This window comes from Callithrix jacchus, chromosome 5, assembly GCF_049354715.1.
Source record: "Callithrix jacchus isolate 240 chromosome 5, calJac240_pri, whole genome shotgun sequence".
Lineage (NCBI taxonomy): Eukaryota > Metazoa > Chordata > Mammalia > Primates > Cebidae > Callithrix > Callithrix jacchus.
In genome coordinates this window covers 80847703-80919791 of record NC_133506.1, presented here as the reverse complement: position 1 = coordinate 80919791, position 72089 = coordinate 80847703, and the positions used below count along the sequence as shown (strand labels likewise).

Below are 72089 nucleotides of genomic sequence, written 5' to 3'. Positions count from 1 at the left end.
CATGGCGGTGGGTGCCTGTAATCCCAGCTGCTCGGGAGGCTGTGGAAGGAGAATCACTTGAACCCGGGAGCCAAGATCACACCGTTGCACTCCAACCTGGGCAATAGGAGTGAAACTCCACCTCAAAAAAATCAAAACAAAACCTCTTCCTTTTTCCGGATTCTCTTCATATACCTCTACCAAACAACATGTTGCAACAAATGGAATGCAAAAGCAGATATAAAAATTCAGCTGTCTTCCATCTACCAAGCCAGATACAAAAGAGATTTGCAAAAAGGTAAAGCAATGCTACTGTTCCTACTATATATTCTTTTGTTTGAGGAAAATAATTCTTTTCCATAATATGTTCTTATTTTATTATTATTATTATTTTTTGGAATGGAATCTTACTCTGTCACCCAGGCTAGATCTCAGCTCACTGCAACTTCCATTTCCTAGTTTCAAGCAATTCTTCTGCCTCTGCCTCCCAAGTAGCTGAGACTACAGGTGCCATGACACTCAGTTAATTTTTGTATTTTTAGTAGAGTCAGGGTTTCATTACATTGATCAGGCTGGTCTTGAACTCCTGACCTCATGATCCATTCGCCTCAGCCTCCCAAAGTGCTGGGATTACAGGTGTGAGCCACTGCACCTGGCCAATAAACATTTGTTAAATGACACTCCTCTTCCTCCTTCCTCATTGGGAGTGTACCCTACAGGATAAGAAGTGAGAACTTCTCAATCTCCATGCTAATCAATATATTCCATTTCTCAAAAAATCTGCAGAAGACTTGTCTCATGCCCTGGGTCCTCTCCTGGCAGCACGTGTTGGGAATCTTGCTCTTTCCTGTCTGTCAAAAACACAGATCCTACTCTCTTAATAACCATTTGCCAAAAGTGTTGTCAAACAACTAACTGCTCATAATTGAGCTTCTGAAAGAACATGCCCTCTGGTGAGTTTCAAAGAAATGTTACAAATTAAGATAATAGATGATTATGTGAAACATACATCAAAATTGTCAGAAGACTGCTGTCTTAAAAATGATGAACTTGGCAAAGGGATATATGTGGTTCCATGGCTGTCCACTGAGATTTCTCTCTTGATTGCTTTATCCAGACTTCTCAGAAGTCTGCTGCCTCAGAAGTTGTTGTAATTCATATTGCATTGCATTATAAGTCTGGATTTGTACAAAGGAGTGATTAATTTAAAAATATTCTCATTACTTGAGATACATTCCTGAACTTCATAACAAAAACCACCAAAACAGATGGAGGGGCTGGAGACCCAGCTGCCAGAGGAAGTGTTTTTCTGTCTCTTTTGATCAATGAAATGGATGGGATGATCATTAGTGGGAGAGTAAATAATGAGGACTTTCCTGGCTGAATCTTGAATCTCTCTGTGAGTGCAATGCTGAGGTTCCTAATCATGGAGTGCACCAACTCACCTTTTGCAGCAGGCATTCTTGGTATTTCTGCTTATCTGCCAGAATAGCTTTTGCCACCCTATACCCTGGCTCTTTTCCTTTGGGTTCTGTCTGACCATTGGAGGCCACTCGGCCAAAGTGAGGACAAGCCTGGGAGGTAATGCCTCCTGAGAAAATCCCTCCACCAATAGCTTGCAGCAGCTGAGAGATGAATGACTCAGCTCCCTTTTCCCCTGGATGGCATAATCCTGGAATTTTTTCTACACCGTGTCTTGGGGTTGCCCAGAGATAACTGAGCGTAGTTGGTCACAGGGGCCATCTGCTCAATAATGCATATTTTATTGGCTTCTTTTGACATCTCAATTTCCCACTTCCCTTCTGGTGTTTCCCAGGATCACCTCCCAGATAAACTACTTGCACTAAAATCTTTGTCAGAGGGACTGCTTCTGTGAAACCCAAGCTACAATTTGATTTTTCATGTCAAAAGCTGAACCTTCAATCACCCTTTCTAAAAATTGTGTTGGCTCCCTTAGAGTGGTGAGCAGGTTCTTATAAACTGAGGATCCTGCTCTCAGCACCCTGCACCTTCTCTTTGGAAAACTCAGCTCTTCCTAAAACATGGTATAACCTGACAAGAATCAATAAAGCTTGTTTTTCTTTTTTTTTTTTTTCTCAGAGCAATATCAGGGCACCGCCTTTGCAGAGGGTCTGTATTTTCCCTGTTCCCCTCAATTACCTGCCAGCTGTATTCCATTTTCAGCACCTACGGGGTCCCCACAGAGAACCCAAGGAGGACTGGTTCTACCAGGGTGAAAGAGGACAGAATGCAGCTGGGATGGGCTGAGCGGGCAGCTGCTTCCGCACCAGCAGCCCCCGGCTGGGTGGTCACATGCCTGCCTTACTGCCTTACTTCTCCACACGGCCACTCTCCTGATGACCGAGTATTTGCATGGGCTTTGCCGTCTGTTATCTCTGCCCCTTGATCTCAGTTTGCTTTTCTGGCCTCTGACCCTTCTGTTGGCCAAAACTTCAAGTGTTATCATGTTCTTTTGTCCTAGTCACCGCTCTGTCCTGGCCGCCTCAACTGGCTGTCAACAGCACAGGCACAGAATGGGAGGGGGTGAAGGGGAGAATCTCATTCGGTCAATTGAGTGGCTAAAAGAGAAAAGGTTGCTTTTATTATTTTTTTTTTCTTTTTAGGCAAGTAACTTGTTTAACTTGCATTGACCAACCATTTGACCTAATCGACTCGTCAGTTCCAATGGTCAGGCTGATAGAAGTAGGTAAATAAATGAGAATGAGCCCAACAGTTCAAGGCCTCCTGGCTTTCCCTCCTATTTCTGATCTGAAAGAGAAACTCCAATGACAAAAACCAAAGTTTCTAAGCTTGTAGAAGGGAGGGCCGACTGGCACTCTTTATTTCTTGAGCGAGTCACGGCTGAGAAAACACCTTCTCAGCCGTGCCAAACTCACCTTCTTTGGCGTTTTAAAAACGTTCTGTAGAAGACAAAAACATTCTAACATTTTTGTTTAGAAAACAAAAATAAATTCCTCCCTAAGGCATCCGTGCTTTGGGTGGCATATTAGGTCTTCAAAAATTATCTCATCAAGACTATAAATGTGCCATTTTGAATGAAATGAAGCCAATTAAAATTCCGGGATCAAAAGAACACCAGCTAGGTGTGGTGGCTTATGCTAGTGGTCCCAGCTACTTAGGAGATTGGGGCGGGAACTCCTAAGCCCAGCAGCTGGAGGCAACAGCAAACTATGATGGGACCTATGAACAATACTCCATAGAGAGTGGCAACTGAGAGAGACCTTATCCCTAAAAAATAAAATACTAACAAAGAAAAACCTACCTACACTAGAGTGAAAGGAAAAAAATAGAGGATATGGCTAGCATTTCATTGATCCTCCCCCAATACATACACACACACACACACACACACACACACACACACACACACACATATACATGCTTCCCATATATACTTACAAATAAGGTTCACATGTCAGGGACATAAAAGAAATGAGGGACTTGCCAAAAACAAAAGAAACAGAAAGTACTTGAAAATTATAATATCTTGGCCAGGCACAATGACTCACGCTTGTAATCCCAGCCCTTTGGGAGGCTGAGGCAGGTGGATCACCTGAGGTAATGAGTTTGAGACCAGTTTGGCCAACATGGAGAAACCCCATCTCTACTAAAAAAAAAAAAAAAAAAAAAAGTACAAAAATTAGCTGGGTGCGGGGCATGTGCCTGTAATCTCAGCTACTCAGGAGGCTGAGGCAGGAGAATCATTTGAACCTGGGAGGCAGAGCTTGGAGTGAGCCGCCATCATGCCACTGCACTCCAGCCTGGGCAACAGAGTGAAACTCTGTCAAAAAAAAAAACAGAAAGAAAGAAAGAAAGAGGGAAAGAAAGAAAGAGAGAAAGAAAGAGAAAGAGAAAGAAAAGAAATAAACTTACAACATCTTTTGGTTATACTTATATAAAACCTTGGCCTTCTGTCTGATGGGATAGGACTCAGGCAATGTTTTTCATTCTCTCTTTTCCCAATAATGAAAATAAAACATCTAAAAAGCCCTGATTATATAACCAGATTGATTGTTTTAACAAAAAGATTAATCAATAGAACCTAAGTGTTTGAGTAATGTTTTTAAAAGTTCGTATCCTACTTCATTTTTTTTTGAAAAGTAATTTGGTGACACTTATAGAAAGCCTTAAAAAATTCATTGCTTCACCTAGAAACTGGAATTTTATGAATCTATACCAAAAAATTTTCCAAAATTCAGACCCAGTTTTATGCTCAAGGTATCCACTGAAGTACTGACTATAATAATTGAACCCAGAAGCAATTTGCATTCTAATAATATAATTGGACATAAATGCAAATTATGGTATATTTGCACTATAGAATATTATTTGGTTATCAAAAGTATCATAAAAATTATAATTCTTTAAAAACAAGATGTAAACCTGTATGTTTGCTGTAATTTCAACTATGAAAATTATGTGGGTATATATATGCATATATATACACACAAACATATGCATGATTCTAACATTTACAGGAGATATATGTGTGTGTGTATCATTTTGCAAGTGACAGATTATTATTCTTATAATTAGTAACTACATATTATTTCCAAAGACATCCATGCATGAATTACTCCATCACACCTGCTCAATCATTTCAATCAGAGCAAACTAGCCACACTCTCAGGCTGCCAGGATCTCCAAAATGTTCCAGAATGAGATTGTCACCTGGTACTCTATATTCTAGGATAATCAGGATGAGCATGAACATTTACAGGAATTAGTCACAACACCAAATTTTACAGTTTGTTTTTTTTTACAGCATGCAATGAAATACTCTGTGAATCATACAAATTAAGACTCTGTTTATTTGGAATTAGAAATAATCTCAGTCTCCAGACTAGGTCAGACTCCCCCCAGTGAACACACTCTGGACATCTCCCATATGGCATTTATCACAATATGACAATCGCATCCACTTCTTTGTTTAGAGTCTGTCTTCCCTCATGTGTGAGAGCAGAGGTGGTATCTGTTATGTGCCTCCCTCTATCCCTCGCACTGGCACCTCATGGGATAGCAGATGCCAGCAATGCCCCACTCCAAGTCATCATGCTCCACCTTTGGGTTCATCTGCAGGGAACGTGATCAGGTCCCAGCAAGCCGATGCCCTCCCACCTCAAATCTCTGCTTCTTTCTATTTAGGAGTTTGCCAGAGGTGTGCAGACACGTTAATGTCTCCAGCGGTTCGTCTTAAACAATGTGGGGCAGTAAGAAATGCCCCACGCACCCCATCCTCTTCGTGGACAAATCTCAGGCACTCCACATGTTTTCTCAGAGTCTCCACTGCAGGACTGAGCCCTGCTCCTTAACATGACCTTTGTGGGCTGTCATTCCTTCCCTGTCTTACTTTTCTCCTCCCTCATTCCTGCTTCCTGGGTGACCTCACAAATAAACTACCTGAACCCCCATTCCTTGCCTCAGGCTCCACTTAGAGATAAGCCCAGCTGAGACCTGTGGTTCCTAGTAGGTTTTTGATCAATATCCTTTGAACGGATGGATGAATGAATAAATTTTCATTGTGCCTAGTCTGAAGCTAACAGCATGTAGTAAACCCTTTTCTCGTACATAGTATGAAATTATTATAATAAACAAGCCTATGAGAGGAATCAATAAAACCAAATTTGATGGCAAACTTGCATCTTCTGATTTTTAGAAAACAATTAGGTGCTATTAGCATGTAGTTTGCATGGCTGAATAAAGCGGGTCTCTGAGAATCTATGCCTTTGTATCACGGCCATATTCTTCAGGGAAAGGAAACTCACTCCATCCAAGAAGAAAGCTACCATTTTTGACGGGGTCCAGTAGTCACAGCGTATTTTCAAACTCCCTCATTTCTGAGAAGATAAAGGTCATGGATGAAACTAAATTTAGGGTAGAAACCAAATAGTTCATTTTTGACTAGTTACACATCATTAGGAAAATATTCTCAGCTTCACTGTTCATGAGCCTCCTCGATTTTCCTGATGGCTCCTTTCAACATCTGGGAACAGCTGGACGAGCTGGCTGTGCTGCCGTCAGTCCTCATATGGCCTAGTGTAAACAATCACCGGGACACTGATTAATTTCTCAAGATTTTAAAATAATTAAGGTAACAGTCATCCCTTACCCACACACTCCCCCATTTTTACAGCCCTTTAGGAGGGACATGGCAGAGGGCAACCATAACATTCAGCCCAGATTTCCCATTACTGCCCTGTAGCTTGTAGCAACATGCACCCTTGACAGTCATCAGGGGAAAAGGTCCTCCAGCCTCCTGCGCCTCAGCCGCATGGAAACCCTGGAGAGTTGTTCACCCCATTTGATGTAACGCACTTCTGCCTCTACTTTGTGAATTGAGAGAAATCAGTATGACTGTGAGTTTCTCCTTAGGGGAGAATTGGCCACCGTGAACACATACAAAAGAATATTTAAGAATGTACACCCAAAAGAATTGAAAGCAAGATCTCAGATAATCATATGCCCATGTTCATAGCATTAATATGCGCAGTAGCCAAAAGGTGGAAGCACTGCAAATGTCCATCAGTGAATGAACCAATAAAGAAAACATGGCTTATGCCTGGAGGGAATGGTTATTAGCTTTACAAAGGAAAAAGGCCAGGTTTAGGGGCTCATGTCTATAATCCCAGCACTTTGGGAGGCTGAGGTGGAAGGATAGCTTACCCCAGAAGTTCAGACCAGCCTGGGCAACATAGTGAGACCCCATTTTTATAAAAAACAAAAATAAAAAAATTAGCTGGGCGTGACTCTGCATGCCTTAGTCCCAGCTACTCGGAGGCTGAGGTGAGAGCATCATGTGAACCCAGGAGGTTGAGGCTGCAGTGAGCCACGATCATATCACTGCATCCCAGCCTGGGTGACAAAATGAGACACTGCCCCTAAAAAATTTTAAAAAACAAAAAGAAGATGTTCAAAGTCTCTGGGACAGAATGTAGGTCCAGAGGCTACAGAAAGCAATGATGGATCCCTGAGCATCAAGAATGCATTCACTTTTTCCTTGGCTCTTTGAGACCCTCCCTGAAATCCTCCCATGCCTTGGTTTCTTGTTTCTCCTCTGGATTCAATTCCACTTTTCTTTCTTCTGAGACAGAGTTTCACTCTTGTTGCCCAGGCTGGAGTGCAATGGTGTGATCTTGTCTCACTGCAACCTCCGCCTCCTGGGTTCAAGTGATTCTCCTGCCTCAGCCTCCCAAGTAGCTGGGATTACAGGCATGTGCCACTAAGCCCAGCTAATTTTGTATTTTTAGTAGAGATGAAGTTTCTCCATGTTGGACAGGCTGGTCTCGAACTCCCAACCTCAGGTGATCTGCCCACCTTGGCCTCCCAAAGTACACCGAGCCATTTTATTCCACTTTTCGAGCATAATCTTCCTGATCTCTCCAAGCCTCCTGCCTACTCCTAGTCATGGTAGAGCACTGACTCTTCCACTATTTGGCCCTCATCCTGCAGTCCTCTTGCTTGGCTGTTGATTATGTAAGCAGTGTGGCCTTACCCCCACTATTGAACTGAGTGTTAATTTCTGGTGTTATTACTGCACTGTAGTGGAAGGGTAATATGGTTAGGCTTTGTGTCCCCACCCAAATCTCATTTTGAATTGTAATCCCCATAATCCAAATGTATCAAGGGAGAGACCAGGTAGAGGTAATTGAATCATGGGGGTGGTTTTCCCTCATGCTGTTTTTGTGATAAGGAGTGAATTCTCATAAGATCTGCTGGTTTTATAAGGGGCTCTTTCTCCTTTGCTAGGCCCTTCTTCCTGCTGCTTTGTGAAGAAGGTACTTTGCTTTCCCTTCTCCTTCTGCCATGATTGTAAGTTTTCTGAGGCCTCCCCAGCCATGCTGAACTGTGAATCAATTAAACCCTTTTCCTTTATAAATTAACCAATCTCTGGCAATTCTTTATAGCAGTATGAAAAAAGTACTAATACAAAGGGTCTCGTGGCCGGGCGCAGTGGTTCACGTCTGTAATCCAAGCACTTTGGAGGCCAAGGTGGGCAGATCACCTGAGGTCAGGAGTTCAAGACCAGCCTGACCAACATGGTGAAACCCCATTTTTAAATAAATAAATAAATAATAATTTTTTTTAAAAAAGGGTCTCTAGACAAAGCATCAAGAGGCCTGTGTTTCAGCAGCTCTGACTTCATGTCCTCTCTACCACCCTTCTTCCTACATCTCTAGACCTCAGTTTCACCATCTGCAAAGTCCATGGTGAGGCTCTGAGATCTCCAAGCGTTCTTCAAGTTCTCACATCCCTGTCTTCAAGTTCTCTTGCCCTGCTCCTCCAAGGAGTACACAGACACCTGAATGGATGACCAGGAGTGGGGGGCCGCTATATAACCCCCCTGGAGATTCCCATATGGTTGGCACCAACTACTTGATTGATGGGCTAAAGTTTACTTATGGAGCCCATGAAAGCATATTCAAGGACTTTCAAATTGAAGGTATTGTGACAGGTCTGACTTATGAAAGGGCAGCGCTAGCTCAGCCATCTAAACTCCCCAGTTCAGGAAAAAATCTAATTCTCTTATGAAATTCCAAAGAAATTCCATCAATCAATTCTGTGGTTTTACTTAGTGAATTCACAGCGGCTGTGGGAGATGAGGAATTAGTGAAATGAGTTATTTGATGCAATAGAGATCAAGTAGCTGGTTGGTTTGATGCAATTGTCTTATTGTAGATATTCATAACAGCATCATGAATATTCCAAACCCAGTTAATTTAGAATGCATTAAATTATAACTGAAAATACAAAGGGATTATTGGCTGGACAAATGAAGACCAGTAGAGATTTGATGCAAATCTGGAAAATAAGCTACTATGGTTTGAATATTTATATCCTCCAAAACTCATCTTGAAATTTAATTCTCAATGTGGCAATATTGAGAGGTAGAGCCTTTAAGAGATGATTGGGTCGTGAGGACTCTGCTCCCATAAATGGATTAATTCATTCATGGATTAATGGATTAATAGGCTGATGGGTTGATGGGTTATCATGGGAGTGGGACTGTGGGCTTTACAAGAAGAGGAAGAGAGACCTGCTCTGGCATGCTTAGCCCAGTTGCCATGTGATGCCCTGCACCTTCTTGGAACTCTGCAGAGTCCCCACCAGCAAGGAGAGGAGACCCTCACTTGGTGCAGCCCTCCATCTTGGATGTCTCTGCCTCCATAACTCTAAGAAATAAATTCCTTTTCTTTATGAAATACCCAGTTTCAGGTATTCTGTTATAAGCAACAGAAAACAGACTGAGACACAAGCCAACATGTCTACCCTTTCCAATGCACTCAGCAGGTTTGGATTTGAAACTGTGAGCTGACTGGAGGAAATAAACCAGGTAGTGAGGAGCCTCCTTTGGATAGCATGGTCACGAAGGGCCTCTTGGAGATCTAAAGAATGAGAATGTATTGCTCCAGGCAGAACACAAAGGACAAGAAAATCCTGGAGACAGAAAAGGACTTGAACTGCTCAAGAATCAGGGGACATTCCTGTCAAGAGATTAGGAGCAAAAGGGGAGGTGTGCAGAGTGAGGCTGGAGAGGCTGAGGGACCTACCACATAGGGTCCTCAAGGTCACCACACAAGGTTCAGATTTGACTCCAAGTGCAATGGGAAGCCATTAAAGTCAAAGACTGACATGATCCTGTTTCTGTTTCAGAAACACTGTTGTGGCTATACTGTGGCAATGACACACGTTAGCAGGGCAGAAGCTTTGAAAAACCTGTTTAACTCTGCTAAGTTCAGTGTTTTCTAAACGAGTTTGGTCCTGGAACCATTTTTCTCCCCAGAGAGCACTTTGAAGTTTTATGATTCCATTCAGGTAGGACACAACATAGCATAGGGTAGATGGTTTTCCAAATAACTTTTTTTTTTCACTGTGTCACCCAGGCTGGAGTGCAATGGTGCAGTCTCAGCTCACTGCAACTTCTACCTCCCGGGTTCAAGTGATTCTCCTGCTTCAGCCTTCCAAGTAGCTGGGATTACAGGCACATGACATCATGTCCCGCTAGTTTTGTGCTTTTAGTAGAGATGGGGTTTCTCCATGTTGGTCAGGCTGGTCTCCAATTACCGAGCTCAGGTGATCCGCCCACTTTGGCCTCCCAAAGTGCTGGGATTACAACCATGAGCAACTGTGCCCGGCCTCATTCCCATAACTTTATGTGTTTTACATCATTAAGATAATAATAGAAATTTAATTTTGTATCTTACCTTTTTCACTCACTGCTAAAGAGAACCATTTTTCTCCATATAACTATTGCTAGCAAAGAGAGAAAGCAGGGACTTGAAGTCTTCATAAAGATTACAACTTTTGCGTCTGTATCCATTTTACTGATTCTATTTACACCTAGACTAAAAAAAAAAATCCAAGATAGAAAAGTATGTAATAAATTTTCATTAAAACATTATTTATAATAGTAGAAAATAGAAACATCCAGAATTTCAAATAACAGGGGAAAGGCCAAACAAATGATGATAAATCCAAAAGATGGGCTACCTTGAAGTCATTAAAAATTCTATTTTCTTGGCTGCAAAGTGAGTGAAATAAATTTTTTTTAAATTATGTTTTCTGCAAATGTTTATTGGTAAAGGATAGTAATTCACACTCTGAGGTTAAATAAAGCAAGACATAAACGGTAACTTCTTATCCAGTTTTATTATATACACATATAAATGCTCATACAACCATGCACAGAAAAAAATTAAAAATATTATCCTAAAATGTTCACCATGATTAGTTCCAAGTGGTAGGATTCCAGTGATTTTTATGTTCTCAGCATATTTCTTTATAATTTCTAAATTTCCTTTAATAAGTAGGCATTAATTATTTTTATCCAGAAGAGGAAAGATATAATTTTTAGAAAGCCCCTAGATTGAGTTAATGCACAAAAATCATTAGAAACATTTTTTTAAACTTAGATAATTCTACTCTACATATGAATGATAGCTGTAAATAAATTATAATTGTGTGACAGTCCTTAATTAGGTGGAAATAGTGGTCCTTGAAAAAACTTTCTTGGGTAAAGTTTTAAAGCTTTGGATTCATAAATTAAAAGCTAAGTGCCAGAGCTGTCAGGCCTTTCATCAGTCACTGCGTATTCAGGCCAATTTCTGGATGACATTTTGAAACGTTATTCCACCAATTTTGGGACTGGTGATGATCGAGAAGATAAGGAATTGGATTTTACAAATCCTTCAGGTCAGGATTTATTTTTTCAGAGACTTAAGATATTTCTATTCTCTAAAACCACACAGTCCAGCCCATTCACAGACCAGCAGGCAAAAAGATACATAAAAATTAAAAAGATGTTAATGGTGCATGAAGAGTGAATAGATGTTGTAATCTGCAGTAAAACTCCCAAGTAATAGCCCAGCCCACAAGGCCATGGGAGAGAGGAGTGGAGAGGAGAGCAGGGGTGTCCAATCTTTTGGGTTCCCTGGGCCACACTAGAAGAAGAATTGTCTTGGGCCACACATAAAATACGGTAACAATAGCGATAGCTACTGTACTAAAAAAAAAAAAAGTTATCAAAAAAATCTCATCATGTTCTAAGAGTTTATGAATTTGTGTTGTGCTGCATTCAAAGCTGTCCTGGGCCTCATACAGCCCGGGGGTTGAAGGTTGGGTAAGCTTGGAAGTAAAGGAACAGGATGGGGGTGAGCTGCCCCTGAAGAATAAGCAGCTCCGGGAGAAGATACCTGGCCCCAGGGGTCCACTATTCTTTTTGTTCATATTTTTTATACCAGTTGAGGCAGAATATTGTACTGGAAAAAAATGTAGACTTCAGAGCGAGACTGGAGTTTAAGCCCTGGTTCAGCTCCCTGGAAATTGCACTTTAGATAGTTACATCTGTGAGACTTCAGTCTATCTATAGTATGCTGATAAGAATTCTTACCTTGGTGACTGAACTGAACACATCAGTGGATGGAGATGTGGGAGCAAGCTAGGAGTAAGCACCTGGCTGGCCGCTTAGTCACTGCTTTGACTCCTGCCTTCTCAACGGTGTGATCTTGGACAAACGACTTAGCTTTCCTGGGCTGTACCATTTGCCTCTGTAGAATGAGGATAAGACGACTGCTTACGTCATCAGGGTTTTGGAGGATTGAATGAGACGACCCTTGTGTTTAGTATGCCACCAAACACAGAGGAAGCACTTGACGACCACAGTTGTTGTTAATATCATTGCTGTTGTGTAAAGTCTGCAGGGAGAAGTTGATGATGCCCTCACCCAGAAGAAAACACTTTAGGAATGCTTCAAATAACCAGGAAATGCCTGTCAAGTAAACATTCATACTTTCAACACATATTGTGAGTGCCGACTATATGCTAGTCACTGTGCAGGTTCTGGGGACCCAGTATTGGACAAGAAAGCAATCTTTTTCTCATGCAGTTTACATTCAGTTTGAGGCAGATGAACTTTAAACAATATGCTTAATGGCTGAAAAACACTATGAAGAAGAATAAATCGAAGGAAAACCTCAGATGTCCGTAAACAGTGATGTGTATCCATCAAATATGGTTTCTTCATGGAATGCAGAGCTATACAGGAGAGAATAGGAAAGAACACCACCCGCATACTTAACAAGCAGATGGCTGAGTGAAGAAAGCATATACAAAAGAACAGGAGTGCAGCCTAGGCAACATGGTAAGATCCCTACAAAAATAAAAATTAGCCCAGCATGGTGGTACATACCTGTAGCCCGGCTACTCCAGAGGCCAAAGTGGGAGGATTGCTTGAGTCCAAGAGTTCAAGGCTGTAGTGAGCCATGATCATGCCACTGCACTACAATCTGGGTGTCAGAGCAAGATCTGGTCTCTTAAAATGTATATATATATTATTATAAATTTTTAGAAAGAATATTATTGCAGTTATATAAAGTTAAAAAGCAGACAAAACTAATCAGTGTCTAGGAATCTGTATTAGAAGGAACAAAACTCAAGAAAATCATAAAATAATGATCACACTTGTTAGGATAATGGTAACCACTAAGGAAGTAAGGAGGGAAAACATGAGAAAGGAGCAAGCGGAGGGCTTCTGGGTGTTGAGGATGAGCTATTTCCTCACCTGGATCCATATAAAGTAGACAATTGTTAAACTGTCTACAAATGTCTAATGCATTTGTCTGCATGTATATTTCACAAATTTTACAATGTGGGAACAGAAGAAAACAGAAATGAGCAGAGAATGAAAGTTCATGGGGGAAAGAATTTCAGAAAGAGGAAGTTGTTTATGCAAAGCAGGAAGTTGTGAAGGCACACGCCTGTATCCTGAGAATAAGAAGACATGTAGTGTAAGACTAGTTTCTGCAAGTGGTGGGATGGGACCCGCCCGAGAAGATTTTTGACAGAAAATCAGAAATATCCCAATTTGCACTCTGTAACAAGGTAGAATCAGGGCCGGGGAGACAGGGAGACCAAGGTGATAGGATATGAATCTTGACAGACCCAAGGAGGCCTGTGAGAATCCCTTGGTGGATGAAATTGCCTGAGAGAACAGACTAATGGATACAGTTAGAGAACAGGCAGTAGTATGGCATCACTGTAATGGGTGATATTACGTGCCAGCCTAGCCAGGATGAGGGATGCCCAGATAGCTGGTGAACATTATTCTGAGTGTGTCTGTGATGTGTCTGAAAGAGATTGGCATTTAAATCCACCAACTGTGTCAAGAAGATTCACCCTCCCCAATGTAAGTGGGCATCGCTCAATCCAGTGAGGATGAAATAGAACAAAACAGCAGAGGAAGAGTGAATTTGCTCTGTGTTTGAGCTGAACCATCCATTTTCTTCTGCCTTCGGATCTCAATCCTCCCAGGTCTTGGGCCTTTGGACTCAGACTCGGACCTGAGTGTTACTGGCTCCCCTGGCTGTTAGGCCTTCAGGTTTGAACTGGAACCACTGGCTTTCCCGGGTCTCCAGCTTACAGAGCATAGACCCTGAGACTTCTCAGCCTGCATATTCACGTGATTCACATGAGCCAACCACTCTGTATCTATGTGAATTCTACAGGTTCTGTTTCTCTGGAGATCTCTGAGTAACACAATTGCAACACACTAAAGAGTGCACAATAGGGAAAATAAGCAATAGATGTTCAAAACAAGGAGATGACAATATGTGTATTTCAGTCTCCAAAAATGAATTCGAAAATGAAACAATTTGAGCTGGGCTGCAAAAGGAGGGAGGGACATGGAGAAAGGGGAGGAAGGGTCAGGGCTTCAGCCAGAGGCTGGTGAAGGAAACAAAATTGCATGTCAGGGAGGCAGCAGGAGAGGAGCTAACTGTGTTTCCTTTTGCAGGGTAAAACAGAGTCCACTGCTTGTGAGAGATCAGATTGCCTCTTATTAGTCACTTGGACCTTGTTCCTCCTCTGTGACCTCAGATTCAACAACTACGTTCTCTCTTTCAAAGGCACAGATTGAGTCCTCAAGTTCGTCATCCCTTCATACCTGGGTGACTGTGTGATCTTCCGGCCCACAACATCCCCACCATCCTCTTAGTGGTGGGAGGGGAGTGTAGAAGTGAGAGATGCTGAGGGTGCATGGCATGGGGTGCGTAGGCTGGGGAAACCCACCTGGTGGCCAAGAGCTGGCCTCCTGGTGTCACTGTGGGGCAGTGCCTCGCCAACCCTCACGGGGGTTTAATCCCCAAGAAGGGCTTTGCATGGAGAACAGATGGCTCAGAATGCACAAAGCTGACAGACAGCAGGATGAAGATTGCAAAGTACCAACTGGCTGTTCAGAGCTGGGCTCAAACCCATGTCTACGGAGGGAGGAACAGAGACCAGAGTGGGTATGAGAGCTGCCCGGGGCCTTAGGGACCCAAACAGATTGAAGTCCAGGAAGTCTCTAATTCCAGAGGAAACAGGAAAAATCCTAAAGCAGGTAAATGGAGGCAGAATCCCATTCATATGGTCTGAGCCAAGGGCACAAGGGCAGAAGGGACTCCCACAACTCTGAAGCTACTGGGCTTTGAAGGACTTACCCTGCAGCATCAAACACCATGTTTATAAAAATGGGACTGTGTTTAGGTACTGCCAAAAATGAACTCTAGGCTTTTAATATTCATTCCACCCTGATCAAAATTAACTCAAGAGGAGCGAAAGAAGGAAAGCAATGTTTATCAAACATTAACTATGTGCCAGATGGTACAGGAAGCATTTTGCAGATGAAATCTCTTTTAATCGTTTTATACTCGTTAGGCCAGTATTATGGACTCCAAGCTACTGTTAAGGAATCTCGGGTTCAGAGAGCTTCAGTAACTTTCCCAAGGCAACGGAACTAGTAAATGATGGCGCAGAGCTTCAAATCTGGAGAGGAAGGGACTGAGCCTGTGGGGAGAAGGTGTAAGAATCTCAAGTTGGGGGAACTAAAGCAAGAAGAGTCCCCTGCTCTTAGACTGTGCATAGATCTCACCCTTATGGGATTCCCTTTCTCCTATTTCCTCACAGAACCAACTTTCAGACCCCCAACATGACGTAAGTGAAGGGTCATTTGGGCCGAAGACAGACTCAGATGAACACCTATATTTGTATTTTTTAAATGGCACTTGCAGGCCTCAAATAGAGCTCATTACTCATACATACATACAGATACAGAAAAGATAGTCCATCTCATTGAAAGAGCTTGACAGATTTTAATGAGTATCAACTAGATGCCTTAAAATCACCATGTTATAAAGAAGGTTAATTAAAGATAAACTCTGGGAGGCCTAGGTGGGTGGATCGCGAGGTCGAGAGTTCAAGACCAGCCTGGTCAAGATAGTGAAAGCCTGTCTCTACTAAAAAAAAAAAAAAAATTAGCTGGACACAGTGGCAGGTGCTTGTAATCTCAGCTACTCGGGGGGCTGAGGCAGAAGAATTGCTTGAACCTGGGAAGTGGAGGTTGCGGTGCGTTGAGATCATGCCACTGCACTGAAGCCTGGGTGACAGAGCAAGACTCCATCTCAAAAAAAAAAAGATGAACTGCGCTATACCATGTCACCAATCGCCAGTTCAAATCACCTGATGCCCATGATGATGAATTTTATGTGTGAATTTGACCAAGCTAAGGGATGCTCAGATAGCTGGCAAAGGGATACCGAAATAGCTGGGACAACATTATTTCTGGTGTGTCTGTGACCACCTTTCCGGAAGATTATCTCCTAAGTCAGTAGGCTGAGTGAAGAAGATCTGCCCTCACCAATATGAGTGGGCATCAACCAATCCACTGACAGGCTAATGGCACCAAAAGCTGGAGGAAGGGTTAATTTTTTCTCTCTTCTTGAACTCAGACATCGAGCTTCTCCTGCCCTTAAACATTGGAGACATGGATTCTCAGGCCTCAGAGTCAGGCTGAATTATCCCAGCAGCTCTCCTGGTTCTCCAGTTTACAGGCAGTAGATGGTGGGACTTCGTGGCTACTATAGTCATGTCACACAATCCCTATAATAACCGTGTGTGTGTGTGTGTGTGTGTGTGTGTGTGTGTGTGTGTGTGTGTACCCTGTTGGTTCTGTTTTCTGGAGAACTTTGCCTAATACAACACCCCACGTAATACTTTGCTTCGATATTGTACTAATGCCTAGATCTATAGGAGCCCAAGAATCACTGAGGAATAAACACTTCGAATGAGAATGTCCTGCAACTATGGAGCAAGTTATCAATGTTTATATATTTTCTGGTCCATGGATCACTAAGAAGAAAAAGCTAAATTGGCCCAACATCAGAATAAAATTATATAACAAATGATCATTTTTGAAACTTAATAAAATAATACAATTTTTTTCCCCATAGTCAGTTCAACCAAAATTTTCTGTGACTTCTAAAAGTTCAGCCTGATTTTCTGAGTTCCCAGACACTTAAGGACCTCATGCCATCTGACAGTGCCCATGTTAGAACTTTGGGAAAGCAAATCAACTAGAAAAGCAGGGGTTAGTCAGCATGTCGGAACCCTTTCCAGCCACCACCCTGTCTAGGCCCTCATTCTTTCTTTTGTTCTGAGATGGAGTCTCGCTCTGTTGCCCAGGCTGGAGTGCAATGGTGCGATCTCAGCTCACTGCAACCTCTGCCTTCTGGGTGCAAGCGATTCTACTGCATCAGCCTCCCGAGCAGCTGGATTACAGTCACGTGCCACCACACCCAGCTAAATTTTTTGTATTTTTAGTAGAAATGGGGTTTCACTATGTTGTCCAGGCTGATCTCGAACTCCTGACCTCGTGATCCACCTGCCACAGCCTCCCCAAGCACTGGGCTGGGATTACAGGCGTGAGCCACCGTGCCCGGCCATCCCTCATTCTTAAATGAGTAATGTTACAGTCTACATTCCTGCCACAATGTGTTCCCCCAATTAAGTTTCCCATCAAAGCTTCAGCACTGATATTCACCAAGTGTTTAACATAGACCTCCTTACTCCCTAATTTCCTTCAGTTTGCTCACTATGGTTCCCAAACGCACTGACTTCTGCCGTCTCCAATACATTACCATAGTCATGGCCACCATCATTGCCCATCTGGGCCGCTACAGCTATTGCCTCCAAGGACCCCTTGTCTCTACTCCTAATTCTTCCAATCTGTTCTCCCCAGTGGCCAACAGTGTCTTTTAAAAGTGCTAATCTGATAGTAACTTGGGTTTTTCCTAAATTCCATAGCCTTCAGATTTCACGCTTTTCTTTCATAACCAAATAAAATAACTAGAGCAGAACCACAGGAAGCCCCTGCTTATCTCTCACTTCTGAGGCTCACATTTCCTGGAGTTCCACTGTGATGGATCACTTCCCTCTCTTACACAATTCTCTTCATTTCCCAAGAGCAGAGTCAAGGTCTCCAATATTCCATTGTCAATATTCACAAAGTCTGTAGCAATTAAGAAAGACTTTGGGGTTGTGTATCAGAGTGGAATCAGAGCACCTCCCAATAACAACTTAACTTAGGTGTCAGACTGTTATGGGTTGAATTGTAACCCCCAGAAAGATACAATGACGTGCTAACCCCCAGTGCATGTGAATGTGAGCTTATTTGGAAATAGGACCTTTCCAGATGTAATCAAGTTAAAATGAGGTCATTAGGTGTCCAATATGATTGACGTCCTTATAAGAAGAGGGGAATTTGGGCACAGCCCAGGGGAGGAGAATGCCATGGGAAGACACAGACACAGAGGCAAGGCAGTCATGTGACCACAGAGGCAGAGGCTGAGGCTTTGCTGCCACAAGCCAAGGAATGCCGGGGCTGCCAGAAGCTGCCTCCCTAAATGCCCATCTCCAGAGTTCATCACAAGAAAATGAAAATCCCTTAATTTACTTTTTTTTTTTTGCCCAAGCAAGTCATATTTCACATTATTTTTAGTACCCTTTTAACCTCTCTCTGTCTTGTCCTCTCTCACCCAAACTATGACCGAAGTATTCTCATTCCAAACCCCAACGATCTTGTTTCTTTCCTTCCTTCCTTCCTTCCTTCCTTCCTTCCTTCCTTCCTTCCTTCCTTTCTTTCTTTCTTTCTTTCTCTCTCTCTCTCTCTCTCTTTCTCTCTCTTTCTTTCTTTCTTTCTTTCTTTCTTTCTTTCTTTCTTTCTTTCTTTCTTTCTTTCTTTCTTTCTTTTTTTGAGACGGAGTTTCACTCTTGTTACCCAGGCTGGAGTGCAGTGGTGTGATCTCGCCTCACAGCAAGCTCCGTCTCCCGGGTTCAAGCAATTCTCCTGCCTCAGCCTCCCGAGTAGCTGGGACCTCATGGGCGTGCCACCACGCCCAGCTAATTTTTGCATTTTTAGTAGAGACGGGGTTTCACCGCGTTGACCAGGATGGTCTCGATCTCGACCTTGTGATCCACCCGACTCAGCCTCCCAAAGTGCTGGGATTATAAGCGTGAGCCACCGCGACCGGCCAGATCTTGTTTCTTAACCATGAGGAAAGCTCTCTTAGAAGTATTCTGCCTTCATTAAAAGCTAGCTGTCCAAATATCACTTTTTTTTTCCTTTTGTGTAAAACTATCTTATCACTCATCTGTTTAAAAGTCTTATCCCTTTCCCCTCAGGATATAATCTAAACACCTTATTCTTTCATTCAACAGATAATTAAGCAACGCTTAGATGCTACTGAAAATACCTTGCTGGTGAATAAGAAGCCATGATCTCTTCTGCCATGGAAATTGTAGACTAGTGCTGGAGAAAGACAGCAAGCAAACACACACCTACGTAGGTAACTACAAATGTGACAATCACTATCAAGAAAGGGGACTGGATTTTCTGAGCTCAAATAAACAGAGCAAAAGTTAATTTGACTGGGGATTGTTCCAATGATCTATTATTTGAATTTCAAACTGCCCCAAAACTGAGTGGCTTATAAGAAAAATTAGTTAGGATCTCTCTTGATTTTGTTGGTTGCCTGGGCTCAGCTGGGTGGTTCTTTTGTTCTATGTGATGGAACTGCTGTCAGCTGGGGCTCAACAGGGCTGGGACACCCAAGAGGGATGATTAAAGTGGCAGCAGTTGATGCTGGCTGCCAGCTGGGAGCTCAACTGAGACTGTTGGCCAAGATGCCTATAGGTGGTCTCTCTATGTAGTTTGGGCTTCTCAAAGCATAGAAGCTGGCTTCTGAAAAGGTGCATTGGAAGAGAGGAAGCAGAAGTGGGCAGGCCAATTAATGGCTTGTCCAGGAATGGGTTCAGAAGTGTTTCTATTGTCTTCAGTCACAAGCTTAGCAACTAGATCACTGTTGGACAGGGTTACCCAAGGGTGTGAATGCCACGAGGCAGGGTTCATTGGGGTAGCAGTCTAATATAGGAAGTTAAAGATGTCCTCACTGAGAAAATCATGGGTGGAGGATGGGGTGTGTCAAGATCTGAAAGGAGAGTATAAGTTAGCCAGGCGAGGAGCTGGAAGAAATGCATCCACCAAGGAAACCTGGCTCTTTCCAGGAGCTGAAAGAGAAGATGTGGCTGGAGCGGGGGGAACAAGAGGCATAAGTATACAATGAGCCTTAGTCGAGCCTTCCCAGACACATTAAGTAGTTGACATTTATCTGAAACATAATTGGAGGCTATGTAAGGGCTGACAGCAGGAGGAGTACACAGTCCAATTTGAGATTTTAAAAGATCCCTCCAGCTCTTGTGAGCAAACTTGGAGGAGCAGGAGGAGGAGATCACGGGAGCCCGGGGAAAAGCAACCGCAGTGGCTCAGTATACAGAACCATAGCTTATGCAGGTTGATAGTGTCAGAGGAGATAAAAAGAAGTGGATGGATTTGAGAAATTATCTGGAAGTCGTCTTGATAGCACTTAGTGATGGATTGGATGTGAAGTATGCGGGAGAAAAAGATGTCAAAATTGACTCCAAGTTTTCTAGCTTAAGCACTCCTGGAAGGAGAGATTAGCCAAGATTTAGGAAGGAGAACTGAGAGTTCAGTTCAGGGCATGTTTATGTTTCAGATGCTTCTAGAGGCATCCAAATAGAGATGTCAGGTGGGCAGCTGGAGAAAGGAGTTGTGAGCTCAGAAGCAGTCAGATTGCTTTTACTTGGCCTGCAATACAATCTTCAGTTTATCCCCTCCAGAGCCATCCAAACCCCTTCCACCACCCGCTCCAGCCTACTTCCCTGCTGAATAGCCTGCAGTTTCCTTTCACAGTGTTTTTTTCACATCTAGATCTTTGCCTGTGATAATGTCCCTCTACCTCTGCATCCTACCACATGGCTGCGTCTTACCAGATTTATAGGTGCAACCCTGCCTCTACCATGCGCCCTCACCCCCCTCCTCTCCCCCATGGCACTCATCAGGGCCCTTGTCATGCTGCATTGCGGTTGCATGTCCTTCAACTCTCCCATGGAATGCAAATTCCTTAAAGCAGGAAGTGTGTCTTGTTTAGAGTGGCGTCCCCAGCAGCCGTAGACACTTGGTAAATAATATTGGATGAATGAATTGACCTCTGACTTCAGCTTCTTCGTGTTGCAATTCACAGGGAACATCCTTTCCAAAGTACACTTTTCTGGACATCCCTCTCCTCCGATGCCTCCCTTCCTCAGAAGCTCTGGCTTCCTGTTGTTTACTGCTTCCAAAGGAGGCTTCGTGCCCCTCTCTTCTCTTTTCGAATGTATGGGAACAGAAAGCATGCAAGGCCTGGATGTTTTGAGGTCAAGATGTCTTAACAAGTGAGGAATTATAAACAGCTTCTGCATATCACAGGAGCCACCAGAGCAGGAGGTGCTGAGGATCAACAGAGAAGATGTAAAGGAGCCTCAACACCTTCTTGGAGGTATAAAGTCAGGTCCAGGGAAAGAAACTTCAATTCCTTATAGGCACCGTTCTCAGGAGACATGACACACTGAGGTCTTTAAGCCACTTTTGGTTCATTTAAAAAGTCTGTTGGGGTAGGACGCAGTGGCTCATGTCTATAACCCCAGCACTTTGGGAGGCCGAGGCGGGCGGATCACAAGGTCTGGAGTTCTAGACTGTCCTTGCTAACATGGTGAAACACCGTCTTCTAAAAATACAAAAAAAAAAATTAGCTGGGTGTGGTGGCACGCACCTGTAATCCCAGCTACTCAGGAGGCTGAGTTAGGAGAATCGCTTGAACCCGGGAGGTGGAGGTTGCAGTGAGCTGTGATCACGCCACTGTACTCCAGCATGGGCAACAGAGCGAGAGTCTGTCTCAAAAAGAAAAGAAAAAAAAAAGTCTGTTGTTTAGAAGCAAAACTTCCCAGACTCTCAAATGGGGAAGGCTGTCTGTGAGACCACTGTTACGTAATTACAGCTGCCTTTGTGCAATAAGATGATTATTTAATCATCTTTTGCACATAATAGTAAGTGAATGGAAAAACGAAACTAGATGCTAATGATAGCAACTGTAGGTTTACATGAGCTTGTTATAATTGAGAACAAGGTGGCCAGATGGCCAGGCTACATCTCTGACCTTGACTGTGAAGTATTTAAATGCGAGATTATAAAATTAACACAAGATAAAAGTATGCCAAATTGCAGGGTCTTTATTGCCAGTGACCACGGAGGACTCACGTCTCTCCAACCTGTGGCTCCGAAAGGAGGGCGTCAAGACCTTTTATACCCATAAAACCACCTTGAGAGTGAGGGTGAGGGGCAGGGGTGGGGGTGAGGGGCTTCAGACATTCTGAGGGCCAGTGGATTCTGTAAATCACCTCCTGGGCGGAGATGTGGGTGAGGGGCTCCGGTCATTCCAGTGGATTCCTGGGCGAAGATGAGGGTGAGGGGCTTTGGACTCTCTGAGGGCCAGGGGACTTTTTAACATTCTGAATGTTACTTAAGTGGTTCACAAAAGTCAAGATTAGCATTTGTTTACACATTATCTGGGTAGGGTGGAAATTACGGTCCTTAATTACTTATTCACATTTGGGTTATAGAGAGCAGTTTCAACAGAAAGCCGAGGTATGCAGTTTTATGGGGCTTTTACCAAGTCACAAACGGCCAAGTCAGTGTGCTTTCGGTAGCCAACTGTGTGTTCAGTTGTGAAGGATAAGAAGAAGTAATGGTTAATTATGTACAAAACATTGGGAATACATTGGTGGAGGTTGAATCTAGGTGAGGTGAAATTAGGGATTTAAAAGACTTTTAGCTCTCTTAAAAGAAATGCCTTACGATATACAAGTCTATTGTTCTACTTTCAGGCAGTTCCAGAAACATTATAGATGACAGTTGGGGGCTGACTGATCAAAGAGGGCCCAACAGCCCTGGAACTATTTGAAACGCTGCAACAGCAACTATGTAGGTGTTTCGTTAAAGGGGGTCTAGAGTTATATGGAGAGATAGCTTCATAACTGACCTTTCTGGTGAAAGCATAATACAGAGGAAAACAGCTCTCATCAAGAGTCCAAGCTCTCTAATTTTTAAAAGATAGGAAGTCTACGTTCTTGCTGGGTGGTTCTCAAACTGGGTGTAAGCCAAAATTACCTGGAGTGCTTGTTAAAACCATCTGCTTCTAACTGAGTAAGTCTGAGGGGGACTAGGAATCTGCATGTCTACCAAGTTTCCATCCGATGCTTTGTGCTTCAGACCGCACTTGGAAAATCACTCCAGACTAATGGCTTTTAACCTTGTAGGCACATTAGCATCTCTCGGGGAGCTTTTTAAATACACCCATGTTAGGACCTCAGCCCCTAAGGATTCTAAATGTAATTGATCTGTGTTCAGGCTTCAGATTTTATTTTTTCGCCTTTTTTGAGTCAGGGTCTGCCTCTATCACCCAAGCTGGAGTTCAGTGGCGAGATCACGGCTTATTGCAGCCTTGACTTCCAGGACTTGAGTGGGCGCCTCAGCTTCTTAGATAGCTGGAACCACAGGTGTGCCACCACACCCGGCTGGTTTTTGTATTTTTTGTAGAGATGAGGTTTTGCCATGTTGCGCAGGCTGGTCTGGAACTCCTGGGCTCAAGCCATCCACCCACCTTGGCCTCCCAAAATGCTGGTATTACTTGCATGCGCCAAAATGCCCAACCAGGCTTTGGAATCTCTTGAGGTTTCTTCAGGTCATATGAATATTTGCCCAAGCTTGATGACTACTGCTCTAAACTGTGCCATCATCAGGTTAATTAGTAGATTTTAGGTCCATTTTATTATCTTTCTGTAGAAAAAGCATAAAATTGATGAGATGGGGTGCAAAGTCAAGTCAAAACTTCTATTTCACACCCTATTTCACTGGGTAGCAAATTTCTAGCTTTGAAGAAACTGGTTTCCATAGAATGCTAGCTTTTGAAAACCACATCTTAAGTAAGGCTTGTTTCCTGACTGATGAACTTACACCCTGTTCTAGTTAAGTCAGGGTTTTCTTTCCACTGCTTTCCCAAAATGCTAGACTGATTTTTCTTTCTTTTTTTTTTTTTTTTTATGAGACAGAGTCTCACTCTGTCACCCAGGCTGGAGTGCAATGGTGCGATCTCAGCTCACTGTAACCTCTCCCTCCTGAGTTTAAGCAATTCTCTGCCTCAGCCTCCCAAGTAGTTGGGATTTTGGCGCATGCCCCCATGCCCAGCTAATTTTTTGTATTTTTAGTAGGGAGGGGATTTTACCATCTTGGCCAAGGTGGTCTTGAACTCCTGACTTTGTGATCTACCTGCCTTGGCCACCCAAAGTGCTGGGATTACAGACTTGAGCTACCATGCCTGGCCACTGATTTTCAACTCCATGCCTCTCCAAGGCATTTTCTTATGTGAACCACAGTTATTTCCCAAAATGGCAGAAAACCAAGAGAACTACCAGAGATGATATGAGGGTGGAGGGGTGGGCATCCATATTTTAGGCATACATAGACTTAACAATAAATAACATTGAGTGGATCATTCCTTCACCAAGTCCCACTTATTCTTCACAGCAAGATGCAGTCTCACTTACGTGCCTGTCTTGAGCAGCAGAATCTTTGCCAGGAGCAGTGAGTGAGCCTAAGGTAAAGCCAGTGCAGCTTTAGTGATAGTAGCTGGCTAGAAGTGAACAGCATTGCTTCGCTTTCATTGTGCCTTTTAAAATGACGATCTCCTCTTGATGCCAAGACTCATGGCTTTTCACTTAAAATATGTTTCCTTTTAAAGTTAAGTAAAATCAGAGAGTGAATCAAATGGTTAATTGCACAGATGGTATGCCAGGTCAAAAGTAAGCAGAAGGTAGTTTGAGATGGATTAAAGACCCAAGAAATGCTGCCTCGTCTGAGTACTTTCTGCTTCTGTCTGCAGAAAAGGATCTCCACCTAATAGGAGAACACTGCAAAAGTGAGAAGGGAAGGCACCTATTATCAAAACCCACCCAGCCATAGATGCCGTGCTCACATTGCACCTGTTATGTGACATGTGGCTGCCCATGCACACTCAGCCTGTCACGAACCTGTGGCACTGAAAGGCTGGGGCGGGCAGTGGCTTCAGTATTCTTGGAATCCTGTTTAATGGATAGCAATTCCTGGGGGCTGCAGGGAAGCTCCACCAGGGCACACCAGCCCCTCTCACAGATCTTGTCTTCAGAGTCATTTATATATTTTATAAAAAACTACCTTAAATGTTTGTGTGTTAGCTGGATATTGGATTGGACTCTTTAAAATCTGAAAGATCGCCAGGCATGGTGGCTCACACCTGTAATCCCAGCATTTTGGGAGGCCAAGGCGGGAGGATAATCTGAGGTCAGGAGTTCAAGACCAACCTGACCAACATGGTGAAATCCTGTCTCTTCAAAAAATACAAAATTAGCCGGGTGTGGTGGCACATGCCTGTAATCCCACCTACTAGGGAGGCTGAGGCAGAAGAATCACTCGAACCTGGGAGGTGGAGGTTGTGGTGAGCTGAGATCATACCATTGCATTCTAGGCTGGACAACGAGCAAAAATCCATCTTGAAAAAATAAAATAAATAAATAAATAAATAAATCTGAAAGATCAGCATGCCCTCAGAATGATTTGTGTGTGTGTGTGTGTGTGTGTGTGTGTGTGTACATGCGCATGCACACATGTGGGATTATTGAATAAAATATTGCTACCTTGTCCTTCTGTAATACTTAAGAAGACATAAAGGTACCCTCATGTTGGCAAAATATATTTTATTTGTTCATACAAAGAAATAGTATGAATTACCAGAATTTCATTTTCCTAGAAACATCTTTCTCTGTGTAAAATTAATTTGTGTTATACATAGGACAAAATACTTGATTTAATTTTTTTGTACATATTGGCTATTCTAACATCCAAGTTATAGAAGACATACTGCTAGAATTTCCACAGTATTTTAGATTACTGGGTTGAATGAAACTCAGTCATAAATTAATGTCACAAAAGTGAAAAAACATCTAACCACACCTTTAAGTTTGATTGGCCATCCTCTTGATTAGCCGAAAAGAAAAATCACATTAGCTTCTGTGTCAGCATCTTAGATACGTACTGTTTCTAATTTATTGGAACCTTCCATTTTCCTTTTATGCAAAAATATCCTGGCAGGATCTGAAACTGTTTCTCTGAATGTCTAAAATGTATCTGTCACTTAAAATGATCCCCAAAGAGAATCCTGGGAAGAAAACAATTTCTCCTTCTCCATCATCCAATGAAGCATTTATTAAACAGTTACTATACTTAAAATACCTTTCCAGGTACCACCTACTAAGTTAACAGACTAATGTTCAAACACTGCAAGGAAAGCATGAAATAGATAGAAACAATTAAAACCTCCCAATTATTTTTTGTTGACCTTTTTGTTTGTTTTTAAATACGAAAAGAAACCAAAAACTGAGGGAAAAAAAAGTAATCCAATGAATAAATAAATATCAGAGCTTTTTCTGTAAATTGGAGGAAGCCCAAAACATGTCCCAGGACAAAATGCCAAAACAGAAAAGGGTGTTTGTCTTCTGGCAGCTAAATAGTTAAGTTTGGTGGCCTTGCAGATTGCCAGAACAGAAAGAAATCTAAGGCTTACGTTCCCATGTTATCTAACTTCTGCAGGGGGAAGACATATGGGTTTTGTAATAACCATCACATGATGGGGTTCAAGTTCTGGCAGAAACTGCTGCATCCAGATCCATCAGGAACTCTAAGCCATCGGACCCTTATGAAGAGATGCACATTGATTTATTTGTCTTTCATAGAAAAACTTGCACTATTCCATCAGTACTAATTATGGACATCTGTTTGAATTCAAAGATTTGACCCACTTCAGCATTCATGACTAAATGACCCTCCTTCTACCAGAAAATTTCCTGTTTCAGTTTTATTTTAAGGCAGGGAATAAACAACTTAATCAAACATTGTCCAGCTTGGAAAGAGGGCAGGGACCAGAAGCGAGGACAGCTCCTCCTGCATGTTTTCCTATGGTTTTGTCATATTCCATCCTCTGAATCATTCCGCAGTTCCACATCAAGAACCACATCAGACTATCAGAGTGGCCAGAAAGTGGACAGGGCAAGACCAGGTGAAGCACTTGGATATTGCCTTTAACTTCAAGCCATGTTTTGCTGTTAACTGAAAAGAGGTGTTCTCAGTTTGATTTCAAATAAATGAAAAAAATACACAACCAATTAGCATCCTTATGCAGGTGTTTTTCACACCCACTTATCAACAAGGCAGAGCCATGCTATGATTATGGTGTTCTCCTACGGGCAGGTCCCACACTACTTTCTGGAGCTACGAAATGGATATAACATCAGAGAACAGGGAGAACTTAAGAAATCCACAATCCCCCGAAGAGCTTCCTCCAAAACAGAAGCTAAGCAAAGACGTTTGGATACTAATTGTAAGCTAGCTAGATTTAGGCTAAAACTTTTGGGCAAATATAAACCAGATTATCAAGATACCACCCAAAGACCAGTGACATCTCTGATCAGTTTCTAAAAATGAATGATCTTTTCCTCTTTTCATACATTTCTTACACCATCAGGCAGGTGATCCCATACAACATACAAAAGTGTCCTTTGTAACTATCCCATCCCAACCGTTTTGACAATATGTATATCTTCCCATATATTCCGTCATGGAAGTATAACTGAAATCACAATTATTTGATGATAGTAGAAGCATTCTGGTTTAAAAAACTGAGGTCAAATTAGACATGTCATTATGTGATATTGCTATATGTTTAACCAACTGACCCTATATTACTATATGGCTACTCAATTGCCACTATATTGCTATATGGTAACCCAACTGTTATAAATCAACAGAGAGGCATGGGGAGAGCATTCTGCATAGCACTGACAGTGCTGGTAACCCTTCTGTAAGACCTGGCTAAAACAAGGGACAGCTGTACAAGCATCAGGCTCAAGGGTTTACAGGCAACATGAGGCCAGCTTTTTCAACCTGTTTTTACAAGGGCCACTCTTTGTTCTTGCTGTTTGGCCACTGGCTACCAACCATATTATCACTCTGAGATGTCATTCTGACATGAGCTAGGAATTCCAAAGACGCATTAAGCTGAGGTGTGAGACTCCCTTCCTCTGCCAGGCTGCCTGCCTTTGTCTTTTCTCCCTATTGAGGCTGTGAGCCTACCACCCAACACTGGCTGGCTCTGTACCTAGCAGCACCTTGGTAGGCACTGATGCTGAGGGACGCAGCTGACCCCTCTGAGTCTCGACACCCAGTGCCCTCGGTTTGTGCCAGCGGCTCTGCTAGCCTATGGGATTCTTTGGTGTGTCGAAGCAGGACTGTCTGCCTGGAGAACGCAGCATGGTGCCGTCTCATGGAAATTAAAGGAGATCTTCTTGATTTCTAAGGCAGCACCCAAGCATCTCATACACATGACCTGGGAAAGAGCGGGCAACAATCTGCATACATTTCAAACCAGTTCATGAACCAGGGCATGGGGCAGAGGAGGATACAGGGCCATCCTTCAAAATTAAAAGCTGAAGCCAATGGACCCTTAGTATTCTGACTCTAAAAGGATGTGGATGTCCCTGTAAAGGTAGTGAGGGATTCCCCCATGTGCTGAGTGGAAGTGGGGACAGAACCCTAGTGCTGTGGCTTTCAGGCGACATCACTGGACCTGATACCACATCTGGAAGGAGGCTGCTACATGAGGTCTGCCCTACAGCCCTGTTGAGACAGCTCAGCCTTCTTACTAGGTACACGGGCAGGAAGGGACAGGGAAGCCAGAATGGGAGGCCCAAGGCAGGACATGGAGGCAGCGACCGGAGAACTCAAACAGCAACTGAAGGCTGAATACCCGTAACAACAAAAATGTCAAGTTGTGCTTTTCTTCGTTTTAAATATAGCAGGTAGAGGAGAAGGAAAAAAAATGGAAGCACCATCAATTGTGAAGCATAGAACAAAATATTAGAGTTAAACACTTTGGAATGTTAACAGATTATGAAGCTAACTCTCTGAAGAGTGTGGCTAGGCAGCTTAGTGAATTAATTGCTTATGAATTAAAAATAAATTATTATAAAATAGATTTCTGTACATTTTACATACATATAATCTCTGTCAATATATAAGCCACGTGGGTAAGGTACAAGGCCCGGGTCTGTTCAATCCCAGCCGAAGTCGTGCCCGGTCATCTGGTAGAACTTGAGGTTGAAAGGCCGGTAGAACTCGCGCAGCCTGCGCACCACCTCACGGTCGATCTCGGGGTGGGTCCTGCCCTTGGTCTTGCCCAGGCAGTGGGGCCGGCTGCTGCCCTCCGCCTTCTTCAGGCAGGGGAAGCCCTTGGTCTTGTTGAAGTAGAAGTGCTTGTCCGTGATGATCCTCTTGAGGCCCAGGAAGTCCTGCACGCGGCCCAGCTCGCCGGCCGGGTCGCTGATGAGTCGCTCGCCACTCACAAAGAGCATCTGGCGGATGGGGAAGTGGCGCAGCCAGTGCTCCAGGTGCTTGGCATAGATGCCGATCTGGATGGCGCTCCACGACGTGTCAATGAGGCCCGTCGTCCTGTTTTTGAACGTCAAGCTCTCAAAGGTGGGGATGTCGGGCCGCTTGGACAGCGTCTGCGTGTAGTCCGAGATGGCCCTGGTCACCGGGTCCCGCACCACCACGATGAGCTTGGTGTCCTTGGACATGGCCGAGATGCGCGCGGGAGCCTCCCGCGTGACGAAGTAGCTGGGCGTCTTCTCCATGGTTATCTGCCCGTCCAGGGTTCTGGGCATCAGGTCCCTGAAAAAAGCAAGCAAACAAACTGGGTTCAGTCAGAAGATGAGGCCTCTCTGGCCACACGACTCAAGGTCACCACGTCGAATCCCAGCTCTCTCTTATTTCTGGAAGCAGTGGTAGAAACATGGAAGAATGCAAGCAGAACTTTAGAGCTGAAAGGTACATTAGCATCACACTTGGTTTGGAGGGCAGGTACCGTCTACTGGAAACATGAAGGCAACTTCAAGCAAGGTAGAAAGAGCAAGCTACCTGTTTCTCTAAGATCTTCTTGTGGGGATCACCCTTCCCTTATTTTTTCAGCTTTCAGATTGCCCCAAGCATCTGATGCCAAAATACAAAAACCTTTGGCCTCTGATAAGTGCCTTTCCTAAAAATATAGCACCCAGGACTGCCAGAGATTTCACTGTCCATGAGTCCTGGCACTATTTTGCCTTCCTACACTTACCAAACCCGGGAAAATGTACTGTGGGCACTGGAAGGAAAACATCCATCAGGCCCAGCCCGGCTGTTCCAGCTTTAACACAGTGACTGCTGACAAAGCCTTTACTCCACAAAGCAACAAAGCACACGGCAGCAAAAGACTCCAGTCAAACAGGTAAGTAAACTGATAGAAACATGCCATGAGGAAATTCCCAAGACACAACTCTAGAAACCTCCAAAAATAGTGCTCACTACCTGGGTGATGGGATCAATCATACCCCAAACTTCAGCCTCATGCAATATACCCATATAACAAATGTGCACATGCATCCCCGAATCTGAATTAAAGTTGAAATTATAAAACAACAATAACAAACAGGCTGGCCACAGTGGTCCATGCCTGTAATCCCAGCACTTTGGGAGGCTAAGGATGGCAGATCACCTGAGGTCAGGAGTTCGAGATCAGCCTGATCAACGTGGAGAAAACCCGTCTCTACTTTAAAAAGTACAAAATTAGCTGGGTGTGGTGGCACGTGCCTGTAATTCCAGCTACTTGGGAGGCTGAAGCAGGAGAATCGCTTGAACCTGGGAGGTAGAGGTTGCGGTGAGCCGAGATCGCGCCATTACACCCCAGCCTCCAACAGGACAGAAACTCCGTCTCAAAACAAAAAACAAATTCTATTTCCACTAGGAAATGGAATTTTCTAATGGATTCCATTGGGGAAAACAACGTGTAAGATATCTATTGTGGCATTAATTTCAACAAAATCATGTAGACAACACTGTTACAACCTACAGGACATACAGTTCATGGTATATGGACCAAAATGCAGTTTTATGGGGATAAATCACAACCACATTAACTATACAAATCCATGATGTCAGACCTTCGATACAAGAAATGAAGTCAAAAGGCACGTGAATCCAGCTGATATGATAAAACAGGTTGCAAAATTTGTTATTACGTAGATTCTGCTATATGACTATGTAATTGTTGCTGTAAAATATTTGGCAGAGTCCGGAACCTAGATGTGAGGGGTCTGTTGATCCTGTAACTCCACTCCATATAATGTTTTCAAGTGAATCCATAGAAAAGCTCTAGGAAGTAGAAACAGCACCAACCAAGGCAAGCAGGGGTGAGGGGGAAGGACTGAGACAAGGAATAAGGCAACTTTGGATAAGGAGGATGACCCATGCTGGGAAGAAGCAGGACATAAAAATTGGCGCCCATGCCAAAGAAAATGCCTAGAGTTTTCGCGTTCTGCTACATCTCAGGAGACAGGAAATGGAAGGAAGGAAAGAGTGCTGGGTGAGATGTCTCCTGGAACAAGAGACTTCCAGATGAAGGCAAGGACTGTAGTGGTCTCATCCTGTGTTAAATGCCTAGCACCTAACGTGGTGTCTGGAATGACAGCAAGCATCCAATAACTATATGAACAGATACGTAGTCTAGCTGATCAGTAAATCCTGAATGAAAATATTAAGAGTTAAGAATATGGGCTTTGGTGTAAATGGGCCTAGGGTTGAATCCCTCTCTACCACTCATTAGCTGTGTATGATGAGGCAAGTTACTTAACCTCTCTGAGTCTCAGGATCACAATATGTGAAGTGCAAATAATCCCACCTACCTCATATAGTTGCTATTAAAAATAAGGCTGGGTGCAGTGGCTAATGCCTATAATCCCAACACTTTGGGAGGCCAAGGCAGGTGGATCACCTGAGGTCAGGAGTTCGAGACCAGCCTGACCAATGTGGTGTAACCCCGTCTCTACCAAAAATACAAAATTAGCTGGGCTTGGTGGCACATGCCTGTAATCCCAGCTATGCGGGAGGTTGAGGCAGGAGAATGGCTTGAACCCGGGAGGCGGAGGTTGCAGTGAGTGGAGATTGAGCCACTGCACTCCAGCTTGCCACCTGGCGACAAAGCAAGACCCTGTCTTGAAAAAAAAAAAAAAGGAAAAAAATTAAATGAAGTTCATCAAGCTGAGTCCGTTTAGCTTAAATTAGCTCCTTAAATTAGTTAAGGAATTTGGGCTCCAAAGTCAGACTGCCTGGGTTTAAATTCTGTCTGTACCACTTATAAGCTATGCCACTTTGAATGATTTATTTAACTTTTCTGGGCTTCTTTTTCTCATCCACAAAAATGTAGCTACCAATACCTATTCATGGAAGTTTAATGAGGATTAAACAATTAATAATTATAATAGGCTTAGAACATGCCTGACATATGGAATATACTTGACAAATATCAGCCACGACTGCTGTTATTATCATCATTAAGATGCTCAATACACAGTTTATGACATGATAAGACCAAGTTCAGCGTGTGTGTATAAGCGCTAGTGTGTACACATCAAAAGGAGGCATTAACTCAGTGGATACTAAGTTTTGGTCACAGATCTACAATCAGACAACTACAAGTCAGATAAGTTATTGGGTGCCTGCTAAATTATTCTAGACACCACGTTAGGGGCTACATCATCTATTAGCTATCTGCTAGGGAATAGAGATTTCTGATTGATTCCTGCCTAGCCACAGGAATTAAAAGTAAAAAAAAAAAAAAAGACAACTTCCACATTATTTTTGACCAAATATTTACCTCTCAGTAAGGCATTCTAAGCTTCAAGGCATCTTCATCCCCTGAGACCACAATTCCCCTATCCAGTACTGATACAGAAACGATAGAAACTTTATCACGGGAGCCAGAAAAGGCAATTCCCTGGAGAGAGGGCACTTCTTCCCGACTGCCAACAGGGAGTTAGAAGAGTGCTTTTCCCTTAAGGAAGACTGCCTCAGCCGCACTGGAGTCAGCCCTGGTTTAAGTTAAAGCTGGATTGACCCACTTTGTCCATTAACCACTTACATTAATGTAGCAGTGTCATCAGGCTAATGTGATTGAGGATTAAAGGAAGTCCCAGCTCGAAACTTATTTTGCATTTGACTAAAAAGCAGGTCAGTTCAGATAAAGCCCAAGTCCTTTTTTCCCTGCATTAAACCATCTGCAACTAGACAGTTTACAAGAGGTTACTATTCAGAATCAAAGCGTTATCACCACGACTGAAGGAATACCAAACCCCAGCGTTCCTCAGTGCCATTGCAGAGAGGGCAGTTTAAGGCCCTCCTACTCGGTGTCAGTCTGACCTAACATGGCTTGGAAGTCAGGCCACCAAGTATGACTCTCAGCACCTCCATTTACTAAGGTGTATGACCGGGGGTGGGGGATGCATCACTTAACCTGGCCAAGCTGCAGTTTTCTCATCTGAATAACGAAAAAAAAAAAGGATGATGTCTGCCTCTTAGGGCTTTTGAAGGAACTGCAAAGCTAGCTTTGGTACCCAGCCTGGTACCTAGTAGGCTGTTAGGAAAATGTTATCAATTATCTTCTGTTGACAGGATCTTGGCAAGGACGTAAGGAAGCAAGGTTTGCGCGCAGGGGACTTGTCACTCATTCAGTTCTACCCCGCAGTGGGGCAATGAGGGAGATTTGGCTCCTGGAAGGGGCTAAGTGCAGGAATGCTGGATTCCTCTCTCAGCCTTCCTGGGGTCCACTACCCTCCCTGAACTCTGCAGCCTGCATTTCATCACTGGCCCTAAAGAAGGATTTGTCAGTAGCTGTACAGAATGCTAAATTGGCAATTGTGGAGAAGAAACCACATAATAGAGCTAGTAAAAAGGAAATGAGAGATCGATCATAAGATTCCCTGAGCCAAGGGCAGATTTACTGTGCTCGACTGCCTGCTGGTTCCCCAACCCATGTAAGCGCTCCTCTCCCCAGGACAGTCTGGTGTTTGTCTACATGTCAGAAAGCACGCAAGGAGCCTCAGAATTTATTTGGATTATTGTCAAAATAATGGAGCCAGGGGAAAAAGAGACTTCTTTCTAAGGCCAGGCGCGGTGGCTAATGCCTGTAATCCCAGTACGTTGGGAGGCCAAGGTGGGTGGATCATGAGGTCAAGAGATCGAGACCAGCCTGGCCAACATGGTGAAACCCCGTCTCTACTAAAAATACAAAAATTAGCTGGGCATGGTGGCACCTGTAGTTCCAGCTACTTGGGAGGATGAGGCAGGATTATTGCTTGAACCTGGGAAACAGAGACTGCAGTGAGCTGAGATCGTGCTACTGCATTCCAGCCTGGGTGACAGAGCGAATCTCCATCTCAAAAAAAAGAGTGAGAGAGAGAGACTTCTAAGCCCTTGTACAGCGGAGGCTCTGGAGCCACTCTCTCCTCGACATGGTTGGTTGAGAAGTGAGATGCATGACGGAATTTATCATTTTGGCAAATGCCTCCTGCACCATCTCCAAAGGCTTCCAGGGGCACATCAGTAGTGGGCACTGGGCTCAGACCCTGGCATCTCCCCTATGCCCCTGTGGATCAATCTGTTAAAGAAAAAATTACTTGGCCAGGCTTGGCGGCTCATGCCTGTAATCCCAGCACTTTGAAAGGCCAAGGTGGGTGGATCACTTGACATCGGGAGTTCGAGACTAGCCTGATCAACATGGTGAAACCGTGTCTCTACTAAAAATACAAAAATTAGCTGAGCGTGATGGCACACACCTGTAATCCCAGCTACTTGGGAGGATGAGGCAGGAGAATCGCTTGAACCTGGGAGATGGAGGTTATAGTGAGCCGAAAATAATTACTCAATGACGGCTGTTTTTGTTTTAGACAGAGTTTCACTCTTGTTGCCCAGGCTGGAGTGCAATGGCATGATCTTGGCTCATCACAACCTCCATTGCCCAGGTTCAAGTGATTCTCCTGCCTCAGCCTCCCGAGTGGCTGGGACTACAGACATGCGCCACCATGCCTGGCTAATTTTGTATTTTTTTAGTAGAGATGGGGATTAACCATATTGGTCAGGCTGGTCTCAAACTCCCGACCTCAGGTGACCCAACTGCTTTGGCCTCCCAAAGTGCAAAGATTACAGGTGTGAGCCACAGCGCCTAGCTTAATGATGGTTAAATCACAGTAGCGAAGACTTTATTCAGGACCATTGCAATAGGTATAGAGATCCACTGCAACGGAGTCTTGCAGTGAAGGGGAGAGAGACAGGCCTCAACTCTGAATACAGCATGGGCAAGTGGGGTTCATAGACAAGGAGCAGGGTGGGGATCAGTGGGTAGAAAATTACTACGAGGAGCCATGCTGGGTAAGGGGAATTCTGGCTGAACTGATCTAATAGGACTCTCCCTGAAGACAGGCCAAGGTGACCAGACATCACCTGGGGGATGGTGGAGGCTGACGAACCTGATCAGCTGTCAGGGGTGAATATTTTGTGCTAAAAACTGTAAGGAGGCTTTGCTCAGACTGGGTTTTACAAGGATGTGAACGGGTGGCCCTAGGAGGAGGTTCAGGAGGCAGAGTCAAGTATGGTCAAGTAAAGAGCCTTTGTCATACCAAGTGAGAAGCACGGCACAGCCTAAGAAGTGGGTGAACAGCTCCTGGCACAGAACCATCCAGGCAGGTCCCTCTGTGCCCCTTCGGCTGGTCTTCTTCTGCCAGCCTCACCCCACAGCCACCCAGTCCTGGATTCAAGTCCCTTCCATTCACTAACTGGGCACTCCTTCCCCTCCTCTGCCTCTCCTCTGGTCACGCTTTCTTGCCCTCACTCTCAGAAAACTCTCTTATCTCAACAGTGGGACAGAGGAAAAAGGATGAGGATGTGGCCGAGGGTGAGACCCTCTCACATGGAATCTGCGTGCCCATCCCAGCAATCCCTGCAAGCCCAGCGGCCTATCCAGTTCCAGGCTGGCCTCCCTGCAAGCCCAGCAGCCTATCCAGTTCCAGGCTGGCCTCCAGAGTGAGCACATGATGCAGGTTAATTGAGTCGCTCATTATGAAAGCCAGTTTCTCAAAGGGATAGTCAGAGCTCATAATTATATATCGCCCTGGAGCTTGCGAACTTTCACCTACATCATCTGATTTGATCCCTTGCAAAACGCCTTTGTGGTAGTTACTGTAATCTCCAAGTCAAATGAAGACATCGAGTCTAAAGGTGAGGGGGTGACTTGCTTGGAGCTGGGTCACCAGCTGCAGGTCAGAGAGTTGGGACTTGTAGTCAGGTCTCCTGATGCGCCTCCTTCCATTCATGAGGATCCTCTCTTAACCCTCCTTTGCTTCTTCTTAAAATGATTTAGAACACGTAGAGCTACACACCTGTCCTCTCTTTAAATAGATACCTGTATTTTTTTCTTTCATTCAGAGATTAGTATCCTAATAGTAAGTATTTCAGTGCTAATCAGATCACTGTCGATCATAGTTGTTCAAATAAGCGTCCCATTATGAAACAATAAGATTCTTTGGTTGAAATATTCCCATTGTTAACTGCCTTCTATGGGGCCTGGACAATTACCAGTCATTGCAACAGCACCTCCTCTCCAGCAACCCCAGCCCTGCCTCTTCTTGCCCTCTTTACCACGTGGGCAGGAAGGGCTATCTCTTTGAAAAGCACATAAACCTGGCACATATCATTAAGAGATGTTTGTGAGGCTGACAGGGATAGACTAGACAGCATCTCCAGTCCAAAGCTAAGGAAGACACAATGCTCACAAGAGGATTCCTTGGGACCAAGCCTAGGAAATACTAGCCAGGTCCACATGAACACAGGGTGACAGAACTCTGGAAAGATCCTATTTCTTCAATCAAACCTAAGGGTAAAGCAGACTTGTCACCCTATTAAGGTTTGGGGATGACAAATGCAATGAACTTCCAGGAACACCAGGGGCCTCAAAAAACTGGCCCATAGATCATGATTCTGAGAACCAGGAGGATTTGGAGTATTTCAGGCTTTTAACTTGTTTAAGGATATTTCAAGAAAGGTATATGCCAGGCCGGGTGCGGTGTCTCATGCCTGTAATCCCAGCACTATGGGAGGCTGAGGCAGCCAGATCACCTGAGGTCAGGAGTTTGAGACCAGCCTGGCCAAGATGGTGAAACCTCATCTTTACTAAAAATACAAAAACTAGCCAGGCATGGTGGCACGTGCCTGTAATCCCAGCTACTTGAAAGGCTGAGGTAGGAGAATCACTTGAACCTAGGAGGTAGAGGTTGCAGTGAAGCAAGATGGCACCACCGCACTCCTCCAGTCTGGGCAACAAGAGAGAAACTGCATCTCAAAAAAAAAACAAAAACAAAAAACAAAGAAAGGTATATGCCACCTCTGTGGCAGTCAGTTCCATCCCTGGTTGCATTTTAAATCATGCAGGCTGCTTTTAACAGGTGTTAAATGCCTGGCTCCTCCCCACACCCACTGAATCAGGCCCTGGATAGATGAAGGCTTCAACATGGGATTCTTTTAGATGACTCTAATGTGCAACCAGGATTGGAAACCATTATTCTGTGGTGTCTGTGGGCCTGGAACTTGTCATGATCTGTAGTCATTTATTCCTCTGATATTCACGTGCACGGGAGGGCTTGTGTCCTGACGGTCTACAAACTGCAGAAAAAAGAACAAATCCATTCCAATCGGGCAGGCTGGGTGTGATGGCTCACGCCCGTAATCCCAACACTTTGGGAGACTGAAGTGGGCAGATCACCTGAGGCCAGGAGTTCAAGACCAGCCTGGACAATATAACAAAACCCTGTCTTTACTAAAAATACAAAAATAAATTAGCCAGGCATGATGGTGGGCTCCTGTAATCCCAGCTACTCAGGAGGCTGAGCCAGGAGAATCAGTTGAACCTGCGAGACAGGCTGCAGTGAGCCAAGATCTTGTCACTGCACTGCAGCCTGGATGACGGAGAAAGACTATCTCAAAAAAAAAAAAATAATCTAAGCAGGCTAGGATACTTGTTACCCCTAAACACACACACACACACACACACACACACACACACACAAACACACACACCCCTACCCCTCTGACAGTCCCCCTACCCCTCTGATAGTCGGTTACCCAACTAACTGTCAAGCTACCAGTAAAACAAAGCAAATGAAAGGAAACCTTAGAAGAAAGATAAGGCCACCTCTACTGGTGTGATAAAGAAAAGCTAGCAGAGGTATCTAACTCTTTCATCATCAAAAGTTAAATAATATTACCCTAAGCAGAAAAAACAGAGATGTGAAGAATAATACTAGTATTAGATTATCTAATTTATGCTTTTATAAGAGTCTGTGGCCGCAAACAAAACTCAGTGCTCTTTAAGGTCATGTGAGTGCACTCAGCCCCTCGCCATGGGATGTTTTAAGCAGCCTCAGGACTCAACAGAGTCCTCACCAGCAAATGTGTCTGGTCTTTTCAGCCTCCAGAACTGTAAAAAAATAAACTCTTTTCTTTATAAATGAAAGGAAGAAAGGATGGAAAGAAGGAAAAGGAAAAAAGACATGAAATTCTCCTTTCAAAGAAAAAAAATTCCATGAAAGTAACATGAATTAATGGCATAAATTCCTGTTTTCCTTTTTCCCGATCTTGAGGCACAATGCTCAGAATCACGTTTGAGGACTTAGAATTTCCATCCTCAGTCGGAGATAGCCTCTGCCCCCTGCCTTTCCTCTCCAGAAGAGAGAAGTCAGCCGGGAAGATGAGCTGACCTCCTGCCGAGTCATTTCCCACTGGGGAATGGCTGTCTCAGGGCTTTGGAGAAACATGAAACTTTACCACTGAGCACCCCAACTCTCGCTGGGGTTCTTAAATACTCCTGCTAGAATCAGACTATTAAAAACCAACCTTGAAGCCTAAAGGTATAGGAAATTAAAATGAACCAGAGAGGGTCTAAAAAACCCTGTAGTTCTGATGTTACCCAGTACCAAATGTTGCCCTAATTTCTTCTTCTGCCTTTTCCTTTCCTTGGGTGATATCCCTACTCCTATAGTCCAGCAATTGAAGTTACTGTTTGAACTGGTAAATGACACAACAATAAAAAAGAATATTATTGAAATGGGTGTAACGTAACTCACAACAGGCAAACAGATGCCTGGGAATTTATGTAAAACAGATGATGGAAGTTAATGTGCTTCAGAGAGGAGAACAAACTGCAGCCCACATTGAGTTAGGGAGAGGCTCCGTCTTCCAAGTCAATTGAGGAAAACTGGGAAGAGCAAGGGAAACATTTAGCCCACCCCCTCCTCCTGTTCCGTTAGGAGAATGACTTCCTTGTTTAGTTGCAAAAACACTCCACGTTTTCTGAATTCCAACAAAGATTCTTCTCCTCCTTTTTTGAAACTTACTTTTTAACTTATAGTAAAACTCGTTCTTGGTGTCCGGTTCCAATAATTTTGATAAAAACACAGGATTATGTAACTACCACTGTCACCAAGACACAGAACAATTCCAGCATCCCCGCAGATCCCCTTATGCCGCCTCTTCCAGTGAAGATTTTACTCTCCTTCAAGAGATTCTTCTCTCTTTAGTTTCTTTCCCACCAGAACAACCCTCTTCTCCTCTGGGGAAGAACAGGGTCTCACCCTTTAACCAAGGCCAACATTATCAGTATTACTGTCATCAACTGGTTTCTTGGAGCTGCAGGTTCTTCCTGGGATGCAGGGAGCATGCACAGCTTTGCTGGTCTTGACAGCCCTCATGAAAAAGAAAAACCCTTCCTCCTACTCAGTAAAACTGAGATTTGTCAAAGTTAGCACATCTTCACCTAAGACATTTTGAAAAAACGATAAAAGGTCCTCTTTTACGAAGGATGCCCCTCGGTTATCAGGGACTCTGCTCTGTGCCCTCACTGTGCTGAATGGAGGCTGCCCCAGCCCCTCCTTGGCCTCTGTCCCTTGGAGGGTAGAGGACGTTCCAAGAAGCCAACTTCCCAGCGTTCAGGCAAGTCCTAGAGGTGGAAGCCGCTGGCAGGTTTTCGGGGGAGGGGATCTGCTACTCCAGACCAAACCATTAAAGCATTTTCATAAGAAAATCCAAGGTAGGCCGGACGCGGTGGCTCATGCCTGTATTCCCAGCACTTTGGGAGGCCGAGACCAGTAGATCACGAGGTCAGGAATTCAAGACCAGCCTGGCCAAGATGGTGAAACCCTGTCTCTACTAAAAATACAAAAATAAATTAGCCGGGTGTGGTAGTGGGCGCCTGTAATCCCAGCTACTTGGGAGGCTGAGGCAGAGAATTGCTTGAACCTGGGAAGTGGAGATTGCAGAGAGCCAAGATCGCACCACTGCACTCCATCCTGGGCGACAGGGCGAGACTCCGTCCCAAAAAAAAAAAAATAAAAAAAATAAAATAAAATAAAAATCCAAGGAAAAAAGAAAGAGGAGACCACAGGGTCATTACAATCTTAATCACAGCATTTTCCTTAGTAACAAGCATGGCCTAAGCGACTGTCTTCTCTGAAAGCCAATGTACTAACCTTAAGTATTTACCCCGGCAAAAAACTCCCTAGGGTCCTTCCACCTCACAACCTTATACATCACAGGGAACCTCAGGGGTCAAAAAGACAAAGGTTACAGTCTCTCCTCTGCTCTTTCTTCTCCTGAAAGATAAGACACCCAGCCAGGGATGCGAAAAGGAAGTTTTCCCAGAAAACTTAACACAGTCCTGGGGACAATGACCGAGGAGAGCTGTAATTTGAACTGCAGGTCGTAACTCGGGGAAGTTTCTTCTTTAAAGCAGCTTTCATCCCCAGGAGTGGGGTATGGCGGGAGGCGGCTGGGCGGAAGATGTGTATCAGCCTCGCCACTCCTTATCTGGAACCTTCTTCCTTCCCTGGGAAGCCTCAAAGCCCACCCTTTCTGAGATTACCCTTCAAAGGCCCACATCCCCATAAATAATGATCTCCATTTGGGGGAGATGTTTGCATATCAAAGAACTCCTTTGGGAGGGTTTAAAATAATTTGAACTGAAATTGTAAATAGTTACTGGCTATCAATTTCAGGTTTCACAGCAGGATCCCTGGGGCTCCCGGAAGTGATGTCATTATTCATTAAAAGTTTATTAGGGCCTTTTCTCTTTCCTTTTTAAAATGTTTTAAAGGTAATGGGTAGGAAAGAAGAAAAATAACAAAGGATGGCCTCTCCAGCCCTCCTCCTCTTCCAGCCCCTCTCTCCTTTCTCCACGCCCAGCCCCCAGCCCCAACCGCAAGGATTTGGTCTCTATTGTCCTAGAATTTCAATACTGCTCAGAAAATAAAAAGCCCCTGAATACCATAAGGGGGTGGGGCGCAAAAGAGCATCTCGCTTCTCTGGGTCAACTCAAGATCCCTTTCATAGGGGCAGGATCCTCGGTTATAGGCCCTGCTTCACAATGGCCACAAGTTCCTGTTCCTGGAAGGGGCTGGGGTTGGGGGTGGAGGGAGGGTTTCAATTAAAAGCTAATAGTCTTTTGTGGGTGAGCTCTCTGGGGTACTGCTTCTGTTTACAGTACCTCGCTGTATGCTGGGACAAATCATGTGAAATCAGTGATCCTGTGTCTTATTTCCCAGGGGACAAAAAAAAAAAAAAGTAAAACAAAATCCAACTTAAAATCATTAGAAAGAAAGAACAAGAGTTTTCTGGGAAGCAGACTTTTTAGAAAGTAAAATCAGTGCTGCCAATGGCCAGGGGCGGGGCAGAGCTGAGTACTCAGAAAGAAGGGGAGAGCATCAAAATCCAACTGCAGTTGAAATGGTTCTGCTCTTTCCTGCTTGGACAGATTCTTCTCTGCACACGTTCGGCCAACGTTTTGTCTCTGATGAGTCCTAGCTTCCCTGTCTGTTACACTCTTCTTTTTTCTCGGCCCGTGGGGGCTCCTGCCCTATGTGGGTTACTTCCCTGGCAACAAAGGGCCATTCCTCCAGCCAGCAGCCTGCAATTTGCTTTTCTTTTTCACATGCCTCTGTAGTCCCCTCCCTGCTCCCAGCTTCATTCCTGAGAAAAGCAGCCTTCTCTTGTGCCCTTGGTAGCACAGGATAAATGTTTGTAAACAGGTCTTCACCCAGAGATCTTCCGAAACACCAGTCAACACAGAGTTGATGAAAATCACTAAACCCCCACCCCCAAGCAACACACACACACACACACACACACACACACACACACACGCACACACAGAAACCAGGAGAGAAACAGGCCAAGGGAGGGGCTGCCCAATGCTCAGAGTGAAACCAGAGTGGGCACTGGATATATGAAAGCCTGGATTCCAGTTCCTGCCCTGCCACACACAAGAGGTACTTGGACAAGGCACTCAAAGCTTGAACTCAGTTCTCCATGTATAAAAGTTAACGGATTGGTTTAAAAGGGTGTTTCTCCGCTCTAAAGTTAGTAATAACTTCAGGTGTAAAAGCAGTGCTGGGCACGGTGGCTCACGCCTGTAATCTCAGCACTTTGGGAGGCTGAGGCAGGTGGATCATGAGGTCAGGAGTTTGAGACCAGCATGACTAACATGGTGAAACCCTGTCTCTACTAAAAATACAAACATCATCTGAGGTGGTGGTGTGTGCCTGTAATCCCAGCTACTCAGGAGACTGAGGCAGGAGAATCGCTTGAATTGGGGAGGTGGAGGTTGCACTGAGCAGAGATCCCGCCACTGCGCTCCAGCCTGGGCAACAGAGACTCCATCTCAAAAGCAAAAGTTCTAAATAGCTCTAAAGTGAAGGGAGTTATTATCCCACCACTCCCCACATACCACTTCCTCTTACAGCGAGCAAGAGGATGGCACGAGCTGGCAGATGTCAAGTAGAGCTTCTATAAATATTTGATGTTTGAATATGTACAAAACGCACCTCAAGGGCATTCCTACAGACCACCCGCAGGAGTTGTCATTCAGATGGATGACACCTCCAGGTCAAATTTACCCTAAAATGAAGCTCTCAGCCTGGTAAATTAAAGGAAAAGTGGAGAGCCGGGCGCGGTGGCTCACATCTGTAATCCCAGCACTTTGGGAGGCTGAGGAGGGTGGATCATGAGGTCAGGATTTGAGACCAGTCTAACCAACATGGTGAAACCCTGTCTCTACTAAAAATACTAAAAATTAGCTGGGGATGGTGGCAAGCACCTGTAATTCCAGCTACTCAGGAGGCTGAGGCAGGAGAATCACTTGGACCCGGGAGGTGGAGGTTGCAGTGAGCCAAGGTCGTGCCATTGCACTCCAGCCTGGGCAACAGAAAGAGACTCTGTCTCAAAAAAAAAAGAAAGAAAGAAAAGAAAAGAAAAAAAGAGAAGTGGAGTTCAAGGTCAGGCTGTGTGGCTTTGGGCAAGTTGCACATTTCTGTGCTGTCTTTCCTCATCTGTAAAAGGGTAATATTAGTCCTGCTGCTTTTAGAAAAGAAATAAAGCACTTTCTGCCTCTTGTTTTGTATTATTTTTATTCTATTTTGTAGAGACAGGGTTTTGCCATGTTTCCCAGGCTGGTCTCGAACTTCTGGGTTCAAGCAATCCACCTGCCACAGCCTCTTAAAGTGTTGGGATTACAGGTGTGAGCCACCTTGCCTGGTGGAAAAGAAGTGCTTTTTAACCAGAGAGAAGATGCCAGAGAGTGTACAACTTGGAGATGTTACAGACAGAGAAGAGGCTGCTGTTTCACATCTCGCACTCCTTGTCATCAGCACTTACTTCTTCTTAAATTGGCTTGTCCATGTGCTTGAGGTTGACCAAAAGATGTCTCAAGAAAACAAGAGACACAGCGATGCCAGTGGAAACTCTCACTGGACACACATCAGTTAAAGTCCATACCCCCTTCCCAGCCTCTTTGGAATTCTCAGCTTGTGACATTTAGATGCTACCCAGGATCAATTTTCAGCAGGAGAAAATTAAGCCCAACCTCCCTAATTCTCATCTTTTCAACGTCATGGTCAATCATTTATTCTAAAAGCCCAATACATTTGCAACAGGTTCACATGCAGAGTCCAACCTGTCTTACACATTTCACTTCCAATGATATGAGAGAAGAAAAGCGTTGGAGGCTGAAGCTAAGGACAAATGTTCTGCATTATTTCAGCAGGTTCCATGATTATTCGTTACATTCTACGGGAGCGTTTTGGTAGATGATGTTGTCTGACTGGTGAGTCTTAAAATTTCCAGCAACTCTTCTGTGCTTTAGACAAAGCATTCCTGTTCGTGTCACATTCTCCACCCCTAACGAACAACACTGGAAACACCAAGGAGATTAACTAAACCGGCAGTGAGAGAGCTGCTAAGAATTACAAGTGAGATTAGCCTTTTACCCTGCATTGGCCCAGTGAGAACTGACGCGGTGACTATTTTTAAGCCTTATGACCATTTCTAAGAACAAAATCTTTAATTGAAACTTATTGCCTTCCTTGTTTTGTCTTGTATTTGTTTGGACTATGAGTTTTAAAGACTCTGTCTTAAAAAAAAAAAACAGCAAAACACCAGGCATCACAAGCACTTCAAAGTATTTGTTGAATGAACAAATAAATGAATGAAAGAAAAGGAATCGACTAGCAAGGCTTAAAACTAATGACTGGAAGTCATGGTGTAAATAGGAGACTCAGGGATGAATCGAGGGCAACTTGGAATAATAAACAGGTGGGGCCAGGCTTCAAAAGGGTGATGATCCCAGTATCCCCAATGTCCAAAGATGATACATACATGTATCGTCACACCCATTACATTAAGTGACACAATCATATTAAGTGGATATACCCATAAAGGTCTTAAATGTAAATGCTAAGCAAAAACACACCATACATGGGATAAGATCAGAGTTCCTTATTTTAACCTGTGGATTACAGTACATTGTGAGCCCATCTTTTCCTTGAACTTGGGATGCCTTACCTCTGGTGGCCAGTAATCAACATCTGTTCAAACTAATAAATGGCTATAGTTAATAACAATGAGAAAAATTGCATTAATTAGCAGATTTGTGTTAATTATTACTTTTTATTTTGACTTAATTATTGTTAAAGATAGTTTGCATTCTCAGGCATTCCTCAAAGGGTGGCAAATGTCTCCTGGGTAGCAGCAAGAGGAAAGCAAACTCGAATTTAAGTTCCTATTTGTCATGATGATGAATGGGTCAGTAATATGGCCAGTAAGTGTTGCTGATTCTTACCCTCCAGGGGCTTACTGTTTATGTAGAGAGATATTCCACACACAGGTTTACCAAGAGATATTATATACCTGACTCAAAATGAGAAACATGACAAATAGACCTCCAGGTGGGGCGCAGTGGCTCAGGCTTGTAATCCCAGCACTTTGGAAGGCTGAGGTGGCCAGATCACCTGAGGTCAGGAGTTTGAGACCAGCCTGACCAACATGGTGAAACCTTGTTTCTACTAAAAAATACAAAAATTAGCAGGCATGGTGGTGTGCCCCTATAATCACAACTACTAGGCAGGCTGAGGCAGGAGAACCACTTGAACCCAGGAGGCGGAGATTGCAGCGAGCCGAAATTGAGCCACTGCACTCCAGCCTGGGCAACAGAGCAAGACTTTGTCTCCAAAAAAAGAAAAAGAAAAAGAGGCACCCAGAGGTTGGGGCTGGGACAACTGAAGCTTCTTTGTGTCTGCCCCACGGGTAGGTGGAAGTGAAGAAATCAGAAGCAAAAGATGCTCCTACTCAGAATCACGAACAAAGCCTACTCAGTGAGACAGCCATTGGGCCATTTAGCCTGAAGTTTTTTGGTTTTGTATTTGTTTTTAAGAAATGATGGCAAATAAGTTTAGAAGGATGGATTGGAAAACAGGCTGAGAATACCCTCACCCACTCTGCCCATCCCTCCACCCCTTGCTTCCACAGACATCTTTCCAAAAGCCAAATCTGGAAATGTTCATAGCCTCTCGTTGTGTTGAGACTGATCTGCAAACTCCCTGGCAGGGCACATGTGAATTCACTCCAAGGGAATTCTGAGTTCCTCCCTTGCTCTCTTTCCAACCCTCCTCCCAATTCTGCTTTACTCCAGCTATGAGCAAGTGCCTGTGGTTCCTCCAGTGGGTCATGAGGTTTCTTGGCCCCCATGGAATTCCCTCCTCCTGGAATATTCTTTCTGGACCTCCTCCTTCTAATACATTTCTATACACTCCTTGTTCCATTTTCATAACTATAACTATTACCTTCCCAACATCCTTCAAATGCACACATATACACACACATACGCACACACACACAGAGTCATCATAACCTCTATCCATCTGCTACAGCAGTCCTCTGGGGACGTGAGGACAGGACTGTGTCTTATTTGCACTGTGGCAAAAATAAACAATTGCTAGATAAAAGAAGGGTAAATAAATGCTAGACAGAATTTGGATTTGACCTCTGAGGCAATGAGAAGTCACATCAAATGTAGGAAGTTAGTGGCGTAAAAATCTGTTAGGTGTCAGGGAGCTGGCACTTACCAGCAGCATATCTTAAACAGGCTTAGGCTTTGAGCTGATTATAAACTCCACGAGCCTGCAGAAGACCAGTATTTTAAAAATTTGGAATAATCAAAAAAGATTACTCGGTATCTCCAGTGGAAAGCTTGCATTGTTTAGTGCATGCTCATGGATTATCTGACTCCAGCCTTTTATTGCCTTTGAGAGACTCTGCAACTTTCTAAATTATACAGACAGCAATATAGCAATCCAATATAATTCTTGATTCTTGACCAAAGATATACAAATAAATTCTTTCTGGTGGGAGTCCTAGGGATTTTCTTCTCACCTCCCACTCCGCTCCGTGAAAGAAGTCAGTTTCTCACCTGTTTGTTAATCTAAGTCCAGGTAAATCTGTATTCTTTTGACTTCTCCTTGGAACCAGTGGTGACATTTGCCTGGTTCCTTCATTCATAATGAGTGAAATAAGGTTTTTTAACCTGGTCATTGTATATCTCAATGAGAGTCATGATTTTTACCTTTTTCTAAGAAAAGGATCCTTTAACAAAAAGGCTGGATTAACCACATGCTTCTTGGAGGCGCTCTATCTGTGCTGGTAGCCACTTGAATACCGAGAACACTCATGTTTCCCTTTGAGCAAACGGCTTGTTTTTGTGATTTGTGTAATTAAGGTTTACCTTTTTTAAAAGGCCGTGAGAAATCTGTGAATCAGATCCACTGTCATTTGAGGTACATTTCTTAGGACAATCCCCAAGTCCATCTTATATCCCCACTTCTGGTTTTCTTCTTTAATTGTCATATTTTATGTGCCTTTTCTTCTTTATGTATCATTTTTAAAAACCATCTTAATGTCGGCTCACACCTGTGATCTCAGCAATGTGAGAGGCCAAGATGGGAGGATTGCTTGAGCCCAAGAATTTGAGACCAGTCTAGGTAACACCGCAGAGACCCCAGCTCTACAAATATTTTTAAAAATTAGCCAGGTATGATGGCATGCCTGTAGTCCCAGCTCTTCAGGAAGCTGAAGCAAGAGGAACACTTGAGATCAGGAGGTCGAGGCTGCGGTGAGCTATGATCACCCCATTGCACTCTAGCCTGGGCAACAGAGCAAGACTCTGTCTCTAAAAGATATTTTTTAAAACCAAACAACAAAAACAAAAAAACTACCGTAAGTACTTTTTCACAAAGGTAAATACAAATAAATGAAATTTTGTAGATCTGAATAGGGAGGGAACAGTGGGGATATAAAAGAAGGGGCAGCTCATTCCAAACATTTTGCTACTCAGGAAGATGAGGCTGGAGCTGGAAGATTGCTTGAGGCCAGGAGTTCAAGACCAGTCTGGGCAACACAGCAAAACCCTCATCTCTAAAAATAAATAAATAAATAAACAGATAAACATTTTAAAGGAAGATAAAAAGAAAAGCCAGTAGCAGGTTAGATGTGGAAAAAGAAGTGGGGACAAGGAGCACCCTTGATTTTTAAGCAAAGTCAATTGAGGGCATGACACTAATGTGCTCTGGGTTCACCCATAAAAGCAGCAGCAACCCAGGTAGTTTTAGGGGTTGGGGTGGCGGATTTAGGTGTTTATCCAAGAGATGTTAAAAACAAATGAAGATTTCGGTCCTGTGTTCATGTGTAAAAACAGATCAAAACTGAGAGAAGGTTCTTATAACCCCAGATTATAGGCTAGAAAAGGGCTCCTGGGTCCAGAAAGGCTAATTCTGGGCAGATGAGTCAGCCTAGGTTGGGGCTGGGGGCAGGGGTTGGGAGAGCACCAAGAATAATTACTGCCTGTCTCTAAAAAGCTCAGTGGTATTCTCTATTCTCTGACAAAATCAAATAAAGACTTTTAAGCTGCTACTTTCCCAAATGAATCAATTTCCAGTTCCCTGGGCTGGGAACACAGGGTACTAAGCACATAAGCAAACACCACCTGAAGGAGAGAACAAGAGCCGGGGTCTCTATTGCCCCATTAGCACGTTTTGGAAATTACTCAAGCTCAAACCTCTCCAAAGACAATGTTTTCCTGGGTTTGCTAAACATACATCGATTCACTTGTCACTTGGAGACAGTCAGGACTATCAGGTAACAAACTGAGGAATGGAATCAACTTAACTACTATGATTCCCTAAAGCTGGTGCGGTCATCACCCTCTTTACCGCTAATATGAGGGTATCTCAATGAATCTGAAATTGGGATAGCTTTCTTTATGAGACAAATATGTCTATCCAAGGAAGGATCCCCTTTCCCGGGCTCCTCCTTCATCTGAAGCTAGACGATTCTTCACTCGTTCAGAACAGAAACAGGGCTTGTTAAATATTATGACCGAATGCTACCCTTGCTGACTGCAAAAAGGTATGCAAATACCGTGGTGTAGTACCCAGGGAGCAGAGCTCTGCAGCTTTTAGGGGTTGCAGAGAATCAGAGTAAAGGGATAGCCCCTATGTGCAGTAAAATGCAGATATAAGACATATACACGGCGGGGCGCAGTGGCTCACGCATGTAATCCCTGCACTTTGGGAGGCTGAGGGGGGTGGATCACGAGGTCAGGAGTTCGAGACCAGCCTGGCCAACATGGTCTCGATTTTTAAGCAAAGGCGATCAAGGACATTATACTAATGTGCTCTGCGTTCACCCACAGAAGTAGCAGCAACCCAGGTAGTTTTGGCGGATTTAGGTGTTCATCCAAGAAATGTTACAAACAAATGAAGATTTCGGTACTGTGTCCATGTGTAAAAACAGATCAAAATTGAGAGAAGGTAAGTATAACCTCAGATTATAAGCTAGGAAAGGGCTCCTGGGTCCAGAAAGGCTTAAGATACAAAAATTAGCCAGATGCAGTTTTTGTGTCTTTTTCTGGGTCCAGAAAGGCTAAAGATATAAAAATTAGCTAGGCACAAGCCTGTAATCCCAGCTACTCAGAAGGCTGAGGCAGGAGAATCACTTGAACCCAGGAGGCGGAGGATGCAGTGAGTTGAGATTGCACCATTGCACTCTAGCCTGGGTAACAGGGTGAGACTCTGTCTCACAAAAAAAAAAAAATAGACATAGACATGATTCTCGGTTCTCAACTTCAAGAGGTTCACAGACCCTAGCAAAACCATGATCCCAGATTAAGAGTCTTGGCACAGCCCAGCAGCTATCCACCAACCACTGATTGGTTGTTCCACTGGTCAAAAGCCTGGCTGAAATGATCTGTGTTCTGGGTCAGTGAATGGGGGAGAGAGGACATGGACTTTTCTAGCTTTTCTAGACTTCATCTGTCTGGTAGGTTAGCATAACACATAGGCCCACCCAAACACGCTGCCTGAACTATACACACATCAGATCTGCCTTTGTATTTTATTAAGCACTGAAATGATGAGTCTGCATAGTTTTGTGAAGTCGCAAAGATACTGTCCAGCCCAATACTCAAAGTTCATGTTACAGAAAAATAAGTTTGCCTCTTGGAAGGAATAAATAGTCTTCCCTTTTATCAGGAGATGGTTCTCTCTGCCTTGGCCATTGTGATGTCAGCTCTAAGACTTGCATAGCACTTTACCCACCACAAAGGACTAGAGATTCAGAATCTCACTGGCTCAATGTAAATAGCAGTGAAGGGTTGTTTCCTTCACTTTAGAGATGGGGACGGTAAGGCTAAGAAAGGAGAGACTGAGTGACCCCAGATGAATTACTGGGCAACAGCAAAGTAGGGACTCCGAATCCACAATGTAAAACTCTGAGTCTCATGCTCATCCCACTTCTCTACATTTCTAAGAACCTACTAGATCAAAATGCTCAAATATAGTAACCACCCACCTCTCACTCATCTCTAATTACCCACCCTCTTTCTAAAGAGATTTTCATTTTCTTTCCCTATCTGACAATTAAAAAAAAAAAAAGGTTTGGGTTTAAATTAAGTTTTTGGAATTATGGGGCCTATAAATTATAATGAAATAAACAGCACTTTATATATACATATATAAAATAAATGATTATGCTAATGAAGATGATGGTGATGTGTGTATGTGTGTGTGTATATATATATATATGAGAGAAATGATCACAAAACTGAAAATAACCAGATTAGCCTCTCCAAACCACAGCCCTCATTCCTCTGTCCCAATTCTTATTCTGTTTTACATAGTTTAGCCTGTATTTTATTTCAATGGCATCAGTGTCCTATGGAGGAAAAATGCCACTTGCCCAAATCCTGGAATATTACAAACCGGAGTTGCTCAAGGCAGCTCACCTAAAAGGCTCTGCTGGTGATACATACAGACCCAGCTGGAAAGAAGGAAAGAACTGGAATTTCACAATGTGCTTTACAGGTATCACAGGCTAATGAACTAACCCAGGGTATCCCCTTTGCTCTCCTCCTTCCCTTTAAATAAACCAAGTGCATAAATGGAAAAAAGAGCTGATTCTAAAGGTTCAGAGGACGGAAGTCAAGCTCAGTCCATCTTTAGAAGAGGGAAGATACATGAAGCTGTGCCAGGCTGAACAAGCCTCTCAAACCAGGAGACAAACAGGCTAATAAATTAGTACTACTAAACCACTGAGCTGAGGAGCCAGAATCAATCCAATTGGCTGCCTCCTCTTCTAGCTCATTAACTATTTGAGATTACCATCATATTGGGCAGTAGCCTCTCAGCTGGAAATTAAATTAGCCTAGCTATAAACCCGAAATGTAGACGGGGAAGTGTCTGATGAGTGAGCAATTCTGGGGAAAAAACTCCACCACCAAATGCTTGCCCAAACTCCATCCTCAGGCACTCCAACCTGGTCTTCCTTTACAATTTCTCTTTTGAACAACAACAGGAGTGAGGCTTTCTTACTTTGATGATCAGATAAAGCACAGTGAATCAAGGTTGCACACATACACCCCACCGTTCCTGCAAATGGTCTGTGCAGAGGGCTGAGCACAGTAAGAAGGGCGGCAGGCACTAATTGCACACTCAGAACAGGTGTGTGCCTGCAGAGCCACCTCTTAATTACCAGGTTTGGCATTTTGGCACTGGCAGCCTGGAACTGAATGCTGGAACTGAGCGACCAACGGGGCTGTTCCTATGGTAGGTCCGCGGAGCTGAGAAGTGGAATTTCTAATTACATAGCTTCAACCTAATTAAAGCCTCCATCCAGACAGGCAGAAAGCAACCAGATTTGAGAACGTGGATCCCGGAACACATCCTGACAGCATCTCCAGCCCTGGCCCTGTTTTCTGGGTGGCATCGTTTTTGATCATCAGCAAAAGCAATTTCTGTTTAATGCTATTAAACAGCATCTTACAATTCCCACTTCTGCACTGACATACGTGAAAAAGAAAAAACAAGCGCAGGATAAGCTGTACTAGTTACCATTTGATGTCATGATGGTCAGCCTTGCTTACAGAATCCTCGATCTCTCTCATGCTGTCACTCGCTTCTGTTGATTCTTCCCTGCACCAACCGTATTTTTTCACAGGAACTTCCTTGCCTTTTCACATGCATTCCTTCTGCCAAGATCTTCTTTCCCATCTGGTCTGCACATGAACTCTTATTCATCCATCAAAACTTCACTCCCATGTCACCTCCTCTCTGAAGCCTTCCCAGTGCAGCTTCTCCCCGCCTAGACAGACTAAAATTCTCCCTCTGTAGGATCTCTGTTTTTTGAACTACTTCTGTTTTTGCATGTATCATGCCCGACTGTACTTAGCCGTCTCACCCTCTCCCTTTATTCTCAAGCTCTACTGTCTGTCTCTGCAAAGCAGTCCAGGTTTTTCTAATATGCAGGACAGGTCCTGTCCTTTCCATTCACAGAGCCTCACACACACTGGTGTCTCACACTGAGACCTGACTCTTTGACACTCGCAGTCCTTATCTTTCTACTTTTTCACCTCTTGAAAAAGGCCCTCCTGCCCCAAAGCATAAGAATGATATAATGGACTTGGGGACTCAGGAGGAGGGTGAGGAATTAAGGACTATACACTGGGTACAGTGTACATTACTCAGGTGACTGGTGCACCAAAATCTCAGAAATCACCACTGAATAACGTATCCTTGTAACCAAGAACCACCTGTTCCTCAAAAACTATTGAAATAAAAAAGGCTCTCCCAATCCCCAGTCTACAGTGTCCTTTTTCTCCCATCATCCTCTCCCACAAAACTGTCTATCCCCCTCACTCTTGGTGACATTGTATTTTTATTAGTCTACTTGTTTATTTCTTTACTGCCCATCTCCCTACTAGAACATAAGCTACAGGAGAGCAGGTGCAGTGCTCATAAAATAGGCACCCAGGCTGGGCACGGTGGCTCATGCCTATAATCCCAGCACTGTGGGAGGCCAAGGCGGGCAGATTATGAGGTCAGCAGTTTGAGACCAGCCTGGCCAACATGGTGAAACCCTGTCTCTACTAAAACCACACACACAAAAAATTAGCTGGGAGTGGTGGCACGTGCCTGTAATCCCAGCTACTCAGGAGGCTGAGGCAGGAGAATCACTTGAATCAAGGAGGTGGAGATTGCAATGAACCAACTCCAGCCTGGGCGACAGTGCAAAACTCAGTCTCAAAAAAAAAAAAAAAAAAGGCACCCAATGCTATTTGTGAAATGAACAAACCTTTGAATCCCAGAGCCTGATGCAGAGTAGATGCTTGATAAATTAATAAAGTCGGTACATAAACTCTAAGCAACAAAAGTAAATCAGTGGACATTCAGATACAGAGAAACGAGGAGCTAACTGGAATCAACCTGATTCCTCCACCTCTTCCCTGTGTCCACTGCTGGTTTCCAAATGGATATAATTAATCCTCAGGGGCTGCCCTAATGATGGTTTCCTCCTGGAGGAGGGTACATGATGCCTGTCCTCTCAATACACTCTTGCTGAGTAAAGAGAAGCCAAAGGATTTTATAATTGAGAAAAAACAGCACCAAATCCAAACCAGAATGTAACTGACAAGCAGCTGGAAAACTGTTGACGGACGTCACGTGTGAGACAGAGTCTAAGCCCACCACTGAACCTGAGCTTGCAATCACTTGGAGAGCATCTCTACCTGCAGCCCAGACCACCACTGTCTGCTAGTACCCCTCTCCACACCTAAGCTTATGGAACCTACGATCTGCTAGTGTCCCCCTCCATGCCTGAGTTTCTGGAAGCTATGATCCATTGGCCACATCTGGACGCTAATCAACCACAAACAACTCACGCCCTTGCCGATGTGCTCTTGCACTTCCCATCCCCCAAACCCACACCCCCAAAAGATACCATCTGGGTAAAATGAGGTGGCTTCCATCAAAGTCCTCAAAACCAATGAAAGCTTCAGTCTTGAGGAAGCCAGTACATCTGCTGCCTGGCAAATGCTCTTTTCACAGAACACAAAATAGTCACGGGCCTGTTCTGTACTTCTGTTTCCAGCTGGGACTGGAAGAAAACACCACCCTAAAAATAACAGCAAAAGACTGAACATTCCCTTGGAGGAGACAGATGGGAAGGAGACATGGCCAGGGCAGGGGCCCCCCCAGACACACTGGCGGCCCCTAACCAGCTGCCTCCTGGCTGTGCCCTCCTGAGTCTACCTCTCAGCCTCTCTTCTCTCTCTCCTCCAAACAGAAATAGGATCTGATCAGGGCAACCCAATTCTAAGCTAGACCTGATCAATAACTGCAATTGCTTTTATATGCTAACATGGAAGATTCCCAAACTTAAATGTGTTCCTTCACAATGAGTGATGGGCACAGGACTAAATCATGCTGGGAGTGCTGGCAAGCAGGAGTCTAAAGTTTCTTTAGACTGCAGAATTCTGAGACAGAGGGCAAAGTTTCGCCCCAATGCTGCCTGGTTGAGCCAGAGAGCAGTGGCCACGTGGCATCCTCTCATCCTCTCTCCCACTGTGCCTGCTGGCATGCCCCTCCCAAAGAATGACAGGGATCCTCTCTCGGCAGGACTGATGAAGGGACAGGAGAGGCGGCAGGGCCCATCCTGCAGACCACCTCCCTTTCCACAGTATCCGGCTGGAGAAGCTGGCCTGGGGAGCCGAGCTAGGAGTTAGAGAAGAACGGCTCTCTTTCCCTCAATACTTCAAAGCACAGAATGAAGGCTCTTAGGACAGTCATCCAAGCTACCCAGGGAGGCAGCAGGGAGAGGGATGTGTGGATTCTGCAGGGACAGTGAGTGGGGATGAGGAAGCATGTCCCAGCCATATTTGCAAACACCATCAAGAACTGTTGTTTTTTCCTTTGAGAGCCTTACTCGAATCATCCAGCAGGGCTAAATGTGCTTCATTTTAGAAAACCATCCACGTGTTTTCTTGCTTTCTCTGTCTTGAAATAACAAACACTTTAATTTTCCTTGAAAATAATTTGAATTCACAACTTAATATAAAGCTTGTGAATTTCTCTGGTGTAGGAGCTCTGCTAGATTGAAAGATTCTCTTGTCTGTAGGATAAAAGCCCTCTCTGGCCGGGCATGGTGGCTCATGCCTGTAATCCCTACACTTTGGAAGGCTGAGGCAGGTGGATCACCTGAAGTCGGGAGTTCGAGACCAGCCTGACAAACATGAAGAAACCCCGTCTCTACTAGAAATACAAAATTGGCCAGGTGTGGTGGTGCATGCCTGTAATCCCAGCTACTTGGGAGGCTGAAGCAGGAGAATCGCTTGAACCTGGGAGGCGGAAGTTGGGGTGAGCTGAGATCGTGCCATTGCGCTCCAGCCTGGGCAACAAGAATGAAATTTTGTCTCAAAAAAAAAAAAAAATCCTCTCTTTAATGTGACATTCCAGCCTCTCCATCTCCCAGCCCGCCTCCTGGATCCTCTCTCCTCCAATCCCAGGCCCAAGCTGCAATGCTCTTCTGTGCTTCTCTGGGCCTTTTTCACATGGAACTTCCCTGCCCTGAATGTCTTTATCACCTTCCAGGACAACCAGCCAGCAAGCTCCTACCCATGCTTCAGAACCCAGCTGGCTGGTGGCCTTTTCTCTGGGCCTCTTTCTCTCTCTCTGCTCCTAGAGCATTTCTCAATTTATTCTATACACCTCTCTCCATGGCCCCTCAACTAAGACGGTGAGTTCCTCGAGGATTTGGACAACGGCTTACTTTGTTTTCCCAAATGCCTGCCTACCGCTTGACCCATTCTAGGTGTTCCAAAACTGTCCAGTAGACAAAATCATGAATGAGTGAATGAATGAATGAATGGCAGACAAGACTATGTAGTAGTGCCATCTAGATGCTCTGTTCATACCCTGGCAACAAGGCTGCTCTTATTGCCTGATTTCACAAGGCCGCACAGAAACAGAATGTGGGTGTTAAATTTCCCTTTAAAAGATACGTAACTTTATAGGAAGGGAAGTGTGATAAGAATGAAAAGCTAGTCAAGTACATGCAAAGGGGATACCCCTCTGGTGTGAAACTGTTCACCTGCTGATCATGTGAAATGTCCCTGGCAAACGCCTCCTGCTCAGCAAGGGCTCAGGTAGAGGTCAGCAGGTGATCTACGCAGGTGTTAGAATTTCCCCAAGTATGGAGGATCTATGGTAAGTGTAGGCGATACTAAGATAACTACGGCAAGCTTAGAGTGCTTGCAGGAGAAATCCAGATACTCCTGTAACTTTAGTTTTAGACAAACAGGTAAATCAATCCCCATCTCTCTGTTAAAAGGTTCCACTCGCCTCCTTTCCCAGTGACACCTAATCTGAAAGTTTCTTTGCTTCCGGTGCTGTGTGAACTGCAGAACACTTTTAACTGTTCCCCTTGGCCACATAAAAGGGGGAAAAGGCGTTTTTAAAAAAAAGTTATCAGCTTTGTTTTCAGCCCAAGGCAGCCAATGTTTATATGTGGCACTCACATTACTTCGTGAAGACCTCCACATTACACCCAGGGTGAGCAATCGTCTCGGTGCTGCACAAAACACACACAGACCACAAGGGCTACACGATGCCAGGCAGGGTGGAAAAAAGCTTCACCCTTTCCAGCACCATCAAACATCTTGCTCCGTAAACACCACCGACACAGAACACTTACCTTTGAACACAGACGTAAGCTAAACCTGCAATTAGCCTGCTTACAGACTAACAGCAAGAGGACGCCTACCAAAGGAGCTTTCGGCAAGACCCGACTTGAAATCCTCATCAGCGAGTCTGTTCCGCTGGCCTCGGCCTCAGCCTCAGCCACTTTTTATCCAGGGCCCTTTATTTACGGCAACTCCACTTCTTGTTCTTTATTCCTTCAGCAGCAATCATCTGGGGCTGGGGGAGTGTGCAGCCATATTAGGTTTGAGATGGCATCACAGTGGGAGATGCGTGGGAAATGAATAATTCAAACTATAGGAACAGGAGGCCTACTCCAAGGGGTAAAGGTGGATGGAGAGAGGGCGGGAGCACAGGATCAGGGTCAAATTTCAGAACTACAAGAAACCTCAGAGACCTGTTTGGCTAATATGGCCCAAGTTGGCATGTGGATGGACGCAGTGGCTCAGAATGCTGGTAGGTATGAATGAGAGGAGGATTCTGTACTCATGGGGAAATGCTAGGTGAAACACATATTTATTTAATGTATAATCTCCTTTTAGCTACAGTATTTCTCAGGGCCTTTAAAATGCTACATGGAACTCTTTTTTTTCTACACTATACCGCTATGCCTATTAAATTTTCTTTTCTTTTTTTTTTTTTTGAGACAGAGTCTTGCTGTGTCACCCAGGCTGGAGTGCAGTGGCACAATCTCGGCTCACTGCAACCTCTGCTTCCCAGGTTCAAGTCATTCTCCTGCCTCAGCCTCCTGAGTAGCTGGGATTACAGGCACCCACCACCATGCCCAGCTAATTTTTCTATTTTTAGTAAACACGGGGCTTCACCATGTTGGTCAGGCTGGTCTCAAACTCCTGACCCCATGATCTGCCTGCCTTGGCCTCTCAAAGTGTTGGGATTACAGTGTGAGCCACTGCACCTGGCCTAAAACAAACATTTATTTACTTTAATTTATAAATACATCTTTTTGCTTTTAGGTACAGTATTAATCTTTTTTTTTTTTTTTTAAAGACAGATGGAGTCTCGATTTTGTCCCACGGGCTGGAGTGCAATGGCACAATCTTGGCTCACGGCAACCTCCACCTCCCAGGTTCAAGCGATTCTCCTGCCTCAGACTCCCGAGTAGCTGGGATTACAGGCACCCGCCACCACGCCCGGCTAATTTTTTGTATTTTTAGTAGAGATGGGGTTTCACCATGTTGGTCAGGCTGGTCTGGAGCTCCTGACCTCAGGTGATCCACCCACCTTGGCCTCTCAAAGTGCTGGGATTACAGGCGTGAGCCACTGCACCCAGAACTTTCTCTTTACTGAAAAAACTTGGAATAGTGCATCTCAACATGTGGTCTGCAAGATGACCCCCAAACTGTCCTGGAGAAGATACATGCAAAACCTGAGAGGAAGCATTTAAAACTATAATAAATAATTTGACATTGCGACAGTATCCAAGGCCATGATCAATGAGCTCACTGGCCAGTGTGTGTGTTGCTAATTGTGCGGCAGGTGGCACATGGCATGATCTGTATGCTTGTCACATGCAGTAGGAGAACATACTGAGCCACAGTGATTTGGAAAAACCTGGTCCTACAGCAGAGTTGGCTGGATACTGGTTTAGGAAACACTGTGGGATCCAATTTCTATGGTATACATCAGGTATTCTGCTGACACCAGAATGACAGAGTGACTTGAGTAAGTCATACCACAAAGTATCCACAGCAAAAGGCTAACCCTAAGATTTGCCAGCTGGGAAACCTGATAAAAGAAAAGACAGTTAGGAAACTAATAAAGTAAAAAATAGGAGAAGCATGTCACTGAAAATGATTTCATCACTGTGATTCTGATTTTAATTGGCAGCCAGCTAAGCAGACCTGCACACAGACTCATCTGGGATCCCTACAAGTGTATAAACTGAAAAAGTCAAATAGATAAAAGCTCCTGCCCAACTCTAACAAGAATGCTCATGATGAACCGGATTGAGGAAATTTAATCCTGAAATGTGCATACCTGAAAAAAGTGGGAAAACCGTTTGCAGCTGCCCGCTCTGATAACAAAGGAGAGAAGCAGGCCAAGTGTGAGAGAGGAAGGGCCAGGGAGGGTGGAATGCAGGAAGGAGAAAAGATGCCCCATCCACAGGCCCAGAAGCTCACCACGACCAGCCAGTTGTTGCCTTAAGAAAGGCAGGCATGGCACAATCAGATCCTTTGTAAAAGTACCAGGAAATCTGGATTTGTATGTGAAACCTCCCAACCTGCCAACATAGCCAATAAATTTGCTTTCTTTTTTTTTTTTTTTTTTTTGAGATGGAGTTTTGCTCTTGCTGCCCAGGCTGGAGTGCAATGGCGCGATCTCAGCTCACTGTAACTTCTGGCTCCCGGGTCCAAGCAATTCTCCTGCCTCAGTCTCCCAAGCAGCTGGGACCACAGGCATTCACCACCATGCCCAGCTAATTTTGTATCTTTAGTAGAGACAGGGTTTCTCCATATTGGTCAGGCTGGTCTTGAACTCCTGACCTCAGGTGATCCACCCTCCTCAGCCTCCCAAAGTGCTGAAATTACAGGTGTCAGCCACCGCACCCGACCAAATTTGCATGTTTTAAAACCCCATGAATATTTACTCTTGGCTTCACTTATATTAAGTTCAACAACAGGAAAAACTACCTGCGGTGATAGAAGGTGAGACAGTGATTGTCCTTGGCAGGGGGCCAGTAACTAGAAGGGGATGCAAAGGTAGCTTTGGGGATTCTTGAACTGCCACTTCTTGATCCTGGCGCTTGTTACCAATGACATACTTGTATGTTTGCTTTGTGAAAAGTCATCAGACTCTGCACTTCTGATTTGTACGCTTTTCTATAAGTATGTAACAAATTTAAATAAAAACCGAAACCCCACAGATTTATAAACAATATAATGTTTGAAATCTCCTTCAAATAATACTGGAAGGAGATAACTCAGCACCTCCTTAGAAATGATGGAAGGGGCCAGGCTTAGTGGCTCATGTCTTAATCCCAGCACTTTGGGAGGCCCAGGCAGGTGGATCATCTGAGGTCAGGAGTTCGAGACCAGCCTGACCAACATGGAGAAACCACGTCTACTGAAAGTACAAAATTAGCCGGGTGTGGTGGCGCATGCCTTAGGAGGCTCAGGCAGGAGAATCGCTTGAACCTGGGAGGCGGAGGTTGCAGGAGTCGAGATTGTGCCATCCCATTTTAGCCTGGGCCACAAGAGCGGAACTCCATCTCAAAAAAAATCAGAAATGATGGAGGGAAGTCTTGGTGAAGGTGTAAAAATAAAGCCAGGTCTAGAAGTGGTTAAGGGAGTGGTGTTCATATACATGCTGCCATCTCTTTGAGGTTGCTCCTTGTGTGTAGGGAGAGCTCGATTAACTGGATCTTCAAGGAAGAGTATGTCCTGCAGAGAAGCAATGCACACAAGCGTTCTTGGCACAGGTAAGGGGTGGTGACTAGCAGGGCCAGCAGCTCCAGAGTAAGTAAGGGCCAAGTTCTCTGTGGAGCGCATAAAGTCAGGGTGGGCCAGGTGTCTTTATATAACACATTTTCATGCACGCCTGCTGGGGACAGTACAAAACCGGTGTCTCCATGAGGGGTGGGGGTGGGGTGTTCACAGTGTTGGACGATGCAGCTCAGATGCAATGGGCCACAGAGTGTAAGGTGTGGGGGTGTCAGTGTGATCCCAAGAGCTGAGAATCTGAGTGGTGTGGTTGTGGGGCAGGTGGGAGAGAAGGGATGAGTTGGTGGATAAGGGGATGGGAGGAGACCTCGGTCAGAGATGGGGAGTCAAATGCACAGATGTTGGGGCAAGGGCTACAGGGATGGCAGGAAAGTGCTGGTGTGGTACATGGATGGCGTGGTTGAAGACTGCCACCATCAACATGGACATCAGAGCAACAGAGACAGGCCAGGAACGAGTGTGGGGGTGGGGGGTAAAAGAGAATAGAGACAGAAAAAGGGATGAAAAAATCAAATCTCGGAAATGCTTTTAAGTGGAAAAGTCAAGAGGAAAGAAATAACAGGAGAGATGGCTTAAACTGGTCCAGAAGGAACATGGCATTGAATTTCAGCCAGGCAGACAGCCTGGAGTTGTGGAGTTTGAAGGGCCCTCAGGGAGGCATTCCCGTCTCCTTAGGTCCAGGAGGTAGAGCCACCTACAGATACAGCTGTATGACCTTAGGCAATCTCTATGAGTTTCCATTTCCTCCCTTGGAAAGTAAGGGAAATCACACAGGAAGCATCGCTGTTAAGATTAAGTAAGCGCCTGGCCCACTCGCCTGCACACAGCAAGCCCTCAGATGAGGCTTTCTGAGGCTAAGACATATTTTTTCCTTTTTTATTACACAGTCACTGACTTTCTGGCCCCCTTCTTATCTCCTTAGTTCTCTTTGGAAAGCTCCTTGAAATGTAAAATGCAAAATCACACTTTACAATTTGTACTATCTTATCTCATGCTTTGGCTTCCTCCTAAAATGGTTTTTAGATTTACCAGTGATTTAGTAGGACAAATGATTTCAAAAATTAAAATTAAAAATCAGGTTTAAATTGCCTGCAGATCTTTTCACGCCCGTAGAGTTCAGTCCATCAACTAAGACAGGTTTCTCAGGGACAAGTTCATGGCTCCTGTACTTCCTCAGTGCTTTAAGTGCTGCCTTGTACTTGGTAAGAACACCAGAAAGAGCAAATGCTCTGGTGGGATTTTTAAGGCAGTAAAACTACCCTGAATGCTACTATAATGTGGGATACAGGTCATTACAGATTTGTCCAAACCCAGAGAATGTACAACACTAATAGTGAGCCCTAATGTAAATTACAGACCCTGAGTGATGATGTGTCAATCAATGCAGATTCATCAATTGTAACAAACATACCAGTCTTGCAGAAGATGTTAATAGTGGGAGGGTGTCCATATGTAGGAGTAATGGGTATTTGTGAAATTTGTAATCTTTATTAAATTTTGCCTTGAACCTAAAACTGTTCTAAAAATAAGGTCTGGGCCTGGTGTGGTGGCTCACACCTGTAATTCCAGCATTTTGGGAGGCTGAGGAGGGCAAACTGCTTGAGCCCAGGAGTTTGAGACCAGCCCGTGAGACACAGTAAGATCTCATCTCTACAATTTTTTTTTTTTTTAATTAACTGGGTGTGGGCCAGGCATGGTGGCTCACGCTTCTAATCCCAGCACTTTAGGAGGCTGAATCTGGCAAATCACCTGAGATCAGGAGTTCTAACCCAGCCTAACCAACATGGAGAAACCCCATCTCTACTAAAAATGCAAAATTCCTTGGATGAGGTGGCACATGCCTGTACTCCCAGCTACTGGGCAGGCTGAGGCAGAAGAATCGCTTGAACCCAGGAGGCAGAGGTTGTGGTGAGCCAAGATCAAGCCATTGCACTCCAGCCTGAGCAACAAGAGTGAAACTCCGACTCAAAAAACAAAAAAACAAATAAAAAAACAAAACAAAACAAAAAAAATTAGCAGGGTGTGGTGGTGTGCACCTGTAGTTCCTGCTACACGGGAGACTGAGGTGGGAGGACTGCTTGAGCCGGGGAGGTAGAGGTTGTGCCACTGCACTCCAGCCTAGGCAACAGAGCAAGACCCGGTCTTAAAAAAAAATTTAAAGTGCTCAATAAATTTTTGTTAGATGAATGAAAAAGTAAACATAATTTATATGAATGTATTATTCATTGACTATAGAAAAGGATTTTAAATGGTAACCTTTGGCTTCCTCCATTAATGAGTATTTTAAATAAATGATCAGGTAATGATCACTTCACTGCCTTACTCTCTCTTTACCCCATCTCTTCCCACATCCATCCACCCACCCACTTGGGAATCTTCAGTGGGAACAGGATGTTTATTCTGTGTATCTGTGTCAACTGGCAGCACTAGCATATGCTAAGTGCCTGGAGACAGACTGGAACAATCAGAGGAGAGGGCACCAGGGACCAGCCCAACAACACATCAAGAGGAAGGGCTGAACCCAGCCTGGAGAGTTGCCGGTGCACAAGGCCAGGCCAGCAGGGAGAACTCCTCAGCTAGGAAAAGGCACCAGGAGGGATCTGGAAGAGAATTACTGGTCTCTAATTGTGTACTATGTTTGTCTCTCCCCAGGGAGATTGTGCTTTAATGGAAGCGAGAAAGAAATCTTGTATTTCTTCAATACCTCATGAAGCAATGTGCAAAGTCTTCTGTGCACTTACTGCCTTGCCCTTTTCATACGGGTCATTCATCTACACTGGCCTTTAGAAATGCAAGGAAAAAGGTTGCCTCTTTCAAATCCTCAAGAGTTCCTGTCGCCACCACGGAGGAAGCCTGACCACAGAGGCTGGGGCGTTTGTGGGCTGAATTGGTGGGCTTGTCAGTGCCCACGAGGAGATATCCCCTCTGCTCTGAGGCTGTCCAGGGGAGCGTTCCTTCCCCTGCTCTGCGCAGGGGCGGCTGCAGGGTCTTGTGCTCTGGGCTTAGGGTTAGGAGGACGGGCCTGGAGTGTGTGAGCAGTGGGGGAGGTACTGGGGCAGGGGACTGAGCACTCGGTCTGAGCCCAGGTGAGATTCAGGGATCGGAGGAGGCTTGAGAGTTACCGGCCTTTTCCTTTTTCTCCTCTCCTTTCCATCCCAGTCCTTCACACTTTCTCTCCATCCTGTTACTTAATGGCCCACATTATGGAAATGAAGGTATTTTCTGTTATCTACTGAATCTGCGGAACCGCCTTACAGGCACCCATTATAGAGCTGGTTGGAAAGAGGATTATCCATTTCTTTCCCGTAAGAGAAAAGGGGGCGGGGGAAAAGGGAGAAAAGAAACGTGCTCCTAACAAACAGATTCACTTTCCTGCCAGCAACCCCTCCCGCTTCTCCGACCCAGAATAAGGCCCGAAAAAGCCAAGGTGTCCTCCTCTCCGGCTGTAAAGAATCCGCTCGGGCCGCTGTCCCGACAGCCGGGGCTGCAGGAAGGCGGGGCTCCCTGCAGGACTCGAGAGCCGAACGTTCAGAGAACAGACATCTCCGCTCCAGAAGGCAGGAGGATTTGTGCAGAAGGTGTAGACAGGACAAAGAGAGGGGAACGAAAGGAAGAGAGCACGACAGATCAGCTGATAGGCTCGACTTGGAAAGCGAAGGCAGCCCAGGACCAAATCAGCAGCACGGAGTCCAAGCTGAGCGGCGGAACTGCCCGGCCAGCCTCGGCGGGGGCGGGGCACGCCCGCTCAGCCCGCCTCTCTGGGCGGGGCTCTCCTCGCAGACGAAACACCATTGGTCTCTCGGCAGCCCCTCCACCCAATCAGCACGAAGACAGGTCCAGCCGGCACCGCCCACTCCGAGCGCGGGCCACTCTGCCAGGCCCCACCCAACAGGTGAGACTGGAGGGCGGGGTTGGTCACGTGGTCACGGCCGCGGACCCGGAGGGCAGAGGGGCGGGAAGGCGGCCCCAGTCCCAGCCGCCGGCCCTGCCCCCTCACGGGGAAGCTACACCATCTGTCTCTGGATCAGCGGTCCCCGGGCTAGAGGAGGCGATCCCGCGCGACACCAGCGCCGCGTCGACTGATGCCCGAGGCCGAGCGGCTCGGAGCCTTTTCCCCTACCGGTGGCAGCGCCCCCAGCCACCCTTCTAGAACGGGCTGTCCAAGCCAGCGCCCCTCTAGCTGCCGAAAGGAGCGGACACGTGGCAATGTCTGGGACCGCTGGGGCCCTGCTGGACACTTCCGTCCCCAGATCTGAAAAAGGGGGGCGGCTCTCCTCCAAGCTCCATTCATTAAATCAATACTGTGATTTTCACTGCTCTTCCCAATGTTTTTTTCACTCTCCATTTGCTTCTCAAACCTCATAGTGCCCAGAACCATCTTTCAGCATTGTATGGGTTTCTAAGCAAGTATAACCGCGTTAAGTAGTGTGGGGCAAAAACTTGGGAGAAAACAGAGATTCTGAATCCTACGTGTAAGGTGCTTCATGGACACACATGGAATCGTTCACCTTCTAGGCAATGGCGTTCAAAATAGTGACCCCTTGGCGAGAGAGTCTGGTCTGAAACACAATCAACTCGATATTAAACCAGTCTTAGTTTTTCAGATTTGCCATATGTAGAACAAAAATATCTTACTCCAACGATGTATGGTGTGTGTACTTTTTTTACTGTCCGGAAAATATAAACTCTCAAACAGTCCTCTTTAACCAGCTCTAAATCCAAAGAGATGCTCTTATTAATTTTTACGAACAGCAATCTTTGGGAGGCAAAAACTGTGCATGACAACCTCGCTATTTAAGTATGTTCATCCATGACACAATGAAGTACACTTTCTGAATGACCCAGTAATAAGCTATTTTCAATATTTTCAGGTTACAGAAATGTGTATGAAATTTACATTTAAAAGAACTTACAAAGGAAATTAATACCCCTCTTATCTATGTACAAATAAAATTAATGGTGGGTTTTATTAGCATTAACAGTGTTTTAACATATAGACTCTTGGCTGCAATAAAAATTATTTATTATCATTTTATTAAGATGGTAATTGATTCTCACATCCTAAACTTTTCCCCAAATCTCTTGACAAGAAAAATCAGAAATAAAAATCAATATGCACTAGCATCAGTTTTATTTGATGTTAGTTTTATTTTGGCATAGTTTGAGAGAAATCCAAAAATTCCAACAAGGTGATGTTTTAAATATATAAAACGTTTCATGCTCTACTTATAATTAGTTTTTAAAGATATCAGTATCTCATTTCTTTTTGGTCATGGCAAGTATTTTCATTCGAGGTAGGCAGCATATTGTTTTCATTACCCTTGAAAATATGCCACTTACTTGGGGATTCATTTTGCTGGAATTCCTGACTATCCCAACAGCTTAGGATTGAAATTTCTCTTACTGTCTGAAATCATCGACTGTTAAATGAGAGAGGTAGTGCCCTATTTGGAAACTAACTCTATTCACAGCAAAAGAAATGCTCATTATGCTCTGCCTTTAGAGTAGGCATTTTGTGTTTCTGTCAATCAACTTAATTTCCATGTTCATAGAGTGAGAACATAAAGTATTCAAAAAACTACTGACATAGAAACCAGTCGGCAAGCAGCCTGAGTCACGTATTTCAGTTCTGAAGCTTTAAATAAATGCCACCTCCCTGATTCAGAAAACTAGCTAACTGGCGAGTTTGTCTTTTTAAAAATTCCTGGTGTGCTTTTAATTACAAATAATTTTAGTGATTCAAAAAGTCATTTCATATAACCAGAAAACCTTATTCCTATAACATATTATCAACAAAAAGATAAATTAGCATACATATGTGGACTAAGGGTATGTGACATATTGACTTTTCAAAATACTAAAAATAAATTTTTTTTCAGACTAAAACACCAAACTTGAAACACAGAAGCTGTGACAGGCCATTTTAAAGTTTCAAGCAACACAACTTTAGCTGGAAAAATATCTTTCACAGATGCTAGTCTATGCTAAATTATAAATTTTCAATTATCAGTTTCCATTAAAAAACATAATCTAGCTTAGCCAACATGTAATTCTGAATTGCAGTTTTCTATTTTTATAAATACTTTTTAAGACATGTACTGCAACCTAATTTTAAGAGACCTGTTCAATAACAATGTATCATTTGGAAGATAACAAGTGTAATCTAATTCATATATTATAGCATTATATTTATCTAAAACAAATGGGTTGCTATTAAATTTTGACTATTTTATTAACTCTGAGCATCTGGGAAAACACTTATGATTAGGTTAATTTATGTTATATTTTCCCTTCAACTTGTAAAAGATTAATCAACCATTTTATGGTCTAATTTAGGTGCCTAATTAAAAACAGAGTTCAACACATGCTCCACTGTCTTGCTAATAAATCTTGACAGCTTTGTAACATGATGGTTTGTATTTCAAATTGTTGCATACAAATGTAGATTTTTTTTTTTTTTTTTTTTTAATCTTCACCCAGCATCTTGGAAGTGAGTTACATACTTGGTTTAAACTCTGGGACTGAGAGAGTGCAATTACTTCAAAATGGATGATCCCCAATCAGGTCTTTTCTTAAATTTCCCTCAGTGAAGACAGAAACAGTCTTTGGTAGGTTTTCTGAAGTAGACTAGAAAAATAGGGGGCAATTTTGTTTTCTCGGCATTTGTTAAATGTAAAATGCAGGGAAAATTGCTATTTTCAGCTACTAGCCTTCAAGAGAGAGATTTATGAAGTTATAGGGTTTTTAAATTTCGTTCTAAAGGAATCTGCTGAAAGTGTTAGCTATAATTTTCTCCTGGTTAATCAGTACAAGTTAATTATTCATGAACTTGATTTGGGGGCACTCTACGTTTTACAAATAAATTAATTCCAAGAAGTTCTGGAACATATCATTTAACCCCACATCCTCCCTGCCTTAAAAAGGGCAAATGGCAGAGAATAAATCTCAAGAGGGACATGCTATGTTTTCTCTGTCTGGATGCTTGAGGGGTTTTTGGTCATTTAAGTGACTCCCTTGATTCTAACCATCCTTTGCACAAAAATGAAACTGCCACAGTTGGTGTGATTATCCTCGCATTAGTTATTAACCAATGTTAGACGTAGCAATTAGCCTGTTTGGGGCTGATACTCTTTTAAAGTGAATGACAAAATCTGCAATGTGCACTGAGACCACTAAAGGCGTGTCAGAAAGCTGTCAAACTCTTCTAAAGCAAACGCAGTTTGGGACCCATGCTATATGATAAATACCCTGCTTCAATCACTTAAGCGAGGAAGCAAAGCACAGAATGATCTCTGGAGCAGGACTGCCTGGGTTGGTGTATTAGCTTTGATACTTCCCAGCTGTGAGATCTTGGGCAAATTGCTTAACCTCTCTGTGCTTGTGTTTCCTCATCTGTAAAAGTACCTACTTCATGGAATTGTAATGAGGATTAAATTTGCTAATCCTGTAAAACTTGAAACAGTGCCTGGCACATAGGGAAAACATTCACATTCGGTAAGTGTTAGCTACCACCATTATTTACACACACACACACACACACACACACTATACTTTGTTTAATGTTGGCCACAGCATTAAATTGTCAGCTGATTTTGTATAACCCAGAACGGAAAGGGGAGCCAAGGTGGGAGAGAGAGTTTCTCCCACTGTACAGTCTAAGGCATATTTTTTTAATAACAAACAATAATTACACGATATTTGGATAACTTCTTTCCCAAACTGAGGACATTGAAATTTAAGAATGTCTACCAATATTGGGGTAAAATCACAAAGAGAAACTTTAAAACTTACAGATTTAATTTTTGACCATTCAGTTTAAATCAACATCCCAAGCCTAAATGGACAGGGCAGGTGTTTTCTCCACCTTAGCACACGTGAAGTTCTGAACCACAGCCCCATGCGTCTCAAACACTATGGGGGCCAAGGAACAGAAGGAAACGGCCAGTTTCACCAGCCTGCTTGATAAGCCCCTTTGTGGGGTCTCCATCGGTGCCTGCTAAGTTTGGGAGGCCCGATTCAAGAGGGCTGCATAATGAATTGGAAAAGTCAACCCAGAAGACTCCTCCTCGCAGACTAAAACCAACTGGAGATCCAGTGTGGAAGGACAATCCGTACTAGCACGTTTTATTTTTGCAGGGTTAAGGAGGTGGAAAGGCTCCCCACTTTGACCAGTGGCAGGGCAGCTCTGAGCTGACCACCTCGGTGGGTTCCAACTCACCATGACCCCTCCGGATCTGGCCAGTGGTGTCTCCTTTTGCCAAGTGAAAGGAAGAGCAATCAAATTCGGAGATGTCCTGCAAATTCGCCAGGCCCTGAGCTACTGGTTAGGCCACTAGCAGGGCTGTATATCAACCGATTAAACCCATTAACGACTCACAGAGACAGCCACGGCCTCGTTCTCTAACAGATTACGATGCTGATCCTTAGACTCAACCAACCGTGCCCATCATTTTTGTCCTTAATGCCTTCAAAATCTCTCCCACTCTCAAATTCTCTAGTTCTTGAGGACTTGTACCAGGCTTCTGAATTGCAACTCTCCCTGGTTAATTACTATTTGTACTCTTCTCCCATTGGTTGTCTGACTGCAGGGACAGAGAGGAGATACAATGGAGCACACCTCTGGCACGGAGCAAAGCTTGGCAGAGAGGAGGGAACTCCAGAGAGGGTGAAGGGTGCACTCTGGGCACCAGATTTTAGGTAAAGCGCTCTAGATCAGGAGTCGCCTCCTGGCGTGGTCTGTTTAAAGTTAAAAAGGCCGCCTTCAAAATTATGACGTCCATACCTTTGCCCAGACATCCATCAATTATTCTAAATTAAAAAATTTTAAGTAAACAGATAGTATTTAAAAGATTTTTTCCCCCCTTGGAAAATATCCATCAACCCTGCGGCCGCGCCGGGGCACTGCTGGTGCAGTCCAAGAACGCAGTGTTTGGGGCCAGTTGCTGCATCTGCAATGGGCTCCCACAGCCGGGTCAGCCGGGCCACCTCCGCGGGCCCTGTGCCTCCTGGTCCCGGCAGTCACGCTTATCAATTCAGGGAGATGGCTCCAGAGGACGAAAAACCTCCCGCCTCCCGCGTCCCAGCTAAACCCTGGCGCCACCCCCACTCCCGGGTCCAGTCGCGGTGAGCGGCCGCTCGCCGCGCACACCCCGGGCGCATGTCCCCACCAGAACCTCCCGGGCTGCGCCCTCCGCAGCAGGCGCGTGGCGAGGGTTTCCATGCGACTTCGTTCTTCATTCAGCATTTTTGAGTCAATCAAAAGGAAAGTGGCAGGTGGAGGGCAGCCTCCTAAAAGACCGCGTGCGTTTTCCTATGGGGATTTCCATAGCTTGCCCCAGGTGCTTCAAAACTGCCTGACATCAAGGGTTCAGTCCTTTTCTTGCCAGTTCCTCCCAACCCGGCCCCAAGTGTGTCTGATCTCAGAAAATCCTAGGCTGCCTCCGGGCTCTGGCGGGTTCCACCTGGAAGGGCGCTAGTTGTAGCCTGCCACCCGGCCCCGGAATCACTATCCCAGGAGGTGGGGAGTGGTGGTGGGAATAACAACACAATGGATGACAGTACCTAACAATTCCAGCAGCCCTCACGTGCCTGCGAGGCACCTGACCTTACCAGCCTATTCACTCTCCCCATCCCTGCCCAGAATCTGCATTATTCCCACTGCACAGATGAGAGCACCGAGGTTCACGCGACTAACCAGGACATGAATCCAGGCGTCGGACTCCAGAGCCCGCATTCTTATCCACCAGTGTCCCGAGAATGCGTTATATAGCCCGGGAACGGTGGGAAGGGTGACTGTCACGGCTGGTTAAACCTCGAGACTTAGGCAACTCCTGACAATATAAAACATTAAGGACAAAGGGGGACAGAGTAGGACAAGGCTGGGAAAAGAGCGGTTTTAATCCGCGAGGTCAGCCCGCTTTTATTCTCCATCCCACCCAGGTCCCGATAGTGGGGTGGGGACAGGGAGGGGGGTTCAGTTTTCTTCTTCTCTTTTGTTTTCCCAAGTCTCGAGCCTCTGCTGTGAAGCTAATTGGGCCTGGAGGGGTGCCTGAACGTCGTGCTGGCTGGGGTTGCGGGTGTAGACCCCAGCGAAGAGGTGGGGGCCGGTACCTGGGCCCCTAGTCGGACACAGTTATCCGAGGCCGGAGTCTAGACCTGCTCACTCACGCCTTACCCGAAGCCCAGGCAACCCAACAGTTTACCCCCAACGACCAGCAGCTGCGGAAAGCAGTGGGCAGGGGTCATGATTATGACTCCGGGGCCGCTGTCCCTTTGGAACATGACCCGCAACCCGACTCCAGAACAGAATTTCCGGAAATCGCGACCTCGAAGCAACCCTCATTTCTCAATCAATGGGCCCCTAATATTCTTTGCCCGGGACGTGTAAAAGCCCCGCGGAGACACGCGTCCTTGCTTTCGCTATCCCAGCACCGAGGCCAGGGAGGCGGAAACCGGCGGCGGTGCCCGGGGGACCGGACGCCTTCAAAGCCGCGCGCCGCTCCTGCCGGTTGCAGTGCGCGCCTTTGCCCGACAGGGACCAGCACAGCTCCATGCTCCGCGCGCCGCCCGCCAGGCCACCCGCCCAGCTCACCCTCCCGAGCCCAGGCGGCTCGCGAGCGAAGCGGGTCTGAACCTCTTGGTAAGCAAGCGGACTGTAACAAAAAGTTAGCAGACTCAGCGGCCTGGGCCCGACGCCGTCGTCCCCGCCCCCTCTCCCATCTGGGAAGCAGAAGCTGCTCTAGAAGTTGGCTGAGGTCGGAGACCCACCAGAGGGGCGCAGAACATTCCCAGCGTCTCCGGCTCCGAGAGGAAAAATTAAAATTGAGTCATAAAATACCATTAGCTTCGGTACCGCCATGGTTAGAGGGTGGCTCGCTTTGCCTAGCGCGGTCTCAGTCGCTGCCCCTCTTCTTTGAGGCGAGGTCGCCTGATTAATTCAAGGGCACCGTAGACCACTGAGCTGCCAGCGCTCCGCAAGAACTTTCTGTGGGTTGTGGCGAGAACCGGGCGGGGCGCACCCCGCACCGCACCCGGACAGGATGCGCGGCGCCACCGGCCCGCAATCCGCGGTGGTTTCCCTGCCCCACCCCGGGTGGTCCGAAGCTGTAACCCTGCCATTTCCTTATCCTTCTGGTTTCCCTTCGCTCAGGGTCGGAATCCACGCTGGAGCCCCTGCCCCTGGCGGGGAAACTCACCGGTACCAAGCGAGGCCCTTGTCGTAGCTGCGATCGAAGAAGTGGGGCTCGGCGCCCACGGCGCGCACGTCGGGGTGCACGCGCAGGAACTCCAGCAGCGCCCGCGTGCCGCCCTTCTTCACGCCGATGATGATGGCCTGCGGCAGCTGCTTGCTCCCAGATCCACTGAAAAAGCTGGAGATGGGGCTTGGGGAGTCCGGTACCTCCGGACTCCGCTCCTCCGGGCTCGCAGCGCCCTCGGCCATCTCCTTGCCCGCAGCCAGTGGAGTGGCTGGCGGTGCCCGGAACGGCAGCCTGGGAGGCGTCCCGTGTGGAGCCGGGGCCAGGGCTGGCGAGGGGTGTGAGGCGCGGGTCCCCGAGCCCAGCAGTAGTAGCCCTGGCGCTGCGGCGCAGGAGCCGGCGCACGAGTACAGGAACATATAGAGCCAGACGCAGAGCATGGCGAAGAGCAGCGCGAGCTTTCTCCTCACCGGCGGCGGGGGCGGCGGCGGCTGCGGTAGGAGCCGGCCGGGGACATCGAGGCAAGATCGGCTGCCACTCAGGCGCTGCCCCATACGCTGCCCGCGGGCGCGGCCAGGGGCATGGCTCAGCACATGGCGTGGGTCCCGCCGGGCAGTGAGCGCAGAGAGGGTTTCCTAGCCCGCTGGAAGCCCGGGCGGCTCGGTTTATAGCCCCCGCATGCCCGCGGCCGCCGCTGCTGCTGCTGCTCTTCCCCAGGTGGCGGCGGCAGCTGTAGCGGCGGCGGCTCTTGACATGTTGCCCGGCAGGAGCTGCAACTGGAACTGAAAGTCGGGACGGGGGTAACTGCTGGCCGAGGGTCTGCTCCTGGGGCTCGACGACGCGTTCGGAGCCAGGAGGACGTTGCACTCCCGCGCCCTGGCCACTCTAGATGGTGCGCACTGCCGCACGCCGGGGCTGCCTCCTCGCAGTCCTAAAAACTGAGCCTCGAGAGCAGCCCCGGCACTTCCCCGCAGAGGCTGCGGAGGAGAACTGCGCAGGAAGAGAGCTGGGGACAGAGGTGGAGTGGGCGGTCCTGGCCTTCCAGAGTGACGGGCTGCTCTACCTACCAGGAACCCCGAACACCATGCAAATACGGGCGCTGCGCCGAGCGCTCAGCAGCCAACCCGCTCCCGGGACGTGGGGGTGTGGAAAGGCTTCTGGGCGGTGTCGGGCTGTCGGGGATTGCCATTGGCTGCGGAACAAGGGGCGGGCCCAGGGGGCGGAGCTAGGGGCTGGTGACAGGAGCAGACGATGGGAAGAATGCTGCAGTGACCGAGCGCTGGGAGAGGTCTTACTCTACAGAGAGGTGCGTCCCAGCACCCGC

At 45.2% G+C, this 72089-nt stretch overlaps 1 protein-coding gene across 1 annotated transcript; it reads right to left on the bottom strand.

The window, feature by feature from the left end:
- Positions 1-25476: 25476 nt before the first annotated feature.
- LOC100413776 (heparan sulfate glucosamine 3-O-sulfotransferase 3B1) lies at positions 25477-71759 on the bottom strand. Its single transcript, XM_002747890.6, has 2 exons — positions 70766-71759; positions 25477-29518 (listed from the first exon to the last, which is right to left on the bottom strand). The coding sequence occupies exons 1-2, from the start codon at positions 71317-71319 to the stop codon at positions 28900-28902; spliced, it is 1173 nt and encodes a 390-aa protein (XP_002747936.1). The 5' UTR covers positions 71320-71759; the 3' UTR covers positions 25477-28899.
- Positions 71760-72089: the final 330 nt, after the last annotated feature.

Excerpts from the sequence above, each read along its gene's own strand:
- LOC100413776 (XM_002747890.6), bottom strand. The coding sequence starts at position 71,319 with ATGGGGCAGCGCCTGAGTGGCAGCCGATCTTGCCTCGATGTCCCCGGC. Across the intron at positions 29,519-70,765 it reads AAGGGCCTCGCTTGGTACCG|GGACCTGATGCCCAGAACCC; the intron begins GTGAGTTTCCCC and ends TGCTTTTTTCAG.